Below are 72,089 nucleotides of genomic sequence, written 5' to 3'. Positions count from 1 at the left end.
AAGTAAGCATCAACTTGGGGCACCTAGGGGGCTCGACAGTTGAGCATCTGGTCATGATCTTGCAGTTCCTGGGATCAAGCCCCACACCCAGTTCTGCACTGACAGCACAGAGCCCGCTTGGGATTTGCTCTCTCCCTCTCTTTGAGCTCTTCCCCACCCCTCCCCACTCTGTCTTTCAAAATAAATAAATAAACATTAAAAAAATCACCTTTATCAAAATGTATTATGCCTTTAATAAGAAGTTAAACCTTCCAACACATTTTTTTCAAATTTCTATAAATATATACATGTCAAATTGATTGTGGTATTTTTCCATGAGAATGTTTCTGTGTGCTTGCACATGCCTGTGCACATATTTTTATTATGCTCTGCTGTTAAAATTGTGCTAACTTTGTACAGTGAACTGGGATGGTTTGCATGTTTTTTCATTATCTTGACTGTTTGGAATCAGATATAAAATTGTGGTTTCTTATCCAAAGGATAGACTGACTCAGCTGTAAAACCACCTAGACTTGTAACCTTGTTAAATAATAGATCTTTAACAACTATGCTTAGTTATTTTATGATCATTGGTCTGTTTCTTCTGGATATTTAGACCAGAGATTTAAAGACTGCAATTTAATCCTGGCATGTTGCTAAAATTGAAGATTATGTAAAATAAAAACTCTGGAACTAAAAGGCAGCCACCTTTGCAATGGAGATAGAAAAAAGAAGGAACAGTGATTTAGTCCTTCAATGGGCTAGATACTATTCTAAATTATTTCTGCATATTTTCCATTTCATCCCTACAGTGGTCAGAATCTGTGAGACAAGTATTATTGGCCCAATTTTATAGTTTAAGAACCTGAGACACAGAAAGGATAAGTAACTTGTCCCAAGACGCATTGAGTGTGGATTAAGAATTCAAATCCAGCTAACTAGAGGCCAGAAACTACATAGAGTGTTAAAATACTTCTTTGTGCAACTGTATAGAAAAAAGCTGACCTAAGAAACTACATACTTAGCCTGAGAGACCTGAGAGAGGGCCTACTTGGTTTTGTTTTCTACTTTGTGTTTTGGCATTTCTGATGAAGAAATCAGTTTCTGCCGCAGCCTTGTTTGTTTTTTTGTTTGTTTGTTTGTTTTTGCCCAGGTGTTCCCACCTCAATATAACTTCTTTAATATACCTAAGCTTTATGGAGTTCTTTTACTCAGATCACTAGCCTAGACTGAAGAAGAGTGTTATTTTCAATCCAGCTGGATATAGACTATTATAAATGAAAGACTTGGTATGCTCACTAAACATCAGTAAATACTCCATAAATTTGAACTGTAGTTTTTGAGGTTGGGTACTGTGTGTTATTCATCCTTGTATTAGTCTCTAAAGGTCTGTGCTTTAACCACAGTAGGTGCTCACTAAATCTATTGAATGGTGGAATCTCTTAGGCTGAACTACATAAAACTGTCTTGGCATTTAATCACTATGCATTACCGTCTTTTTTTTTTTTTTTTCATTTTCCTATTGATTCTATTTATACCAACCACATTTATCATTTTTACCAAGCTGTTTCCAAAATCTAGCTCCAGTGTACATACAGATATGTATTCTTTATAAATATTATCTATACATTATAAATTCTGTTTTCTCCAAGTGTGCCACCTTCCAGAGGCATTCTCCTGGTGTCGGCCGCGTTGGCACTGGTGTAATTACAGTCTTCCATGATTAATGCCTTAGCTCTTTTACAGGTTCTCTTATCTGCATACATGTTTCTAAATCTGCTTTTTCATCCTGCCGGAGACATAGTAGCTTCTTATCATTTCTTTCCTCCCCATTTCTATTTTTTGCTCTAATCCAAATGATCTCTTTGGTCTTTGAAGCAACATTATATCTCTCTTTAGATGATGCTGTACATGTCTCCTCCTGTCTGGCAAAGTCTAACCTTCCTGTTAAAACATCCTCCTGATTTTTAACAGGGCTCTTACTAGCTCATTCTCCCAATGCTACTGCGTTATATTAATCTCTACTTATTGGCCTTGAAAACATCCTTTTCTTTCTTTCTCTCTTTCTTTCTCTCTTTCTTCTCTCTCTCCCTCTCTTCACTCTCCCTCTTTATTTCTTTAATTCTCCAGGAAAAAAAATAAATGATAGACTTTCCCCAATTGCTTAGGTTTGTTTTGTTGTTGCTGTTATTACTTTTGTTGTTTAAGAAATATTAGTTCTCAGTTCTCTCTTGTTAACTTTCTCCTCTTTATTTATTTGAATTGTTGAAATAACAGTATTCAAGTTTTTGATTCACCCTTTGTATATATCCATGGCACGTTAATCACCAAGTTAGGAAAGCACAGAATATGTGTGAATATGTATTATTTACCATATTTATTTTGTTATTCTGTTTCCACAAGGTGGTCACCTATCAAGTTTACCAGGAAGCAGAATAGAATTGATTTTTAACACAAATGGTCTATAACTGACTGTATATACTTAGACATATACAACAGGCACCACTATAGGGTCTCAGAAAACCTGCTAAAGACAAAAAGTTCTTTGGTTCTTCTAATTTTATTACTCTTTTATTTTTTTCTTATTATCCATTAATGCCCTTCCAAACATATAGAGAAAAACAAACTGAAGTGCCAGGGTAATGAGTTAATAGTTTGAGATTAAAAATTCACAAGATAGATTGTGATTCTGTTTCCAGCCAACTCAAAAATATACCATTTCAAGTTGAAAGAAGGGAAGGAAGAGAAAGTGCTATGGGGTTTATTGCTGATTATTGATGTTAAAAAATTCCAAAGAGAGGATATCTAAAATAGTCCCCCAGTTACTAGTGCGCATATAAAATTCAAGTGAATAAAAGAATTTCTTCTTAGCATTATGTTAGTTATTTCTATTTCCATCAGGCTTTATTTTGGTTGTCTGATCCCCTGCCTATAATTTCTAAGAGAAGCTCAGTGTGTAAAATTGACTGTGAGTTTACGATTCCAGTTTTCCTTATCACAGTCTATTTTCAGTATTATCTCCATCTACCTTTCGTTTCACTTTCCTTACTTTCATTTTAAAAACACAGCTTATTTCTTGCTCTTGACTGCCCTCTCCTTGATCATTTTTCTTTCTAACTTTCTATCTTACTCCTATCTACCATACAAATTCAATGATAGTCATTTTTCCTCTATACATTCCCACCTAGCAAAATGTATATATATTTTTTCATAAACTGCAATCATGCAAAAAGTTTACATGGATACATGATTCTACAATTTCAGAAATAGCCTTTGTTATTATTTTTCCTTACACATCACCAGAGTCCACTAAAATCTACCCATATATAGACTGTTACTCTTGTGAATATTGTGTGGAAAGGAAATTACATACTGTTTTATGTATAGGCAATGTGGTTCAAAAGACAACTAAGGAATCAGCTTAAGATTCCTGATTTCTCTGTTATTGTTTCTGACATTTTTTGTTTATTTGTTGAATCATATTCATTCACACAGTCTGATTGCTGTCTAGATACTTACTTTAAATATGCATGATAATAAGAGATTTAGTGCATGTTGTTATTCATTTTCAATATAGAAAATGTTTCAGAGCAGGGGTTATATAGTGTAAATGAAATAAAATATAGATATTCTGAGTACACACTTGTGAATTCATTTGGCAGCCTTAAAAGAGAAGGGTATTTTTAATGTAGAAATCAGCAGGATTTGCATATCACTTTTAAGCTATAAAGACATAAAGAAGATTTTTGCATACGTTTATCAATACATTAACCATGCTGCAAAACCATGTGATTGCTTATTTATCTCCAGAGAGTAGAAAAATATAATGAGCAATTTTTTTAAAGAAGTTACACCCTAAAGCATAGCTATCAGCCCCAAATACCCTCAAATTTATGCCCAGGAGCTTGACTGTAATATAATGTGACATTTTATAAAATTGAACAAATTTGATTATTCAAACCTAGGTTCTCAATACATAAATGAGAAACAAATGAAGATATGGAAAATTCCATTTGGAAACATGAGTTTTCATGCCATGTTTCCACCAGGAAATATCTTTTGAAGCATCGCAAACGACGTCAAAGTATATTCTATGTCTTTACCTCAGCTGTGTTAGTTGCTAAAGTATCACGTCATTATCTCTGCCTATAAAAAAGCCAAACCAAACCAAAACAAACAAACAAACAAAAAAAACAGATCGTCTAATATGCCTCCCGTCCCTAGCTACCTCACTCCATGTACATGGTGTACATTGAAATATTGAAATTTCCCTCAAAAAATGGTTATCTCCTTAGTGATCAGGTTCTCAGTTGGGAAGATAGCGTATCGCCATGAAAGGTGACAATGTATCATGTGATAGCACAGATCAGAGTTTACGCTGATAGAAGAAGTGGCTGGAAAGAAGGGAGTGATGTTGACATGAACTTGAGAAGCACTAACTGCTCATATACTCAATCCTGCTACCAATTTGTTCTTTAGAATTTCTCAGAGATTGATCTCCCTAAATATCAAGGCATACAATTTAAGAAAGGATATTTTTTTTAATTTTTTTTAACGTTTATTTATTTTTGGGACAGAGAGAGACAGAGCATGAACGGGGGAAGGGCAGAGAGAGAGGGAGACACAGAATCAGAAGCAGGCTCCAGGCTCTGAGCCATCAGCCCAAAGCCTGACGCCGGGCTCGAACTCACAGACCGTGAGATCGTGACCTGAGCCGAAGTCTGATGCCCAACCGACTGAGCCACCCAGGCGCCCCAAGAAAGGATATTTTTAATCAAGTGACATGGTCAACATAATCAAATTACCTTAATTGTTATGGTTGCTCCTCTTGGTACATCAGTTAAATGGGTCCAAAACATCCATGTACAAAGATAAAACGAAAGTTGACGGTTTGATCTATACCAAAAGAAGAGGATGCAGGGTATTGTGATGTAAATATTATTATTTTTGGATCTCCAATACTGTAAAAATTTTGCATGCAAAATATATTCATTCATAGTCAAGTATCCCAGTTTGGTGAGAAATATTTAATAGTCTATAAGATTTGAGAAAGCCAAATATCTCCAAGAAAACATTTTTATGTTTTATCTTTAAGCATGAATTAATCGGAATCATATACAAATAATATTTCTTAGATAATTCATAAATTAAAACATACACATGAGAAATTAACAAATGAAGACATGGTTTAGAATGACATTAAATGTTAAAATAAAGATATGAATGTTTTCCAAACTCAAGACATTGTTTTTCCTGTAAAAGATTTAGAATATTAAAACAGAAAAATATAAACATGCTTTAAAATCGCAGATATCATATTAACTGGGTTCCTTTTAAAAACAAAGTATAATTCAGATTGCATACTTCAACTGTGCATGGTATCACTTAGCTTTAAATCATAAATGGACTAAATGCTTATCACAAGCATATTGCACATAAATCTAGTTTTTATTTTATTTGCAATCATACTTTCCTAGATCACATTACTATATGATAATATGCTTTTTCCTGGATAAAAGTATATAATCATTAACATTTATAGTTCTCCCTGGTAAAAGGCAGATGACATTCACATCATTTTGTGATGTGTAATTTGATTGCTGGCACATTAGGATTTTTTACGTAAGGCTCATAATGTAAATTTCAATTCTATACTCTGTCAGTAACTAACAAATGCTGAATTATTTCCTTCCTTAGACATACACCATTGGAATCCATTTAAAGTGCTTAATGATGTATTAATAAACCATGATTTTCCAGCAGAGTTTCTGAACTCCCCTTACTGGCGCCAGCTCTGGTGCTGCCAGTCAAATTAGAATGCCATGGTTTCTCAGTAAATAAAGGTTAATTGGACATATAAAGGGAAATTGAACATCAGAAATGTCTAAACTCACATTATTCTTGTGTAACACTTAGTTATTAAATTTCTATTTATCATATGTGCAGTTAAAATATCCATAATGACATATATTAGATCTTCATTCTTCCATTTGAACACAAAGGGCTATCCACTTGCAATTTCAGAAAAATCTGACCTACCAGGCTTACTGTTTTCATCTTTGCTGACTTAAATTTTTCTAACTGATTATTTCTTAGGGAAAAAAAAATGTAGGATAATTTGTACTTGCTAAGCTTCACTGTAAAGGCTTTTCTTTCAACCATTCTTTCCTATCCCAAAAATCTTGTTCTCTATAAAAATAAATATGTGGAAAATTATTTATACACATGTACTATCATTTCCTCTAAATGGCTTCTATTTTCTCTCTTACTTCCTGATCTGTTACATAGAATGAAATATAGCCTGCTTTTGATGGGTTCTATTGTCTTGTATTCAATTCAGATGTAAATCATGTACTTGAACTGCTCTCCTAGAACTGCATAGAAAAACTTACTAAGCAGGTATTGATACTCACCAGCTACCTAATTTTAGAAATTTAAATTTACCTATTGAGCAAAAAGACCATATGCTTGTACAGAGGATTAAGTGTTCATAGAAAGCACTCCAGATACAGTACACTTATTAATACTGGAAAAATATAAAGATATATATTTGACGCATGGCTAACATAGCTGGAAATTTAGAAAATTTCTTTGCAGTCAGAAATAACAAGAAACTAAAATCCATAATAATACGAAAGTAAGAAACTGAAGCCAATAATTGCTAGTCTAGAAGTTGGCCAGAGGACCGAACACGTGAGAGGTTACCAATCCTCCCCTACTTCATCCTCACATCTGATATCCCCAAAGAAGAAACCTCAGTGAAGGGTATGAAAAAAATAAGAAAACTCCTAGCAGTATAAGAATTTGGAAATTCATGTCAGTGTCACCATTGTCTCTAAACTCTATACATAGATCTACTGTTACCCTACTTTTGTACATCCCCTCCTCAAAATCCTCAACCCTCAGACTTTAAAATGTAGACCCGAGTTATTATGATCCTTGGGAATAATTAAGCACTCGGGAGAAGCCCAGGCAAATCATCTCCGGAGGAAATAATTTCAAACCTAGGCCTCAAAGATTTGCCATAAAGTTCCAAGGAAAGTGGGCTCACAGAGAAAATCAGCAAAGGAGTATGAGTAAACCTAACCACTATGGGAAAAGGTCAGATAAAACACTCCAAAATATATAATTATGCCCCAAACAAATTAAATAACAAATTTAAGAAATGCGAAGTAAAATTTAAAAGATGCACGTTTTAAAATTATATTTTTTAAAAGAAATGCAAAGGAGTATTGAAACAATGAGAAATGAGAGAATATCAAACTTGACCAGCCATATTTGGAAAGTAGCAAATTAGCAATTCTAGAAATTAAAAATAATAATAATGGAAAAATTGTATGCTCCAAATAACATTTGAAGTTATTTCCAAAGTTATAACTTTGAAGTATATTAACAAGAAAAATTGAATTATATGAAGAAATAATACCAGTTAACACATGGAGTACAACTATGTACAAATATTTTCTAAGTGAATGGTAACCCTCACAACATTCTGCTAAGTTACGTATTATTTTTTTTTAATTTTTTTTTAACATTTTTTATTTATTTTTGAGACAGAGACAGAGCATGAATGGGGGAGAGGCAGAGAGAGAAGGAGACACAGAATCGGAAGCAGGCTCCAGGCTCTGAGCCATCAGCCCAGAGCCCGACGCGGGGCTCGAACTCACGGACCGTGAGATCGTGACCTGAGCCGAAGTCAGATGCTTAACCGACTGAGCCACCCTGGCGCCCCCTAAGTTACGTATTATTGTTATCCTTGCTTAAGAAGTGAAATGTCCTTCAATCAAATAGATAGTAAGTGCCAAAGAAAGAATTTGAATGCAGAGGTTTAGTTCCAGAATCTGAAGTTTACAACTACATCATTTCTCTAGAAAACTTGACAACATACATATCAAGTATTTCACAAAAAATAAAATATTAATATCCCATAAATAAAGAAAATGTTCCTTAATCTCAATAGTAACAAAGAAATGCAAGTATAAGAGTGAGATACTAGATCATAACTCCCATGCAGGCAAAACATAAAAAGTCTGACAATATTAAATGTATGCAAAGGTGTAAAGCAGTGAGGAATCTCATATACTACCTAGAGGTATCTATTATAAAAAAAGTTTGACATTATTTATTAAGTTAAACATACATACACTCGATAACCTAACAATTCTATTTCTAACAACATATCTTGAGAAATACTTGTACTATATGCCCAAAAATCTGTACTTGAATGTTTGTAGCATTATTGCTTATAAGAAAGTTAAAAACTGAAAACAACCAAAATATCTATCAATGAGATGGATCAATAAAATGGGAGGTATTAAAATGATGGAATAGTAGAGAGCAATAAAAATGAATGAACTCTAATCCATATGTCAATATGAATATATCTCAAAATTTTAATATTAAATATTATAGCATTTGCATACATTTCAAAATCAGGATAAATTTAAAAGTATTATTTAGAAATATGCATACTTTATGAAACTGTGGGAAGAAAAAACAAGAAAATATGAACACAAACTCAGGAGAGCATCTACTTTTGGGGGGAAGAAGGAGAATACAGTCAGGAAGGAGAATTCAAAGGGAATTAAATATTTATTTTTGTATTTTATAAACTTGGAGATTTTATAAGTTTAGAAATTTTTAATTTGTGAAATATTATATATGTTCATTGATATTTCTGTTACATCACGCATTTTTAAAGTAAATTTTTAAAACAGAAAATGTATTTTAAAGAATCTGGCTTTCATTATGAATCTTTTATAATGAAATAGCTACAACTTTGGGAAAATTATTTAAATACCTTGGATTTATTTCTCGTATTTACAAAACAAATGGAGTGCAGCTGGCTTATTCAGTCATTCATTTTAATTCACTAATTGTTGTTATAAGTATTAAGCATTTTTTGTTCCAAGCAGTAGGCTATCTCACAGTCACATAAAGATATGTTATGGCCTTTGCCTTTGAGCAGCTGACATTCTAACACAGGAGTTGATGATGTTTCCCAGCTGTAATTTTATTTTCAGATAGCAGTCCATTCAATTGATTTCCCTAGTCAAGACAAAGGGAAAAATTTGGCAGGCACTGCAAACTTGGCCCTTAGCCCTGAAGACATCCATAGAAAATTAAGGTGGATAAATAGAAGGAGATGGCATATAGGCAGAGGGAGTAAGAAGAAGAAAAATTCCTGGTTTGACACTATTGACATAAAATAAAACAATAATCATCCATATAGAATCTAATATCATTGTATTCTTACCTTGGGTAACAATAACATAAAGATGCTCTGGGCTCATGATCATCATATTCAATTTCAATATTTATACAAATTTCCAAAGCTGTAATAGGAAAAACAAGCATACCAAGACTATATAAAACATTAATGCCAAGGTTGAGTTGGTAGTTTATGATGATGTAGGGCAACAAAATCCATGCCCAATATTCATAATGCATCTGGACTTTGCAAGCTCTATTATTATTTCTATTAGGAAGGTAAACTGCTTTGAATGTTTTTAGAACTTTAGAATTCATTCTCAAGTGATATATCTTGTTTTCCTATTATAAATATTGAAAACAATGCCAGGTTTTTAAAGCTGACCTCCCATGTTTTACCCAAGTCTATAGCATATGTAGAAGAAATATCCCTACAGAATATAGAAATCAACCTTAATAAAAAATAAATAGGTGCAGGTGTTGCTAAATATTTATTTGGAAATTTACATACCAAGTTTTGGAAAACTGATTTTTGAGATTCATTTCCAAAGTTTGAAAAGGGCTTTCATTCAAATTTAAATTTATAAAACCCCAAAATTTTCTCAGACAATATTTAGAAATATGAATAAATAATCAAAATTATTTGTGCTTCCTAGTAGGCTTAGTTTAGGTTTGAAAGGAAGAAACCATACCTATTATCTATCTATCTATCTATCAATCATCTTTATATCCATCCATCTATAGATGCAAAGTTATTTATATTTATACATATATACACATATGCGTACACATACTTGTATAATATTATTAGTATTCTCAAATATTTAAGACACCCAAAATATTAAGCTTGTGTTTGACCTTTTTACCTTTTGCTTTCTATGCAATACTGTATGTGTGTCTCTGTTACAGAAGCTAAAATAAACTGACATATTTCCTTTTAGGTTGGCCTCATACGTGTCTACTCTATTCCTTATGTTCGCACTAATTGACAAGAGTAGCAATGTAAATGCTATGCAAATGAACCCCCTCCGGGGATTCCTCTTTCAAAGTTCAGTTGATGCCTATGCTAACATAGCACTTTATAATGTTATTCCAAGGTATTTAATTCTGTGGTTTGTGTAGACATTCAGCATTATTGACAGTGATACATTGGCCTCCTATACTATCTGTCTCTGACAAACATTCTCTGCTTTAAACACGGCACTATGGATAATAAATGTAATGCACATGAAATGACAGTTGATAATGTTATATTACATATGATATATATATCATATGAACTATATATATGATAAAATATATATGATATATATATCATATATGTGATAAAAATATATATGATATATATTACATATATATATATATCATATGAACTATATATATATGATAAAATTAAATCATGGAAAATGTAAAGCTATGCCAACATGACTGCCCCCTCCCACAAACACATAAAGATATTCAATTTTTTTTCACTGAAAATATAATGTAATTAGCAATAGAGAACCCAGTGTTCATGACAATTCAGTTTCAAACATTAGTTTTTTAAAATGGACTATATTTGGGGCGCCTGGGTGGCGCAGTCGGTTAAGCGTCCGACTTCAGCCAGGTCACGATCTCGCGGTCCGTGAGTTCGAGCCCCGCGTCGGGCTCTGGGCTGATGGCTCAGAGCCTGGAGCCTGTTTCCGATTCTGTGTCTCCCTCTCTCTCTGCCCCTCCCCCGTTCATGCTCTGTCTCTCTCTGTCCCAAAAATAAAATAAAAACGAAAAAAAAATTATAAAAAATGGACTATATTTAAGGTGGTTTGTTGAGTTACTCTCTATAATATTTCCCTATGATTTATTCTTTGCTGTGGGAGTATCTGTGTTTTGTAGGCTATTCAGCAGCCTCTCTGTCCTCTACCCACTAGATGCCAGTAGCACCCCCTCCTCTATATTGTGACAATCAAAATTATCTCTAGCAGAGGGCCAAATGCCCCCAGTTGAAAAGCTCTGTACTCTCAGATCCCTACCAAATACACCTCACAGGTGTAATAACAACTCTGCTCTGACTGGTCAGAACTTAAATGTGTGAAACCTCATATGCATTTTTCACCACTCTGCTCCCTGGTAATTTTTCTTTCACCTGTGGTTGTTCCTTGACAAGCCTTGTGGTGTACTTCATTACAAATGAGCAGTTCTAGCAATAGTCCAAACTCTTAAGCACACCCATATGCCAATTTATGGAGCTCTTTTTCTATACAACTATTTCAGCTCTCACACCATGCTCCAAAAATCCCAGTCACATTGGCCTCCTCTAACTCTAATCTCTGTCTCCTCAGCTCAGTGGGATGGATGTGCCCTTCCTGTGATCCCCTCCTGACTGCAGACAGAAAGCCAGAAATATCATATGGATTTCCTCTCTTGTTTTCTTTCTCTGGGGATCAGAGTCCTGTACTGCCTGTTGTCCAATGTCTAAAACAGTTGTTTTACATACTTTGCCCAGCTTTCTACTTGTTAGAGCAGGAAGACAAGTCCAATAACAGATATCCATCCCCTCATGACAAGAAGTAGAAACAACACAGGAACTCAATACCACTTCTACCCCCCCCCCCAAGTTGAGTTGTTGCTTTAATAGTGAATGTGTCTGTTCCCAAACATGTTTACACTGGCCATATTTGTTATTGCAATCTCAGCTTCTAATTATGTAATGAAGGATTAAAAGCAAAAAAATGCTTTTTATGAAAAACTAAGTTAAATGTTTTAGAAGTTATATAAAGACATATGACTAGAAAATATTTTTGTCTCATTACAAACAAGATAATTGTCAAAGAAGGGGAAAATGTAAAGAATCTCCATGGTTTTTACTCCTGTGTCCTCACAAATATCTTTGTTTTTACCTAATTAAAAATATCCCAGGGGCACCTGGGTGGTTCAGTCAAGTGTCTGACTCTTGATTTCGGCTCAGGTCATGATCTCACAGTTCATGAGTTTGACTCCCTCATCGGGCTCTGTGCTGACAGCGCGGAGCCTGCTTGGGATCTCTCTCCCTCTCTCTCTGCCCGTCCTCCATTCTCTCTGTCTCTCTCATTCTCTCTTTCTCAAAATAAATAAATAAAAATCTTAAAAAATATATATCCCAAACTTAAAATCACAGTTAAGGTGTTTTTAGTGTTCTTTGTTGTATAAACACAATGCAGAACTACTCTTAGAGCTCTCAGAGAAATCTTATTTTCATGTTCGATTCTGACAAATAAATATATATTTAAATTTTGACAAAAATAATTTTTTATTTTTAATATCCAATTTTGATGAACCCCTACTTTATTTTTTTTATTTTTTTTAACATTTATTTATTTTTGAGAGAGAGAGAGACAGAGCATGAACGGGGAGGGTCAGAGAGAGAGGGAGACACAGAATCTGAAACAGGCTCCAGGCTCTGAGTGGTCAGCACAGAACCCGACGCGGGGCTGGAACTCACGGACTGCAAGATCATGACCTGAGCCGAAGTTGGACGCTTAACTGACTGAGCCACCCAGGCGCCCAGATGAACCCCTACTTTAATTGCCTCTTTTCATTATATAAGTAACTACTTGCCTTATGTTGTTAAGAGATGAGTTGTTTTTTCTTTTTTTTTTTTCACAGTCATAGAATTAACTCATTAGTTAACCTAACAAATATTTATTAAGCACCTACTATGCACTGGGCAAAATATTCAAACCCAAAGATTGCGTTAAGAACAATATAAACAAAAACCCCACCTTTGATAGACAATAAAGATAAATAAATTAAATATATATGTGTGTTTATTAAATGAATAAGCCAAAGAGCCTCAGTGTATTGGCCTCTAGTTGTTAATTTCTTCACTGCAGGCTGAGATTCATTTGCTCAAAAGCCTGCCAGCACCAAATTCAAATTTTTACACATCTTTTATTTAAAAAACTCAAACATGCAAATTTTAGTCAATTAGGGACCACCTCCTTTGCTCCAGCAAAACTTCATCCAGTAAATATTACCTATGATAACATAGGGCTTTACAGTTATAAGGCTCAAGCTACTACAGCCCTTGGGAACTCTCTGACCCAGAGACTTCCCTCCCATGGGGCAGAGAAATATCACATAGACACATAAGCCCCTACTTCAGTCTTCCTCTCTCTCAGGAGATCCCTTGCCTTCTTCCAATTTTGAGTAATGACCCCAGCTCTATAGCCTCTGGACAGATACCTGTTGTGTGGAACTTCCTCTCTCATGCAATATATCCAAAAGCTGCACAAATAAACTTGTATGTTAATGGATTCTGTGATCATATTGTTTTCCTTGATTAGCCCCAAATCCCTCAAGCTCCCAGCAATATTAAATAGTAACAATTTCTGATAAGAAAAAAATGCAAAGTGGGGAGCCCGGGTGGCTCATTTGGTTAAGCATCCGACTTTGGCTAAGGTCATGATCTCGCAGTCTGTGGGTTCGAGCTGCGCGTCAGGCTGGCTCTGTGCTGACAGATCAGAGCCTGGAAACTGCTTCAGATTCTGTGTCTCCCTCTCCTGCTTGCACTCTGTCTCTCTTTCTCAAAAATAAATAAACATTAAAAAATTCTTTTAAAAAATGCAAGGAGGTGGAATATAAAATCGGGGCAGTGGTAGACATTTTAGATAGAGTGGCCAAGAACATCCTTACTAAGGAATTGAATGTCAAATAAGGTTCTGAAAATATGTGGGAATTGGCCACACATATTATTTAAATACTGATTGTCTATCTCCTTCACTAAAATTAATGTTCCATTTTAAAAAAGCATGCTACATATTTTGGTCACTGTTAATATTTTCATTGTTTAAAAAGTATCTAGAACATGATAATTAATAAGTATACATATGGCCAACCAATAAATAAGACTTCCATTGTATCTACAATGTATCCTTAGTCTCTCAAAGTATTGCTGAAACAAAAGTATTGTAAGGAAATAGTTATACAAAGGGAAAAGCAAGGTTTCTCCCAATATCCTGCCAAAGAGATAGTGAAAAATCCACACCAACTCCCAAACTGCCTTCCAAACCTCAACCATGGGTTTTGATTTGTGAATAAGTTCACATGTATGGTATAGTATTATAGAGGGTAGTGTGTGTGTGTGTGTGTGTGTGTGTGTGTGTATACATACATATATATGTTTTACCCTTCTACTTATTAGCTATGTAACTTTGAGGATGATTTAAATACTTACAGTGTTTACACTCATTATCATTAAAACAGATTGATGATATAATATATCCCAAATGATTTTGTTGAGAAAAAATAATAATGCATATCAAGCATTTAATATAGGCCCAGAAACACCGTAAATGATCAATTAACAGTAACTTAAATTAATCAAACAATAATTGAACCAGTATTTTTCAAGTGCCTTTCATGAAACAAACAATATGCTCAGTGTGAGTAACATATGGCTGATAATATTTGAGCCCTCATATGAAAGAATACATAAACTACAATAGATGACAGACATACAAAAATACAAATTCAATCAAGATGTGGTGAATGCTACAGTGTTGATATTGACTGCTACAGGAGTACAGAAATCAGAAAAATACGATATGCACACAACTTCATGTCTTTGCTGAGATATCTTTTCCCCAAAATGATTTACTCTTGGGCTAAATTATTAAACATGATTAATTTGTATATTTATAATTATTTATATGTTGTCAATGTTTTTAACTTTTGATCATGTCAAAAATTTAATATTTGGATGTCAATTATATCAAACGGTTGCTGAGGCTAAAATTCTTTGGAGTTATTTTAATGTTCCTCTTTCTTTACAAAACTTAGATATCTAACACATAGGATGTTTTTTGACCTACCTTCAGTTCCTGATCCCCAGAAGTTGAACACCATCTCCACTACTGTCACACCTTTCAAGAGTCAACATCATCTCCCATATGGATTATTGCAATGGCTTTTGAACTAGATTCTCTAATTCCTACATTATACTCTTACCATGGCCATTATTTCTGCCTGTAATGCTCTTTCCCCAGATACCTTGCATGGCTCGTCACTCTTTGTCACCATCTGTGCAGGGCAAACCTGATTATCCACTTTAAAATAGCAATCTGCATTTTCCCCATGTCTAGCATCCAATATTCCAATATCTCCTTATCCTGCCTCCTTTTCCACTGCACTTACCATAGGCTGACATGCCATATAATTTATCAATACATTATGTTTATTGTTTTTTTTCAGCCTCTTTCTCCTATAATAAAATATCCATAATGGCAGAATTTTTTTCTTTTGTTTCCTGACCATTCCCAAACAGCAAGCATGATGTAAACTCAAATGATCACATTTGTCAAATGAACAAATGGAACAAATGACTGAAACAAAGAACTAGTCCAGATCATGGCCAAAATGAAAAAAAAAAAAAAAATACTTGCTAATATTACGTGAAAATTCTTTCAACAATGGTGCCCTTTTAAGATATAATCTCTGTGGAAGTTGTCCTTTGCAGCATTACTATGTGAGCAAATATTTTAGTAAGAATTAAATATCCAACCATATGAAATTAGTTCAATGAATCATTCTATGTCATACAAAGGAATTCAGTCTCTAATGTACTATAGTCATGGTTGTTTAATAACAATGAAAATGTTCATTAATAAATGGTAAGTGCAAATACATACATACATACATACATACATAAATGTAATCCCTGTGGGAACAAAGAACATTGTGAAGTTAGATGCTGTATATTATTAAAATAGAACTTTGTAAGCAATTTCTTCATAACACTAGCATAGCAAAACTGTACCAGGAATTACAGATAAATGAAGTTTCTAATATTAAATTTATATATATAATATAAATATATATAAATATAAATATATATAATATATATAAAATATATATAATATAATAATATATATTATATATAATATATATATAAAATATATATAATATAATAATATAATATATATAATATATATAATATATATATTTATATTTTATATAATATAAATAATATATAATATAAATAATATATATTTATATTTTATATAATATATATAATATATAATATAATTATATTACTTATAATAAATATTTATTATATTATATTTATTTATTATATTATATATTTTATATAATATATAATTTATATAATATAATTATATTATTTATAATAAATATATATTTATTATTTTATATATATTATATATTTATTATAAAAATATATAATAAATATAAATATGTATAAACATAAATATATATAATATAAATATATTTATATATATATATATATATAAACTGGTATGACCAAAACAAACAAAACACTGTCAAACTGCAAATTGTGTTAATCAGATGTGTTAACATTTAAGTGAGATCACCCTCCCTTACTCAAAATCTAGACAGGGGTTAGCAAAATACAACTGAGCATTGAGATTACTGTCTGCTTTTCTAAAGTTTTATGGGAACCCAGACACATTTATTTGTTTATCATCTATGGCAGCTTTTGTGCCATAAGAGTAGAACTAAGTAGTTGCTATAAGGATTGTATGAAACATGAGCCTAAAATATTTACTTACTTACAACTGGCCATTTATGAAAAAGTTTGTGGATCTTTGGTAGGATGTGTAAGTATTGACAAAACAAATCTTGAACATCTTGGGTAGAATAATGAATAACATTGCAAGAAATTTCCCAATAAATTCATTTATTAGCAGTTTTCTTATTGGACTGCCATATCTACAACCAATGAGATTCTTATTCAAAATCAAATTTTTGTCAGCTTTGGTGAAGTATAGATTATATACAATGAAATTAATTAATTTAAAATGTATAAACTGATGAGTTTTGACAAATACATACAGTTGTATAATCAGTGCCACAATCATGATAAGCAATTATGGTTTTTTGTTGTTGTTGTTTGTTTTTGTAGTCAGTTCCCCAGATCCACTCTCTGATCCTTGGCAACTACTAATGTACTTACTATAACAATAGGTTTATATTTTTCTTAATGCTCTACAAATGAAATCAATTATGACCGAAGTATTTCACTTAGCATAACTTTTGAGATTGATCCATTGTGATAGCATGTATCAGTGATTCACTCCTTCACATTGTTTACAGTATCCCATTATATGTTTACATCACAATTTGCTTACGCATTCACTATTTGATGGACATATGGGTTATTTGTAGTTTCAGCTATCATGAACAAATCTTCTAAGAATATTTACCTGAATTATTTATGGCAACATATATTTTTATTTATCTTGGGTCTGGAAGTGGAATTGCAGGGGGAAATGATATATTTAATTTTAAAAGAATCTCCTAAGCCATCTTCAGCCAAAGTGGCTGTATCATTTTGCATTACTACAAGCAATGTATGAAAATGCCAGTGCCACTGTATCTTCTAAACCCTAGAAAGTGTCAGTATTTTCAATTTTAGGTTATGTAAAGGTGTCTTATTATGGTAACAATTTACATTATCCTAAGGGTTAATGACTTTATTAATTTATAACATATTTTAATAAATAATGTATTACATCCTTTGTCATATTATGTATATAATTTGTCACCCACTTATCTTTTTTGGTAAAATATTTGTTCAGATCATTTGACTGTATCTTAAATCATATTGACCTTCTTCACATTATTGAATACTAACAATGCTTTATATATGCTAGGTGCTAATTCTCTAGTGGTTATATGTTTGGCAAACAAATGTCTCTCAATTTTTAAGCTATATTTTCATTTTCTTAATATTATTTTAAGAAAAAATGTTTTTAATTTGGAGAAGTCAATTTATAAAATTTTCTTTTATAACTAATGTGATTTGTGTCCTATTAAATAATTTATTAACTAGAATAAGATCATTAAGATTTTCTTATATTTTTTCTTCTAGAGGCTTTATATTCCTATATCTTATATTTAAGTCTAGTGTGCATGTCAAGTTGTTGTGTATGAGATTAAGTATTGATGTTCAGTCTATTGCATATGAATGTCCATTTTTATTAGCATTATTAGTTGAAAGATTACCATTTCCCTACTGAATTACCTTAATAACTATCTTAGGTCAAATCAATTAGTTGTATATGTGTTGGTCTGTGTTTAGACAGTTAATATTTTTACTTTTTATATGTCTATCTTAACACCAATGCCTTACTCTCTTCATTAGTTTAGTTTCACAGTAATTCTTGAAATCAAGTCGACTAAATCCCCCAATGTTATTTTTCAAAACTTTTGGCTCTGGGGTGCTTGGGTGGCTCAGCCAGTTGGGCGTCTGACTTCAGCTTAGGTCGTGATCTCACAGTCAGTGAGTATGAGCCCAGGTGGGGCTCTGTGCTGACACCTGGAAGCCTGGAGCCTGTTTCAGATTCTGTGTCTCCCTCTCTCTCTGCCCCTCCCCCACTCACGTTCTGTCTCTGTCTCTCTCAAAAATAAATAAACATTAATTTTTTTTAATTTTGGCTCTTCATCCATGTAAATTTTAGAATTAGCCTAACGATTTCTGCAAAAACATAAATAAATAAAAAGCCAGGAATTTAATTGGAATTGTGTTGAAATGAAAACACTTGGAATAAATTGATAATAGTATTGAGCTTTTGATGCTTAAACATGGTTTACCTTCCCACTTATTTATATATTCTTTACTTTTTCTTAAGAATTTCTTGTTTCTTTTTGATAGTATTGCAGTGATAACTTTTTAGTGTCAATTTTATATTTCTATACAAATAAAATGGATTTTTAAAATGTTGACCTCATATCCTAAAATGTTGCTAAAGTCACCTTTTACTTCTGGTAATGTGTGTGTGTGTGTGTGTGTGTGTCTGTGTAAATTTCTTAGTATTTAAAATTGTCTGTGAATAAGTATGGTTTGAGTGATTTACTTTCAATATATATGTGCTTTATTTCTTGTTCTTGCCTTATTATACTGGGCAGAAGTTGAAAATAAATATTGAGATTTGACATCTTTGATTTATGCCCATCCTAGGAGGAAAGCATTGAATCTTCTAAGTTTGATGCCACTTGTAAGTTTTCTGTAGATGCTTTTTCATGTCGAGGATGTTCCCTTTTTCTACTTGAGCAATGTTCTACTTTGCTGAAAATTATCACGATAAATGTGTGTTGAATTTGGTCATACATTTTTTCTGCATCTGTTAAGGAGACCATATATTTTTCTTTAAAAAATTTTAATACAAGTGAATTACATTGAAGTAGTTTTAAAAATGAAACCAGTCTGGGGCTCTGATGATAAAACTCTCCTGTCATGTTATATTATCAATTTTAGATATTGCTGGATTTGCTTTACTAAAATTTTATTAAATTTTTACATCTATGTTCTTGTGGGATATTGATTTTTTTTATCTTTGTCTGATTTAGGAATCAGAGTAAGACCCATTAGATTAATTTAGATTCATTGTCTTTCATCCTCTTCCAGTATAGAATTGTTGCTATTTCCTTACATATTTATTATAATTATTATAGTTTACTAGAAAAGCCATCTGATCTTGGGTTCCATTGGCTTTTAAATATGACTTTGATTTCTTTAACAGATATAAAATTACTCAGGGTATCTTCTTTTCTATAACATAGTTTTGTTTGTATTGATAGAATTTTTCTATTCCATCTAAATTGTTAAATTTATTGGAAGAAATATGTTTATTATAATTCCTTTATTATTCTTTATTATCCATAATAGATTTGTAGTGATGTCATCTGTTTTAATGCAGATGTGGGTAAATTATGCTTATTTCTATTTTTCCTGGCAATTACAGCATGAAAATGATAAATTTATTTCTTTTGACATTAATTTTGGTTCTCATTGATTCATCACTGTTGGTTTCCATGTTTCCTTCAGTCTGGTTAACTTATGTTTAAGAAATTTTGCTCTTCTTTTTCTAGTAATCTAAGGTGGAAGATTATTGATATGAAGTTTTCTATTTTTCTAATAACTCCCTGATGCTATAGATTTCTTTAAAAGCATCATTTTATCTCTAATAAAGAAATTGCGATATTTTGCTTTTTAAATTTTCATTAAGCAAAAAATAGATTTTTGCCTCATTTTATGATTTATTTTTTAATGATTTTATGAGTTATTTAAAAGTTTTTTTTTTCAAATATTTGGGGGACATTCCAGATATATATTATGTATTTATTTATAATTTACTTTTGGTGGGAATCAAAACCATATCTTATACAATTTCAGATAATCTAAAAAATTGTGATTTGTTTTATGGTCCAGAAAATGGTTCATCCTATCCATATGCAGGAGATGCTTTACCCATGTGCAAGAGAAAAAAAATAAGTATCTTTTCCTGTCATTATGCTAACTATTCTATATGTCAGTTATATCATGTTGGATAATGGTGCTGTACACGTCTTTCCTATCCACACCAAATTTTTGGTCCACTTGTTTTACCAACTCTAGTGATGGAGGTTTTGAAATAAACAGATGCAATTGTGGGTTTTCTATTCCTCTTCTCAGTTCTGTCAGTTTTGTTTCTATACACAAATGTTCTGTTATCACATGCATATGCGTTTAGGAGTACAATGTCCTCTTGATAAGTAGACCTCTTTATCAGTAACCTCTTTTTCTTTAGTCACTTTTTCCTTCCTTAAAATCTACTTCTTATGTTATTGATGTAGTCACTCCAGCTGACTTATGAACAGTGTCTTTATAGTATACCTTTTTGCTATAAATCTATAAGTGCTATAAATTTTAAATGATGTGTGTGTGTGTGTGTGTGTGTGTGTGTGTGTGTGTGTTTTCATATTTAGGTATGTTTCCTGTAGTATATTGTTGGGTCTTACTTTTTCAATCAATCTGGAAATCTCTGAATCTCTGTCTTTTTCCTAAGTACTTAGAATATCTGCATCTAATGCTATTATCTATATGATTGGGCTTAAAGGTACTACTTTTCTGTTTCTTCTTTTTCTGCTTTCTTTTCGGTTAATGAGAAATTTTTAGAACTCTTTTATTTCCACTATAGGCTTATAAGCTATACCTCATTATTTTTACAATGGTTGTTGCTTTATAACCTAAAATACTCATTTGATTTACTATAATCCACCAATATTATAACATTTCATGCATAATATGAAACCCTTATGACACGTGCTTACATTTCCCCCAGAACATTTATGTTATTGCTGTCATGCATTTTAATTCCACATATTTTTTCAATGTAAAATATATTTGTTATGATTTTTCCTTTAAAGAATCAATTATCCTTTGAATAGGTTTATTAAAAAGATAAAAATATCTTTTGATTGACCCATATATCTACTTCCTCTTATTCTCTTCACTTGTTTGTGTAAATTAAAATTGTCATCTGTTAAATTTTTTCTTCCAGTCTAAAGAACCCCATTAATGTTTGTTGTAATGCTCCTATGCTTTTCACTAATTATCTAAGCTTTGTTTATCTGGGAAAAATTCACTTCTACTTCCATTTTGAAAAATATATTTGCTATTAAACATTTGTTTTATTTCAGTATTTTTTATTTTTTTAAAGTTTACTTATTTTGACAGAGAGAGAGTGCTTGTGAGAGTAGGGGAGGAGCAGAGAGAGCGGGAGAGAGAATCCCTAGCAGGGTCCACACTGTCAGTGCAAAGCTCAATGCGGGGCTGGAACTCGCATGATTCTAACAAGAAGTATGTTACCATTTTTTTTTCTTCATATAAAACCTGTCTTTTTTTCTCATTTCTTTTAAGATGACTTGTTACCATGAATTTACACATAAATGAGTATGATCTACATTGATATGATTTTCTTCTTATTTCTTTGGCTTGAAATTCTTTGTCTTGAATATGTAGGCTTTTGGTTTTTAACGTATTTTAAATATTTCTGTCACTTACATTTTGCTTCGTTTCTGCATCTTGCCTGTTTTCTTTCCTATGGAATGCCGATCATCCATATATGAGGATGACTGATAATGTCCTATAGCTCACTAAAGCTCTGCTCATTTTTTCTAGTATTTTTCTCCTTTTGTTCTTTTAAAGTTTGGATATTTCTATTGCAAGACTTTCAAATTCTCCAATATTTTCACGTATGGTTTCTAATCTGCTGTTAATTTTTTTTCTATTTCAAATATTGTATTTCTTACCTTTAAAAGTTTGGCATAAGTTTTTGTTTTAATCTTCTATAGCTCTTACCACATTCATGCATTTTTTCCTTCTTGAACATGTGAAAAATATTTATAATAGTTTTAATGATTTCGATTTGTTAATTTCATTATATCTGTTATTTCTGGGTCTCTTTATATTTAAAGCTTTTTCTCCTGGTTATACATGGTCTTGTTTGTGCATCCCTGAATCATTTTTAATCTGATGCCAAATGTGTTTTCTTGTTGGATTCCAGATATTTTATTCTTTTCACCAGTGTAATAATTTTTCTGTCATGTAGTTAAATTTCTTGTAATTAGTTTGAGCCCCCTAAGATTTCCTTTCAAGTTCTCTTAGCAGGGATTTTGAGCATCCTTTACTTTAGGGCTAATGTTTCCTCACCTCTGTAGCAAAATCTTTTTATGTTAGTACCTTTATGAGAACTCTATCTTATGCCCCATGTAGCAGAATTTCCTTGTCATCAGGGAATACAAAGTGTTCTAGGCTCTGTGTGAAATCTGTCTGATATTTTTTTTTCCTCTATTACTTTCTGATGGTACTTCCCTGATCTTACTATCTTCCATATATATATATATATATATATATATATATATATATATATGCACTCAGCCAAGAACTCAAGGAGCCACTCCAGAATACCAACACTCTCTCTCTGCAGCTACCTCTCTCCAATACGCCACTCTGAAGATTTTAGCTACATTAGTCACAAACTCTGAATCTATCTGAACAACAATAATAACAAAAAGCTATGGAATTTGGCTGTCTGCAAACCACTGTTTTATACCATTTTTGTTTCTCTGTTATTTCATCATGGCTGAAAGTGAGAGCTTTTCAATAGATCATTACATGAGATCATAACATCATGAGTATTACATGAGATGATATATTTAAAGTCCTGATTACTTGGCCTAGTATATAAAAGGGGCTCAGCAACCACTAATCACCTCTTATTTCTATATGCTCACTTTATTCCATGTTATACATTCTAAAAATCAGGTCATATGTGATATAACCTCATGTCTTAATAGATAAATGCACCTTAGTGGACATTAGAGGGAGATTAAGCTAAGTAATGACACTTCTTCCCCTTAAATTTTCTGTAATCTCTGGCCTATGAGGCCCCTGAACATCATTCATATAGGATAAATGTTCTCAGATATTTTAACCTTCTCATATATTTCTTGCTTTGAAATAAGAACATGATATTATTATTGTGCTTATGAGAGTCAATCACTTTTATTTTTTGATCAAAGCATTTTAATATGGACTGCACGTTTGTGTCGCCCCTCCACTCAGATTCATATGTGGAAACCTTAACCCCAGTAGGTAAGATGGGCATTAGGAGGTGGGGCCTTTGGGAGGTAATTAGTTCATGAGGGTGGAGCCCCCATGATGGTATTAGAATTCTTACAAGAAGAGATATCATAGAGTTTGTAACATGTGCTTGCTCTCTCTCTTTTTTTTCTCTCAATCTAAATCCTGTGAGGATACAGTAAGAAGATAGATGGCAGTAAACGAGAAAGAGGGCCTTCGTCATAATCTGACCATGCTGGCACCCTGATCTTGGATTTCCAGCCTCCAGGACTCTGGAAAATAAATATTTGTTGTGTAAGCTACCCAGTCTATGGTGTTCTGTTACAGCAGAAGGCACATTTTGATCCATGCTTCCATAAATAGAAACAATCTAAGTCATGAGTCCTGAATATGCCTCCACAGACATTAATGCTCTCTTTGGAGCAATAAAAGGAATGCTAGCAAGGTGATGCTCCCTCATAATACCACTCATATTTCACAAATTGACAAATTCAAGCCCGGAACTTAATTGTTATGCCTATAGTAACCACTTACTTTGGGAACATCTGGTGATCTCACATTTGACAGCTGGCGTCCACAATTCTAAGTATGTATTTGAGCAACTGAAACATAAAGGACAAAGTGAGGGCTTCTCCAACTTTTTTAGAATATCTGGATGGTATCCATCATAACTACTTAACCCACAGGAAATGGGCAGGGACAAGCTCTACATAGCAGCATTCTGCCTCCTCTTTCGAGGGTAATATCACTTTTTATACAGCCCTCCGAGCTGGACTTAGAACTATGATTTAGTTAGCTGAAGCTGGACCAAAAACAAAGCAGATTGAAAAAAGGAGTCCAGAAATGTAGAGAGGAGATGAAGTTTGAGGTTGCAAAACTTATCATCTGGATGACCTGAGGTGAGTGTCTACAACTTTCAGAGATTCCTTACCTCACACATCAAAGGATACATAGTGTGCATAATGATTACTAGGAAATGAAAAAAATACAACATATAGACTTGTGAATGTTGTTGCTTCTATAGACTGCAGCTTTTAAGTTAACAGTGTCAGCTTTTATAAAATTCTTTAACCATTGACTTTGTAGATCTAAATTTAGAAAAAAAAAAATCTGAAACAATAGAAATATTTTCCTTTCAGAGAGATAAATATAAATTCAAAGAAGATAAGATGACAGATGGATATATTGGAGATTTGTAACTCTGAATTCAGCTTTTATTTTATGAAGTTTCTTCTGTATGTATTTATTTGATAGAGATTTTATTTCTATCATGTGTTATAGAGCACTACTGAGCACTTTCATAGAATTTTTTAACCTATCTTCTACCACTTGCCTCTATTTGTGTCTTTCAGTAACAGCATTGTCACCTTCATCTGGATGAGACAGTTTCACAAGGTCATCAACAAGGTCAGTAGCAATAGCCATCTCTAAAAGATCCAATCAGGCTTGCAATAGGATCAGGGTGATTGTTTGTTTATCCAGTTAATCTTTAATTTATTTTTCAAACCTGTTATTTTGAGTTTATCACCTATTTCATAGTTGTATAATAAGGTGCAAAAGATCTGATTTTTTCATCCTGAATTTTTGAAACATAACAGTATTGTGATACCTGTGCAATCTATCACTGCTCTGAAATAGGGGGAAAGACTGTTTCTCCAACGTTAACATGAACATATCCATTTGGATTGTTTTCTACTGCACTGATTTTTATATTATGCAGCTATAATGTGGAGTTCACACATGGAACAACTTATATACTAATGGTAACAGTTTTTGACACGTATCTTAAACTTGTGTTGAATGGTTAAATATCTTGAAAGCAATTAGTCAAAGATTTAGGGAATGGGTACTTTCTGCTGCATCATGCAAATTGTTTCTAAGCAAATTCCTTGGATTACCTATCTATTTATCAATCCACCTATAAATCTATCAAACATATGTTTATCAATCCTGAGAGTGAGAGGGGATGAACTTTATATAGTTATATTGTGTTTTACATATACATATACATATATGTATATATAGTATCTTTTCTATAGTTACACATATGATATCTATCTTTCTATCTATATATCATCTATCTATCATGTATCTATGTATTATAGACAGTGACGGGTGAAAAAAGTGAAATAAAAGACCAATAAGCTTATATTCTATTTTCTATCTACCTAGAGAGAGAAAGAGAGAGGAAGATCTATATCTCTATGTTGATCTTCAGCTATAGATCAAGTTCTAACTACATCTACATCTACATCTATCTAGTTATGTTACATCTATGTCTATATTAATCTGTCTGTCGAGAGTGAGAATAAAGTATGTTTTGCTTTTTTTTTTTTAATGTTTGTTTTTCACGCATGCTAAAAAAAACAAGAAAACTGGTTTGGTTTTTCCCAGTAAGGTAACAAGATAAAAAAGATAACAATTGTATTATAATTTCTTTTTCTCTATGGAAATCTTAGATGTTTGGATAGATGTACATCAACTGCATATATTGAGAGAAATGTAATACATGACAATAAGAGCCCCAGTTAGATATTTCCAGGTTTTTCAATATTTACAGTTTGATCTGCCACCAATGTTAGATGTGTGTGGTCATGCCATAGCTTTTTGAAAGAGTTATTTGTCTCAAACTTAAATTTTCAATTAGGATTATATCCTACAATCTTCCATAAATTTAGCATAAGTTATCTATGATTTGTTTATTATACTAGGGTGGCTAGAGGTGTCCTATATCTATGAACATTATATGACAAGGTGTTATTATTTACTTCATAGATTTCCTATCAACTTAAATATGTCTTTGGAAGATAAAAATTACTTATATAAAAGATGTAAACATCAAAGAAGATCGCTTTAAGTAATTGTCTTCAGATCATCAACTCACAGAAGCTCAAAACTAGAAAGAAATATTACCAAATATCTGACCAAACTTGTTACTTTTAAACATGACTAGCTATACACAGAGGAGCCATGACTTGGTACCAAATCTCACAAGCTAGTCTTGTTCATACAACAGAAAAAATTGCTATAACACCCCTATTATCATGAAAGCAATCTCTTTCTTGCAATTATTAACTGAAATGAAAAATGCATACAGAATACAAAATTGCTCTTCATAAACATACTATTTTTTTTTTTTAATTTTTTTTTTTTCAACGTTTATTTATTTTTGGGACAGAGAGAGACAGAGCATGAACGGGGGAGGGGCAGAGAGAGAGGGAGACACAGAATCGGAAACAGGCTCCAGGCTCTGAGCCATCAGCCCAGAACCCGACGCGGGGCTCGAACTCACGAACCGCGAGATCGTGACCTGGCTGAAGTCGGACGCTTAACCGACTGCGCCACCCAGGCGCCCCAATAAACATACTATTTTTGATGCTGCTGTTGGTGTTGGTGTTACTGTTTTATTATGATTGTCATTTTATTTATTTATTTATTGTTTGTTTGTTTGTTTGTTTGTTTGTTTTTACTAGCATCCAGACATCTACACCTAGTTAACACTAGACATCTGGGGAGCATTCAGGTTAAAATATCAAGATTGCTACTAACAAACTACGTGACCAAGACAAATACTTGAACATTCAAAAACTCCCTTTCATCAGATATCTGATACTCCATCATTACAGCTATTTATAACGTAATACGATATCAACTCTTCTAAACCCTTGGTAATTTAGCAATATACTCATGCAGGAAAAAAAGAAAAAAATATCTGTAATTCACCAGCCTAGTAAGGAATAGTAAAATCCTGCTTATTGACAAGTAATCTCTTTTTTAAGCTTATTTATTTATTTTGAGAGAGAGCAGGCATGTGCATGGGGGAGGGGCAGAGAGAGAGAGAGGGAGAGAGAGAATCCTGTCCTAACAGCGGGGGGGCCCGATGCAAGTCTTGATCTTAGTAAGATCATGACCTGAGCTGAAATCAAGAGTTGCTGCTCAACTGACTGAGCCATCCAGGTGCCCCCCTGAACAAATAATCTTCATCAGAATGTGCAACATAAACCAAGATCCCAGAAACTTTGGCACTATGAAGCATAACAATCATGGGTTCATTTATTTCACCTGTGATAAAAAAGGCCTGCCCATGGGAAAAGCGTGTTTTATGTTTGGGAAAATCAAGTGGTTTTAGCTGCTTCAGGTGTACCAAGTGGCACTTGGTCAAGAATAGGTTGTGGATTCAGAGACATCACTCAGTCTTCAGATTTCCTAACTCTCCAAAAAGGCGTATAAGAGGCTGTCAGGATGGTTTCCTCTATTTCCTGATGATCATAGTTTCTCAAAAGCAAATAAAACAGACCTTGACCTATAATGTATTTCATTTGTCTGGACAGCATTTGTTTCTCAAAGGGCACAGTAGGATTCATAGGACAAGCCAATAAAATTAACCACAGAGAAAGAATGAAGATTATGGTAGATAACCAACAAAAGACAAGAATAAAGATTTAGAAAAAGCCTAGTGGAGGGAAGTAACCTTTTAATCAGGGTCTGATGGGGTCCCAGATTGCTTCTTTTTGTCTGTTTCTGACTGATAAAAAGAAAAACGTACATTCAGGTAAAGCTTATAGGCTGCTTATTGTTTGAGTTTCAGAAAACAGAATACAGAGTCTGATAAGCTTTTCTACCTTCTGTGAGCTGTTCTGAGAGGGAAGGAAAGCCAAGTATCTACTAGTATAAATATTGCCACAGCGACTCTGTCCTAATTGGAAAACAAGATAGTGCCAGTGTGCATAGAATTCAGGAAATTAAGCATTCCATTTACCCATCACTGATTTCAGCATCTGATTTTCAAAAATTAATGAATTCGCTTCTCTAAGAATTTCAAAAAATTATCATCTCTAGGATGAGACCTTCCAAGGGGAAATTTATAAGCCACTGAAAATAGATTTTCAGAAAGAATAGGCCAGCTCAACCATAAGAATGAAAATAAAAATGTCTAATAAATGAAAGCAACCTTCTGAGAATAAATAAAATGTGAAAACCTTCATGAGCCAAGAGTGTAGTTAGAGATTAGCATCATGATGAACCATCATATAAAAAATGATTGTATTTGTAAATAATTAGTTCTATCAAGTAACTGGAAAAAGACCAGAGACCAAAGACAGCTAAAAAATTACAGATTTTATTGATGCAGAACTTGTATTTGAGATCTAAATATCTATTAATCACATAATAGGCCCTTCCTTTTATCACAGCAAGTGGCTGAACCAATACTCTGGGGACATATCCAAATTCTATTGGAGAAAGAAGTAGATAAAGGACAACGTATTCAGCCTCTCTGCTCTTTTTAAATCAGTAAGTAGCCAGCTGTTCCGTTGCAACTGATTCTGTACTTTGAGTAGGCTCATGACATCTATCAAAATAGTGTTTACATTTTCTTAATAATGTTAACTTAAGCATTTTATTGCCACACTCTGCAAACTGTCTGAGTGCACTAAAGAAGTCTGCTCATGGGAAAGGTGGTTAAGCAATAGGCAGACTACATAAAAAGCCCAGCATCTCTAGGGGCTAGCTGCATGACACCTGGAATGACACAAAGCCTCTGTTGCCTTTGTCCAGAGCCAACTGGGAATCCCCTGTGGTCAGGAAAATGTTGGTGAAAGCAAATGCCCTTCCGTGCAAACATCTGGAGGCCTGCAGTCTGTGCAGCTTTAAACAGAAGAGGACTGCAGAATTGCTTAGCATCCCAATAAAGTGATGAGATGCAGATTGCCGTTGTTTCCACATTGTTTTTTTAAATGCACGCTGTGAAACAAGGCATCCTTCTTTGCTTTCGGGACTTTGAACAACAAATGCCAAAAATCAGAAGTTTTGTAACTAATCCACTCTTGAGTTATCCAACCACAAAATTATGTTTGAGCAATTGCCCTGACAGCCAAAACATATTGTTTGTTTTTCCTCCCTGTTCAAATAATTCAGAGACAGAAAATCAGATTTAAAAAAATCAACAATTCCTTCTTTCTCATCCTAATAATAATAGTAATAATAATTTAAGCTCAGGCTAAGGCCTATTAATATTATCCACATTTTAAAATCTCTTATAAGGTGTAGAAGATAAAGAGATAGACTATTAACTTCTGTCATGTATACAAAATTTGTAATTCTGGCTGTTTGGGATTGAAATTTCTTGGTTTGATCCTAAAATCACCTCCCTTCCTTAAACTAATTGAATTCCAAACTGAAGTCTCATTTTAGTGGTATATAATATTATTATATGTCCTTAACAAAAATTAGATACTTTCGAAAAAAAAAAAAAAAACAAGGTAAGATCTATCTGGGCAAAAATATAACACTGTATTATTTCAAGTTACCATAAAACAAAATCCATTGGCAGGTCAAATAAAATGTGAAAAAAATAGCAAAGAGAATGAAGGAAAAGATATGATGTATCATATCACAGTGCATGTCAAAATAAATTGGAAATTTGAATTCACTTATAATGTTTATATGGAGTTATTTTATTTAATGGCCTTATCAAAATAATACATAGCTTTCTGAATGATAAACCAGTCAGAGAATTTCAATAAATTATAGTTGAGTCTTAAACAATTTGGGGATTAGAGGTACACATTGAAAATCTGCATATAACTTTGGACTCCCCCAAAACTTAACTAACCTAGTCCTTTGTTGACTAGAAGCCTTGCAGACAACATAAACAGTTGTTTAACACACATTTTATGCCTTATATGTAAGTATTCTGTATTCTTACAAAAGTAAGCTAAAGAAAAAATGTTAAAAATACATTTATAGTACTGTACTGTAAATAATCCACATACAAGTGGACCCATGCATTTCAAACCTGTGTTGTTCAAGGGTCAACTATAGTTGCAAACCAGTCTTTAATTACTGAAACACTTCTTTAAGAGATACAATCACATAGAGTCAAATCCTAATATAGTTAAAGTAACAAAGAAATGTAGAAAGTTCTGAATACTGGCCAAATGAGAAATTTAGATGCCATTAAATTAAAATCAGAATTAATCAGGACTGCACTAGTCTCCTGCTTCTCTTTTGTCATATTTATCTGAAGACAAAATAATGGAAATGTTATACTAAGTGTTAATATGTAATAAAAGAGCATTTCACTTGCAAATCAAAGAATTTTATTTCCATTTCAATACCAATGAACAGGGTAAATCAGAACTAGTCATACAGCCCTATTTCGTCTTCTTTTTATTTTGCACACGACAAATTCTGATGTTATTGGGTACTATTCTGTGAGTGTGTGTGTGTGTGTGTGTGTGTGTACATGTACAGCAATATGGCAGACAACATGGTGTTAAAGCCAGCATGTCTGATTCTGTAATTTTAGTGATCATTCAGATATAGTTGGGAACCATTTACAAAGATCATATTAATTAAAATCCTCAAGATATTTCCATGTAATATAAATAAAATACATCAAGTGCCAATTAAACTCCCATTTTTTGGTCACTAGTAATTGTGCTCTCTTTTATAATGGAAACAATTACTTGGATATGAAATATGTTTTTGGAGTGTCCATTTCTACCCCCAGACTCTACATCTCTTCTAAATACCACATTGTCACGAATATTACCACCACTACCATCACCTCCATTTACCACTACAACAAATGCAACTTTGCAATGATTATTGAGCCTGTGTTCCACTCAGTTATTCTGTCGAGTCCAGTACTAAGAAATCTACGTGCCACTGCCATGTAACAGAGATTTACCACACTCTCCATTATCCCTTTAGGAGATTGGTGTTCTGAAAAGAAAAGAAAAGAAAAGAAAAGAAAAGAAAAGAAAAGAAAAGAAAGGAAAAGAAAAAAAAGAAAGGAAAAGGAAAAAAAGAAAAGAAAAGAAAAGAAAAGAAAAGAAAAGAAAAGAAAAGAAAAGAAAAGAAAATCTGGCTGGGATCTGCCTGGACCCCTATCTTAATGAAAACACCTAGTCTGTTATCTAAATGAAAGTTCCTGAAGTCCTCTACCAAATGTATTATGAAATTTCTTGAACTTTTCACAAAATATATGCCGACTTCTCTAAAGTTATCCTGAAAACGGAGCTGTCTTAGTCAGAGTTTTCCAGAGAAATAGAAATGAATATATAGAAAAGAAATAGAAAAGAAATATATATATATGCATATATAATAATATGTATATGTAATACATATTATTATATATACACATATATGTAATATGTGTATATACATACAATATGTATATATATGTGTGTATATATATTATTACATATACACATATATGTAATATGTGTATATACATACAATATGTATATATGTGTGTGTATATATTATTACATATACACATATATGTAATATGTGTATATACATATAATATGTATATATATGTGTGTATATATTATTACATATACACATATATGTAATATGTGTATATACATATAATATGTATATATGTGTGTGTATATATATATTATTACATATACACATATATGTAATATGTGTATATACATATAATATGTATATGTTTCTGTGTGTGTGTGTGTATACACACACACAAACACACACACACACACACACACACATATATTATGGTGGATTTTAGAAACTGGCTTTTTGATTCATGTGTTTGTGGGAGCAGGCAAGTGAAAATTCTGCAGAGCAGTTAAAAGGCTGGAGGCTGAGGCACAAACTGATGTAACAGTCTAAAGGCAGTCTGGAGGTAGAATTCCTTCTTCTTAGAGGACCTGAATCCTTTTTTTTAAGGCCTTAAAGTGACTGGATGAGACACACCTAGTTTATGGAGGATAATGTGTTTTATTCAAAGCCTACTTACTTAAATGTTAATCACATTTTGAAAACACCTTTCCAGGGCACCTGGGAGGCGCAGTCGGTTAAGCGTCCGACTTCAGCCAGGTCACGATCTCGCGGTCCGTGAGCTCGAGCCCCGCGTCAGGCTCTGGGCTGATGGCTCAAAGCCTGGAGCCTGTTTCAGATTCTGTGTCTCCCTCTCTCTCTGCCCCTCCCCCGTTCATACTCTGTCTCTCTCTGTCCCAAAAATAAATAAACGTTGAAAACACCTTTACAACAATATCTAGACTAGTGTTTGACCAAACACTGGTTGCCATGGGTACTATGGCCTAACCAGGTTGACTCATAAAATTAATAATCACAGATTAGAGGTGCTGTCTCCTTTTCAATTTTTTTTTGCAAATGTTTCAGAAGGACTGAAATTGATTGTTCTTTAAATATTTGGTAGAGGTCGGAGGGAAGATGGCGACGTAGGAGGACGCTGGGCTCACCGCACTTCCTGCTGATCACTTAGATTCCACCTACACCTGCCTAAATAACCCAGAAAACCACCAGAGGATTAGCAGAATGGAGTCTCCGGAGCCAAGCGCAGATGAGAGGCCCACGGAAGAGGGTAGGAAGGGCGGCGAGGCAGTGCGCGCTCCACGGACTGGCGGGAGGGAGCCGGGGCGGAGGGGCGGCTCGCAGGCCAAGCAGAGCCCCCGAGTCTGGCTGGCAAAAGCGGAGGGGCCTGACGGACTGTGTTCCGACAGCAAGCTCTACTTAGCGTCTGGGAGGTCATAAGTTAACAGCTCTGCTCGGAAAGCAGGAAGGCTGGAGGACAAAGGGAGGGAGAGCTGCTGAGCCCCCGGACGACAGAGCTCAGTTTGGTGGGGAACAAAGGTGCTCGCCAGCGCCATCTCCCCCGCCCAACCCCCAGCAAAAATCCCAAAGGGAACCAGTTCCTGCCAGGAAACTTGCTCACTCCACGCAAACACCCAACTCTGTGCTTTTGCGGAGCCAAACCTCCGACAGCAGATCTGACTCCCTCCCACTGCCACAGGGCCCCTCCTGAAGTGGATCACCTAAGAGGAAGCGACCTAAGCCTGCCCCTCCTGCCCCCGTGCACCTTGCCTACCCACCCCAGCTAATACGCCAGATCCCCAGCACCACAAGCCTGGCAGTGTGCAAGTAGCCCAGAGGGGCCACGCCACCCCACAGCGAATCCCGCCCCTAGGAGAGGGGAAGAGAAGGCACACACCAGTCTGACTGTGGCCCCATCAGTGGGCTGGGGGCAGACATCAGGACTGACTGTGGCCCCGCCCACCAACTCCAGTTATACACCACAGCACAGCGGAAGTGCCCTGTAGGTCCTCACCACTCCAGGGACTATTCAAAATGACCAAATGGAAGAATTCCCCTCAGAAGAATCTCCAGGAAATAACAACAGCTAATGAGCTGATCAAAAAGGATTTAAATAATATAACAGAAAGTGAATTTAGAATAATACTCATAAAATTAATCGCTGGGCTTGAAAACAGTATAGAGGACAGCAGAGAATCTCTTGCTACAGAGATCAAGGGACTAAGGAACAGTCACGAGGAGCTGAAAAGCGCGTTAAACGAAACGCAAAACAAAATGGAAACTACGACAGCTCGGATTGAAGAGGCAGAGGAGAGAATAGGTGAACTAGAAGATAAAGTTATGGAAAAAGAGGAAGCTGAGAGAAAGAGAGATAAAAAAAATCCAAGAGTATGAGGGGAAAATTAGAGAACTAAGTGATACACTAAAAAGAAATAATATACGCATAATTGGTATCCCAGAGGAGGAAGAGAGAGGGAAAGGTGCTGAAGGGGTACTTGAAGAAATAATACCTGAGAACTTCCCTGAACTGGGGAAGAAAAAAGGCATTGAAATCCAAGAGGCACAGAGAACTCCCTTCAGATGTAACTTGAATCGATCTTCTGCACAACATATAATGAAACTGGCAAAATACTAGGATAAAGAGAAAATTCTGAAAGCAGCAAGGGGTAAACGTGCCCTCACATATAAAGGGAGACCTATAAGACTTGTGACTGATCTCTCTTTTGAAACTTGGCAGGCCAGAAAGAATTGGCACGAGATCTTCAGTGCGCTAGACAGAAAAAATATGCAGCCGAGAATCCTTTATCCAACAAGTCTGTCATTTAGAATAGAAGGAGAGATAAAGGTCTTCCCAAACAAACAAAAACTGAAGGAATTTGTCACCACTAAACCAGCCCTACAAGAGATCCTAAGGGGGATCCTGTGAGACAAAGTACCAGAGACATCGCTACAAGCATAAAACATACAGACATCACAATGACTCTAAACCCGTATCTTTCTATAATAACAATGAATGTAAATGGATTAAATGCGCCAACCAAAAGACATAGGGTATCAGAATGGATAAAAAAACAAGACCCATCTATTTGCTGTCTACAAGAGACTCATTTTAGACCTGAGGACACCTTTAGATTGAGAGTGAGGGGATGGAGAACTATTTATCATGCTACTGGAAGCCAAAAGAAAGCTGGAGTAGCCATACTTATATCAGACAAACTAGACTTTAAATTAAAGGCTGTAACAAGAGATGAAGAAGGACATTATATAATAGTTACAGGGTCTATCCATCAGGAAGAGCTAACAATTATAAATGTCTATGCACCGAATACCGGAGCCCCCAAATATATAAAACAACTACTCATAAACATAAGCAACCTTATTGATAAGAATGTGGTAATTGCAGGGGACTTTAACACCCCACTTACAGAAATGGATAGATCATCTAGACACACGATCAATAAAGAAACAAGGGCCCTGAATGATACATTGGATCAGATGGACTTGACAGATATATTTAGAACTCTGCATCCCAAAGCAACAGAATATACTTTCTTCTCGAGTGCACATGGAACATTCTCCAAGATAGATCATGTACTGGGTTACAAAACAGCCCTTCATAATTATACAAGAAGTGAAATCATATCATGCATACTTTCAGACCACAATGCTATGAAGCTTGAAATCAACCACAGGAAAAAGTCTGGAAAACCTCCAAAAGCATGGAGGTTAAAGAACACCTTACTAACGAAAGAGTGGGTCAACCAGGCAATTAGAGAAGAAATTAAAAAATATATGGAAACAAACGAAAATGAAAATACAACAATCCAAACGCTTTGGGACGCAGCGAAGGCAGTCCTGAGAGGAAAATACGTTGCAATCCAGGCCTATCTCAAGAAACAAGAAAAATCCCAAATACAAAATCTAACAGCACACCTAAAGGAAATAGAAGCAGAACAGCAAAGACACCCCAAACCCAGCAGAAGAAGAGAAATAATAAAGATCAGAGCAGAAATAAACAATATAGAATCTAAAAAAACTGTAGAGCAGATGAACGAAACCAAGAGTTGGTTTTTTGAAAAAATAAACAAAATTGACAAACCTCTAGCCAGGCTTCTCAAAAAGAAAAGGGAGATGACCCAAATAGATAAAATCATGAATGAAAATGGAATGATTACAACCAATCCCTCAGAGATACAAACAATTATCAGGGAATACTATGAAAAATTATATGCCAACAAATTGGACAACCTGGAAGAAATGGACAAATTCCTAAACACCCACACTCTTCCAAAACTCAACCAGGAGGAAATAGAAAGCTTGAACAGACCCATAACCAGCGAAGAAATTGAATCGGTTATCAAAAATCTCCCAACAAAAAATAATCCAGGACCAGATGGCTTCCCAGGGGAGTTCTACCAGACGTTTAAAGCAGAGATAATACCTATCCTTCTCAAGCTATTCCAAGAAATAGAAAGGGAAGGAAAACTTCCAGACTCTTTCTATGAAGCCAGTATTACTTTGATTCCTAAACCAGAGACCCAGTAAAAAAAGAGAACTACCGGCCAATATCCCTGATGAATATGGATGCAAAAATTCTCAATAAGATACTAGCAAATCAAATTCAACGGCATATAAAAAGAAGTATTCACCATGATCAAGTGGGATTCATTCCTGGGATGCAGGGCTGGTTCAACATTCGCAAATCAATCAACGTGATACATCACATTAACAAAAAAAAAAAAAGAGAAGAACCATATGATCCTGTCAATCGATGCAGAAAACGCCTTTGACAAAATCCAGCACCCTTTCTTAGTAAAAACCCTTGAGAAAGTCGGGATAGAAGGAACATACTTAAAGATCATAAAAGCCATTTATGAAAAGCCCACAGCTAACATTATCCTCAACGGGGAAAAACTGAGAGCTTTTTCCCTGAGATCAGGAACCCGACAGGGATGCCCACTCTCACCGCTGTTGTTTAACCTAGTGCTGGAAGTTCTAGCATCAGCAATCAGACAACAAAAGGAAATCAAAGGCATCAAAATTGGCAAAGATGAAATCAAGCTTTCGCTTTTTGCAGATGACATGATATTATACATGGAAAATCCGATAGACTCCACCAAAAGTCTGCTAGAACTGATACATGAATTCAGCAAAGTTGCAGGATACAAAATCAATGTACAGAAATCAGTTGCATTCTTATACACTAACAATGAAGCAACAGAAAGACAAATAAACTGATCCCATTCACAATTGCACCAAGAAGCATAAAATACCTAGGAATAAATCTAACCAAAGATGTAAGAGATCTGTATGCTGAAAACTATAGAAAGCTTATGAAGGAAATTGAAGAAGATTTAAAGAAATGGAAAGACATTCCCTGCTCATGGATTGGAAGAATAAATATTGTCAAAATGTCAATACTACTCAAAGCTATCTACACATTCAATGCAATCCCAATCAAAATTGCACAAGCATTCTTCTCGAAACTAGAACAAGCAATCCTAAAATTCATATGGAACCACAAAAGGCCCCGTATAGCCAAAGTAATTTTGAAGAAGAAGAGCAAAGCACGAGCATCACAATCCCAGACTTTAGCCTCTACTACAAAGCTGTCATCATCAAGACAGCATGGTATTGGCACAAAAACAGACACATAGACCAATGGAATAGAATAGAAACCCCAGACTAGACCCACAAACGTATGGCCAACTCATCTTTGACAAAGCAGGAAAGAACATCCAATGGAAAAAAGACAGCCTCTTTAACAAATGGTGCTGGGAGAACTGGACAGCAACATGCAGAAGGTTGAAACTAGACCACTTTCTCACACCATTCACAGAAATAAACTCAAAATGGATAAAGGACCTGAATGTGAGACAGGAAACCATCAAAACCTTAGAGGAGAAAGCAGGAAAAGACCTCTCTGACCTCAGCCGTAGCAATCTCTTACTCAACACATCCCCAAAGGCAAGGGAATTAAAAGCAAAAGTGAATTACTGGGACCTTATGAAGATAAAAAGCTTCTGCACAGCAAAGGAAACAACCAACAAAACTAAAAGGCAACCAACGGAATGGGAAAAGACATTTGCAAATGACATATCGGACAAAGGGCTAGTATCCAAAATCTATAAAGAGCTCACCAAACTCCACACCCGAAAAACAAATAACCAGTGAAGAAATGGGCAGAAAACATGAATAGACACTTCTCTAAAGAAGACATCTGGATGGCCAACAGGCACATGAAAAGATGTTCAGCGTCACTCCTTATCAGGGAAATACAAATCAAAACCACACTCAGGTATCACCTCACGCCAGTCAGAGTGGCCAAAATGAACAAATCAGGAGACTATAGATGCTGGCGAGGATGTGGAGAAACGGGAACCCTCTTGCACTGTTGGTGGGAATGCAAATTGGTGCAGCCGCTCTGGAAAGCAGTGTGGAGGTTCCTCAAAAAATTAAAAATAGACCTACCCTATGACCCAGCATAGCACTGCTAGGAATTTATCCAAGGGATACAGGAGTACTGATGCATAGGGGCACTTGTACCCCAATGTTCATAGCAGCACTCTCAACAATAGCCAAATTATGGAAAGAGCCTAAATGTCCATCAACTGATGAATGGATAAAGAAATTGTGGTTTATATACACAATGGAATACTACATGGCAATGAGAAAAAATGAAATATGGCCTTTTGTAGCAACATGGATGGAACTGGAGAGTGTGATGCTAAGTGAAATAAGCCATACAGAGAAAGAGAGATACCATATGGTTTCACTCTTATGTAGATCCTGAGAAACTTAACAGGAACCCATGGGGGAGGGGGAGGAAAAAAGAAAAAAAAAAAAAAAAGAGGTTAGAGTGGGAGAGAGCCAAAGCATAAGAGACTGTTAAAAACTGAGAACAAACTGAGGGTTGATGGGGGGTGGGAGGGAGGAGAGGGTGGGTGATGGGTATTGAGGAGGGCACCTTTTGGGATGAGCACTGGGTGTTGTATGGAAACCAATTTGACAATAAATTTCATATAATAAAAAAAATAAAATAAAAAAATAAACAATTAGTAAAATAAAAAAAAAAAAGAAAAAAAAAGAAATTGTGGTTTATATACACAATGGAATACTACGTGGCAATGAGAAAAAATGAAATATGGCCTTTTGTAGCAACGTGGATGGAACTGGAGAGTGTGATGCTAAGTGAAACAAGTCATACAGAGAAAGACAGATACCATATGTTTTCACTCTTATGCGGATCCTGAGAAACTTAACAGAAACCCATGGGGGAGGGGAAGGAAAAAAAAAAAAAGAGGTTATAGTGGGAGAGAGCCAAAGCATAAGAGACTCTTAAAAACTGAGAACAAACTGAGGGTTGATGGGGGATGGGAGGGAGGGGAGGGTGGGTGATGGGTATTGAGGAGGGCACCTTTTGGGTTGAGCACTGGGTGTTGTATGGAAACCAATTTGACAATAAATTTCATATATTAAAAAAAAATGAAATATTTGGTACAATTCACTAGTGAGTCCATCTTGTCCTGTGTTTTTCTTTGTTGGGAGGTTTTAACTGTTGATTAAGTCACCTTATTCATTATTGGTCTATTCAGACTTTCTCTTTCTTGATTCACATTTGGTAGTTTGTATGTTTCTAGGAATGCATCCATTTTTTCTACATTATCCAATTTTTGGCATATAATTGCTCAAAATAGTCTCTTACGTTACTTTTTATTTCTGTGGCATCAGTTGTAATGTGTCTTCTTTAATTTCTGATTTTAATAATTTTACCCTTCTTTTTCTTAGTCTAGCTAAACATGTGTTGGTTATGTTTATCTTTCAAAAAGGCAACTTTCGTTTCATTGGCTTTTTCTATTGTTTTCCTAGTCTCTCATTATTTCTACTTTCATCTTTATTACTTCCTTCAGCTTGGGATTCCTTTTTTCTTTTTTCTTTTTTTTTAGTTCCTTGAGGTGTAAAGTTAGATTGTTTAATAGCAATCGGTTTTCTTTTTTAAATGCAGATGTATCATAAAATATAATGCAGCCTTAAACAAGAAGAAAATCCTATCATTTGTGATAGCATGGATAAAAGTAGAAGACATTTTGCAAAGAGAAATGCTCCAGTCACAGAAGCACAAATACTTATGATTCTATGTATATATCTAAAATAGTCCAACTAAAGATACAGAGAATCCAATAGTGGTTGCCATAGGCTAAGGAGTGAAGGAAATGAATTGTTGCTAGATGGGTATAAAGTTTGAATTATGTATGAAGAATTCAAATTCTAAAGATGTTCTGTACAACATAGTGTAGATAGTTAAAAATATGGTATTGTGCACTTCAAAATTTGTTAAGAGGGCAGATTTCATGTTACTTGTTCTTACCAACACACACACACACACACACACACACACGCACGCATGCACACACAAAGAAACTAGGAGGTGTTGGAAATATCTACTACCTTGATTGTAGAGATGGCATCATGGATGTTTGCACATGTCCAAACTCAGCAAAGTACACACATTAAATATGTCCACTTTTTACATATCAATTATATCACAATAGAGCTGTAAAAAAATTAACCATTACAGAAAGTATAGTAGATAAAGTCCCCTAGAGGTTATCTGACATGAAACTTTTGTGATCTTCTGGCCCAGCCTACCATGTGATAGCAGCAGATAACTGCACAGCAGTATCAATGAGCTCTTCAGAGCACAAGAAGACATTCTGAAAGACAGTCTTCTCATGGTGATGACAGGTGTATTTATGAATAGTGATTTACTCAAGAACTTTGAGTATGCCATATTGCTAGCCTGGCCTATTCAAAATATTGAATTTAGCCATCAAGAACTTTTAGAGTTCCAGCTTCAAAGAAAATTCCTATGATACCTGTGTCAAAATCAATAATAAGCTGCCCAAGGGAAACCACACCTTTTTTTTTTTTTTTACTCTGAACACAATCAGAACTGCATCAATCTTTATTTTGTCTCTAAAAATATTTGTAAGTGGAGGCAAATATGCTAGTAATAAAAAAAAATCCTGGTAATGATTATACCATTACAAAGATCATTCACTTTCTATATTTAGATTTCTGTAAAACAGAGTAGGTACTGCCATCTGCAATGTCAATATGGACTGTTGCCTCCAAGTTACCTGACTTTCAATCATAGTCCTTAATTTGTCTTCACATTTTAAAGAGTGTTGCTGTAGACATACTCGTTATACATCTATACACTCTTCTTTAATGGTGGGCAAATGACAGGTATCAAATGAACAATTAATGAAAACTTCTATTATTATACATAATAATGACAATATTACTGGCCCAACGAATTTACTGAATCAGAGTTTACTTATCATTTATAATGAATATTGTGTTCCCACGATTGCTTCACTTCACCATGTTCCTGCTCCTCATGCCATCAAACATGGAAATTTAACAGTAAATGGTAGAGTTGCGGACTCCCTGGCAGAAATCACAGTTTGTATGTTCTGAAGAGCCAAGGACCAATACAAGAAATATGCCAGCTGGGAAAATAAGAGAGGGGAATTACATTTTCCTGTGTATTTCAAAAGTTAAAGGGTCACCAATAGTCAGGGTCCTTCATCTCTGAGTTATTCAACCACAATTTCAATTTTCTATACACACTGGTGTGTGATGCATCACACACAGAGATGTGTTTCTGAAGCTAATTATGTGGCAAAAAGAAAGCTAGACTAGTCTACTTTAGGAGGTATATCACACCCTGGATGCATTTTCTACAGATAAATTGGTCCAAAATGGCTTAGAGTCTTCTTCCAACTTTGAGATAAATAGCACTAGAGAATTACATGAAGGATATGATAACTTTGTTATATATTACTTTTGAAAGCAGGAACTTTAGTATATATTAGAAAGATTTCGCGGCGCCTGGGTGGCGCAGTCGGTTAAGCGTCCGACTTCAGCCAGGTCACGATCTCGCGGTCCATGAGTTCGAGCCCCGCGTCGGGCTCTGGGCTGATGGCTCAGAGCCTGGAGCCTGTTTCTGATTCTGTGTCTCCCTCTCTCTCTGCCCCTCCCCCGTTCATGCTCTGTCTCTCTCTGTCTCAAAAATAAATAAACGTTAAAAAAAAAAAAAAGAAAGATTTCCACAAAAACTGGGGTGCTTGGGTGGCTCAATTGGTTAAGTATATCTGACTCTTAATATTGGCTCAGATGTGGGATGGAGTCCTGCTTCAGTCTGCACTGAGTGGAGCCTGCTTGGGATTCTCTCTCTCCCTCGTTCTCTGACCCTTCCTTGCTTCTTCTCTCTCTCTCTCTCAAAATAAATAAATAAAATTAAAAAAAAATACATATAGTGTACCTACTGAATCAGGGCAGTGAAGCTAGGTGATATTAACTCAAGACAATTCATTAAGACAAAATATGAATAAACATATAAAATCCACTATATATGGTCACACATAAAAGGTAACAGGCCAATGAAATGGTTTGCATCAGAAACACCAAGCAGTAAGCTACAGTAACAGTACATAAAGGATGGAAATGAGAAATTGCCACTCTCCCATGAGTTATCATATAGTAGGCATTGTAGTAAGCACAGTAGGAATATAATATGCAAAAAATTGTGAGGTAAAAACTACTTACTCTTATTTTACCAATAAGAAAACTGTTGTGAAAAGTGCTTAAATGTTTAATATCAAATCTACTACATTGGGATTCCAAATTCCATGCTTCATACTGTTATGCTGTGGGCATCAAGATTGGGCTACAGGCAGCAAATCCTTCAGGAAAGGCTAGCTTTTAGTCTCTTGAGAATTAAGGCAAGAAAAAGGCAATACCATAACGTTAGGAACATTTCCACATTGAGTTTTTAGGCACAAAAGAAGCCAGGACACTGAACTGGAACTTGATGTCCCATGACAGAGTTGGAGCAGGAGTAGCTGCAGTAGCTGCAGGGTTGACTTGAGACTGTGCAGCATTGTTTGTGAACTAGAGTTCCTTAAACCCCAACTGCTAAAGACAGAATTATTTCCAGTGTAGATAATGAGTAATGTAGATTCCTGTGTGGGAAAAGGGAGTCTTATGGTAAGGAACTTATTTTACCCATGAAATATCGTTATTGTGATGATAAATATTAGAATAGTGAGTAATCAAAAGGTGTTTCATTATTGTTATTGAAACTATTGCCATTGTAATTATCAATAGTCTCTAGCTTGCCTTTCTCAATTTGTGTGTAATAATCCTTTACATGGTGGTTCTGGAATAATGCTGTGCTTTACAGTCTTATTTCTTAATGACTGGCAAATGCTGACCTATTGTTTTCTAAATCATCAGACACAGCCAGTACATGATGTTTTAATTCACAAACTCTGCAGGTAGCCGAGGTTGCTGTTCTGTTCCACTTTCAGTTTCTATAGACTAGCCATAACATAATCAACAGTTTCCTCAGTACTATTTACTTGAAGAAGACACAGGATGTGTGAGTGCTGCCTAGGAATAATAGCTAGATACCTTAAATACAAATAATTTAAAATCATTTCATTGATAGAAAGACCAGTATCTTATGCAGTAAAGAGAATTAATAAGCCATGGAGATTTTTCTGGTATTTTTAATGTACAAATGGAGATTTTTCTGGTATTTTTAATGCACAAATAGATACAAGCAGAGCCCATGTTCTTAATACCACCAATAGTGCAGGAATTCAATGACAATATCTTACTAATTAATGTAGATGTGGGGCAGGCACTATGACAAAGTGTTTAAGATTTTATCCTATAATACTAAATATTAACCCAGGTTCTGGCAGATAGCTCTACCATGATTTTATTAAGGCAGAGATAGCTAGATAACAAGTTAGTGCTATATCTAAGGCTCTTTGATAACAAGTGGCAGAAACCCAATTCTAACAAGTGTTTGCAAAAAAGGGGGTCTGCTTAATAAAATACTTGTCAGAATGGACTATTTATGCTACAGTCATAAACACCTTCCATATTTCACGGCTTAAGTTATATATGGATCTATTGCTTAAATAATATTGTCAGGAATCTCCCACTTTATGTATCACTAGACCTGCTGGACTGACTTCATCCTGAGGAGGTAGAAAAAGATGGATCCCAGATTTTACAAGTTTTCACAGCTTATAAACTTAAAATGAGAAGTACTGAATATTCCGGTATCATATAGCTCCTAAGAAAGAACTCTTCTCGACACTACTCAAGTCACATGTATTCCTGGTCCAATTACCACATGATAAAGTAGGTATAAATTGTGAGCCAAAGGGGCGCCTGGGTGGTGCAGTCGGTTAAGCGTCCGACTTCAGCCAGGTCACGATCTCGCGGTCCGTGAGTTCGAGCCCCGCGTCAGGCTCTGAGCTGATGGCTCAGAGCCTGGAGCCTGTTTCCAATTCTGTGTCTCCCTCTCTCTCTGCCCCTCCCCCGTTCATGCTCTGTCTCTCTCTGTCCCAAAAATAAATAAACGTTAAAAAAAAAAAAATTAAAATTGTGAGCCAAAGATAATACCTGTGATGGCAAATTTTATGTATCAACTTGACTGGGCCAAGATGCCCAGATATTTGGTCAAACTAACTGTGAGGGTGTTTTTTATGAGATTAACACTTAAATTGCTGAACTTTGAATAAAGCAGAACAAAGACCTCCTGTGAACAAGAACAAATTCTGACAGTGGACAGCCTTCATGGTAGTCAGGTGCAACATTGGCTCTTCCTTAGGTCTCCAGACTTGGCTAGGATGTAAGTCAATTCCTTAAATTAATTTCTCTCTCTCTTCCCCTCTCTCTCTCCACATCTCCTAATGGTTCTGTTCCTCTTGAGATTCTCACCAAACTACCTATGATGGTGGTGTAGCAGGATTCTCACACAGAGAGTTGTGACACCAAGGCTTTTCTTTCCAGGCAGCAACTTTATTCCTGCTGGCACCACTCAGTTGGGTTCCTACCTGAAGAACTGAGCCCTGAACGCCATGTGGGTAGTTTTTTTTTTAATGTATTTTCTACTTCTTTATCACCCATATATGGTAACATATACAAACATGCAGTCTGATTAAGTGGTCTCATGTTATAAGGTCATGAGGAATGTTGTCACAAATGTGCATAGCCGGGTTACCATGAGGGTTTTTTTTTTTGAGGTTGTTTTTTGTTTTTCTTTCCATAGGGAGGGGACCCTACCTCAGCAGAGGAGACCAAAGGTCCCACACACAGTTTAAAGTGGAAAAGGGACGTATTCTAAAAGAATATGGAAAAGAGCACACAATATATAATAGATGTCCACTACATAGCTCTTATTTAATTTGTCAAACTGCCACAGCTGCAAGCACACCAAGAGAACATATGTTTAAAATAAACAATATTTTCTAATAAAAATGATGCTATAACCATTAAATATAATTTGGGAGATTAAGAACAGCAAAAACAGAAAAAAACCTATAATTTTACAACCCAACAAATACTAATGATATCAGTTGGTAAACTTTCTTCTAACATCTTTTACATTTAGTTTTATTTACACTTATTGTATACACCTGGACAAGATATTTGCCTCAGAGAGACTAGGTGCTGTGCTATAATTTGATTTTATTTTAGGACTCAGATGACTGAAGTTGCCACTGTTGGAAATATTGCCACTCAAAGTGACAAAGGAAAACAGATCTCTGGAAGGCCTCATACCAATATTCAAATGCTCTGGTCAAATACGATGCAAGCTATTTGCATTCACAACTCATTGGCCAAAACTGGTCATACAGCTCCATCCAAATAGAAAGATGCAGGATGTACATTTAGATAATAGGAAATGAAAAATATTTGTTAAATGACACTAGTGTCTACCACAGTTCCTAACTGCTTGGGATTTATGAGTATTTACCCCAGGTCTGATTGAAATAATCAAGGAGCAGGAAATTAAGAGGACTGTTTCCAGATACTTTCCACCTTTTAGTAATTCAGAACTTGTGACTCATTCATGATTTTGCATCTACCTTAGCCTCCTTGGAAGGGTTGAGGACACCTAACCAGATATTGGCCTGTATTAGTCCAAAAACAATGTTCTTTTGTAAATTTATATCACATGTGTTAAAAGTTGCATGTAATTTATACGGTTTGTAGCAGTATCTGAAAGGAGACCAATCTGATAAGCTACAACTATATGTTTTTCACAGTTACAACTGAATAAATGAAAAAAAAAAGAGGAGCAAGGGGTTGATTAACAAAAATGAGCACGTGACAAACTGGGAGGGATGGAAACAATAACACAGATATTTTGCCTTAAATAATGTGTATATATATATATATACATATATATATATATGTATGTATAAAGCTGATTGTAATACAATTGGAGAGATAAAAGAAAACTTTAACATGTTCAAATAAAGCTTTTTTTTCCCTCACTCTGAAGTACTAATCAAGCTTACATGTTGTAAGTTGTTTCCTGGGTCTTGAATTAGAAATCTCCTTCCAGGGACACCTGGGTGGCTTAGTCGGTTGGGCATCTAACTTGGACTCATGATCTCACAGCTTCTGAGTTTGAGCCCCATGTCAGGCCCTGTGCTGACACTCAGAGCCTGGAGCCTCCTTCAGATTCTGTGTCTCCCTCTCTCTCTCTCTGCCCCTCCCCACTGGCACTCTGTCTCTCTCAAAAATAAATAAACAATTTTTTTTTATCAAAAAAATTCTTCCTCTTACCTGGGTCAAAAAACCGTAAAGCTATCAGCTGCCAGTATTCATTGAATTCTCACTGTTCCAGAACAATAGCCTTTTAGAAATGTTCATTTCTTAATTTCATTTCTGCCCATTGTATGTGGGTTGAATTTTTCACAGGACTATGAATATTGTTTGAAGAGTTTCTGAAGGTTTGTGCGCTTGTTCCAGCACTGAGCAGGGTATTTTGGTTACTTTTGATAAGGAAGAGTTTTAGTTATTACTGCTTAAAAAGTCACCCTAAATCGAGTGACTTAAAATAATTCCTCATGAGTCTATCTACTGACTAGCTATTAACTTATCGGATCTAGTTCAGCTCAACTGTTCTGAGAAACTCAGTTTGACTCATTGTGTGTCCTGGGTCAACTGGGGATGCTTCCATGTATCCCTCAGCCTGTTCTTGGGACAAGTGGGCTAACCAGATATATATATATATTTTTTATGACCATGGTAGAGACTTAAGAGCAAATGAAGTGAATTGTGCAAATGATTTTAAGATACACCTTGAATCATACCTTTAACATTCCATTGTTAAAACAAGCCATGTTGCCACATATTTTATTATTCCCTCTGTGGGAAGTCACTAAAAAGTTACATGCCAAAAGACACATAGGGATTGGGAGAATTAAAAATGGAAGTCATCACCCAATCTATTGCACTAATTTATTTATATTTTAAAACATAATCAGATAAAAATATCTGTAAGAATCAAAGAAGTTTGGTCATGGTGGAACTTAGCAGGACATTCTCATCTTGTTTATAGTTTATAATTCCCAACACCATCATCAGAGTGTCTACCTTTTATGAGAGATATCTACATTTTTGGCCCTGTATTAAACCCTTTATGCACAGCAACTTACATGAACTTTCTAAGTTCTGCCATTGAGTAAACAGAATTAAATATATTTTCAAAGCCCGAACATTTTGAATTCAGTTAATTCATATGTACCAATTTATTCATTTATTTAATAAGTATTTATTGAATGCTATATTTTACATGAGATTATTATTTCTCATTTTCTAAATCATCATTTTCATCGCATTACCGAGAAACTGGAGTACCTAGGAACCACTGAATAAAATATTTTTGATATACAAAGAACTTCCTTTACATCATTTCTTTTACTGCAATAGAGTTGGACACCTCTGAAATATAAGTCAAGTTTATGTTCTTAACATTTTCTAGGCATATTGGTTTGAGAGTCAGACTGCATACATTATGGATGTTATAGGTTTAACCAAATTAGATAATTATGCTTATTACTTGGAATCATAAATCATTAAGAATGGAGGCAGTTCAGTCTCCTAGTATTTAGTAAGAGAGAGTAAAGATGGAAAACAGAATAATTTAATTGTTAGGACTCCACTATTCATAATCCACCACAGCAATACATTGTGACTACTATGGTTGGTCTCTATCACCAGTATAATCCCACTTCATATCCTCTTCTCTAATATCCATAATGCAGATGTATATGCATGGTACTTGACTACTTAAAGATTTTCAGTCACTTCCTGTTACTTCAAGGATAAGTTCAGGAGAAGTGCCATTCCCAAATTGTGATTATTTGACCTTAATTTCCATTATTTCACTTAGCAAGCTCCCAAACAAATATAATGATACACATCAAAATGGCCCAGAATACTTCTCCTTGATGTAGTTGGCAATTCTGAGAATATCCTAGCTACATTCTCTAGTAACCCCAATGTCTGGCTCAAGTACCACCTCCTTTTGGAAGAATTCATTAAGTGTTCATCATAACCCTCGTAGGAGGTAGTTATTCCCTTCTCTATGCTCAGTAACATTTGATATGCTATCCTCCCTCTCTCATTTAATGTTGTATTAAAGCCATACATCTACATCTAATGTTTCTCTCCTGATATCAAATGCCTTGCTTGCTCTGCTTGCCATCCATAATTTCATAGTCTTGTTGATAAGACGTATACATAACCTTATTACAATAATATTTGGATACCTGACATGATTGGGGTAGAGAGAAAGCCTTCCTGAATAAGTGGTACCAAGGAACTCAAGTCAGAGTGAAGTGACTGATCATTATTTTTTAAAGTGACTCATTTGTAATCATACAGGATGTTAAAATCAAAGACAGTGTTTGAACTCAGGTTTCTGGCTCTTTTTTTTTTTTTTAATATATTGTATGAACCTTGTCTTTCTTTGATAAATACTAATAGATATAATGCTAACATACTGTCATGCTGTTTAAATATTTGACTGAATGTGACATCATAAAATATTAACCTGTTCATTCTATGAGGGCATTAACTTTGTCCTAGAAAATATGTCTTCTGCATTGTTCTTGTGTTAATATAAACCTCTAAGTTACTGGAATTTCTCTTTTTTTAATGTAAGTAATATTTTACAAATTTTATAGTCCTCCCCTAATAATCTAATCCAAAGACCTCTTTCAAAGATCTTCATTCATCTTTATCTCTCTGCCTTTTGTGATTTTTCAAGTTTTCCTCGGAATTATTCTGATGTTTTTCAGATCTCTTTCCTAGCTGAATTTGTATAGTTCAACTGAATTTTCTAAAAATACAGAAGGCCAAACACCATTCCAGATATACTAAATTATAATAATCAAGTGGAGTTTTTAATGTGTATTTGTTAGAAGTTCCACAGGAGATTTAAAAATATTGCTGGGCTGAAAAAATGTCTCTTTCTCTTCAAATGGGTATTCTATAAGGAGCTGTTGAAATCCCTTTTTCACTATATATTTCTCTTTCTCTCTCTCTCTCTCTCTCTCTCTCTCTCTCTCTCTCTCTCTGTCTCTTCTCTCTCTCCTTACTCTAAAGTAGGCAGAATGATACCATTCAGTGACCCCCTGAAAGAGTACTGAGATCCCATGTGAATATCTACTCTCTATGCCTGTCTCATTGAAGAACAACTATGTCTCAGCTTTAAAAGCCTGATAATGACCTGGAGAGCCTCCAACTTTGCCTCCATACACCCTCTACAATGCCGAATCTGACAAAATAAGATAGTGAACAAGAAGAGAGCAAGAGTGAGAGAGTGAGAACACAGTGAACAATGGGGAAACTGAAAGGACAGGCCATATGAATAAATTCTTGCTATGCTGGATCATATCTAAAGTCAATACCACAGTACATTGTTATGCTTCTGAACAAAGCAGTGGTGGAAAAGTGGTCATAAGCAAGAGTGTTTCTTTAGATACTGTCTCAATCTAACATAAGGGAAGACATCTTATATATCAAAATTATTCAGTTAAGGTACATCTTTAACTTTATTATCCTTAACTTATTTCCTTATTATTATCTTAACTTACTATCCTTAACATCTTTGCTTATTATCCTTAACCTTATTATTCTTAATTTATTTCAACATTTGTTGATACAGTAACATATTTAGGGTATCACATCATTGGGTAACTAATTTTAGAACTTATTAACCCAATATATTAATGATATATATTTTATTTATCCTAAATTATCTATTTTGAATTTCAAAAAAGATAGCTTTTAGTTTTGCTATATTAGAATTTGGAAAAATTACTTTCTTGGTTGCTTAGACAACATTACTCACTGCCTCTTCAATATTACTTCTGTACCTGGTCAATTTTTAATGACCTTCTCAAATCTTCCTTAAAAAGTCAATGTCCATTTATACCACTAAACTGAGAGCAGGGACCATCCTTGCTTTTCTTTATCTTCCCAAGATCTATGTGGTATAGATGAATTAAGTAATTTAATTATCATAGCAATCTCCAGAGGCAATTGATAATATTTCCATTTTACTAATGGGGAAACTGATCCCATAGAAGTTAATTATCCCAAGATCAGGGTTAGAAAATGGTAGATCCAGATGTAAACCCAGGGCATCTGGCTACAGAACCCATATACTTTACTAGAGGATTTGCTCTCTCTGATACATAAACAACATCAATAAATTAGATTAGTTCATAACCTTCCCACTATATGGTATTTGCTGATCTTTTCATTTGTCAAATGAATAAATTGTTACAAAGATGAGTAAAGTAATAAAACTGAATCTTTGGTCCTTGTCTCAAATTGGTAATAATTGAAAGAAAGGAGGATGGTGATTAGTACCTATGAAAATTAATAAAAGGAAATCTCATTTAAGATGGAATCAGGAAGCCCTGAAGGTGGAGTGCATGTGCCACTTTATTTTATTTGTAGCTTATTTTACATAAGCTTACTTTACTACCCCAGCAGGAGGAAGATTTTTTCCTCATCCAGCAGCAGCTCAGGCAATGAGAAGCCACAACTTAACCAGCCAATGGGAGCATCTAAAATTCAAACTCCCAGTTTCCTGTGGTGGACTGAACTTTTAGCCAAAATGACTCCTCTCAACTCCCTTCTTTTTTAAATAAAAGAATTTGGGCACCTGGGTGGCTCAGTCCATGAAGCATCAGACTCTTGGTTTCAGCTTAGGGCATGATCTCACAGTTCATGGTTTGGAGCCCCACACTGAGCTCTGTGCTAACAGTGTGGAGCCTGCTTGGGATTCTGTCTCCCTCTCTCTCTGCCCCTCCCCTGCTCATTCTCTGTCTCTCTGTCTCTGTCTCTCTCTCAATAAATAAATAAACTAAAAAAAATTTTGAAAAAGGATGTTTCTCTTCTTTTCTCTCTGAATTTGCCATATAGTTTGCCATAATTCGCATTTCCTGAATTACAAATCTTTCATTATTCCTGTATAAACCCTTTTTTTGCTGGCAAAATATCTAGATATCTTTACTGTTAAGGTTGACTCATCTTGCAAACTCAGTGGACACTACAAACAAAGGTCACTTTTATTCTTGCACTAAAATGTTCAAGATCTTCAAAGTTATTCTTTAAAAAAATTAATAGTTATGGAAATATTTGTCATATTTCTTTAAAAACACAATGAAAAAATACTTAAAATATTTTAATCTCAAAAGTCTAACAAATTTGGGAATATTATTATAAAATATTTATTCTATATCTCATGACATTAGTACCACATGCCATATAAAAAATTAAAGATCTAAAAAATTACTCTCTTGTGATTTCTGAGTTATGCTTGGTGTTTTGAGTTTACAATATAATAATAATTAAATAAAATATTTTATAGATATGCACAGAGTCTCCAAATTTTTAAGGAATATGGTTCATATTATGAAATAATAACAATGGTCTTGAAATGTCCAACATTAGAGGATAATGATGATTATAGGAGAGGACAGGAATTAGGGTTGGGCATACATTATTAATCCTAAGAGAAGTAAGCAATAAAAGCAAAGCATAATAGTATCCAAATAGATCCTACCCACTCATTCATTCACCCATTCATTCAATCCATAACTATCAAATATCTACTAGGTGCTAGGCATTCTTCTAGACATGAGGATTTAGTAATAAGAAAAAAAAAACCCTTGCTCTTATGAAAATTGTATTTTAGTAGGAGGATGCATACAATAAGAAAATAAAAACAGTGGCATGTACTATAAAATTATTAAAGCTGGGTGATGTGACAATACATAACTAAGTGGATATTTCACATGTGGTGGTGTGTGAAAGTTTCACAGGAGGTAATATTTGAGAAGAGAGAGGATTGAATAACACAAGGTTGTAAACAATATTAACATAATGAAAAACATCCCAGGGTAATAATTCAATATCTAGATGAATCTGAAATAATGAAGGATCCAAAAGCTGAGCAATAGGTATGAAGTGTAATAGTCTGGGCAATGGTACAAGATAAAGACCATGATATAAGAAGCAGGGGGAATATCTTATAAGTGAGGATATTTTCATTAAAATAAGTCTGGCTGGTGATGGAGAATGGATTTGGGGTTGGCAAAACCAGACACAGCATGATTAGGTAAGTGAGTACAGTAGAGGTCTATGGAAGAGAGGATAAGCACTTGGACTTATGTAATAGACCTGGAAGTGGAAAGAAGTGAATCAATTAAGATAGGTTTTGGAGTTAGATATGCTGAATTTGACAGGGTACTAAATATGATGGCTGAATTAAAGAGAAATCAATGATTACTTAGAGTTTTTTTTTTTTTTTTTTTTTTTTTTGCTTTTGCTTAAATAAGTGGGTAATTTATTGAGAAATGAAAGCTTGTGGGAAAGAACAACTCTGGGTAGAGTGAGGAAATTGAGAACTCTGCGTTAATTTAAAAATATTAGATAGATGATGTAGATTGACTGATGACAGATACATAGGTAGATACATAGATACATAGATTATACATATATACATACATAGTTGGTAGTAGATAGATTACATAGATGGATAGATAGATACATACATACATACATAAGGATAAAATCAAGAAGGCAGTTAAATATACCTGCCTAGAGGGGCGCCTGGGTGGCTCAGAAGGTTAAGCGTCCAACTTCAACTCAGGTCACGATCTTGCAGTCTGTGAGTTCAAGCCCCACGTCGGGCTCTGGGCTGATGGCTCAGAGCCTGGAGCCTGCTTCGGATTCTGTGTCTCCCTCTCTCTCTGACCCTCCCCCATTCATGCTCTGTCTCTCTGTCTCAAAAATAAATAAACGTTAAAAAAATAAAAAAATATATATATACCTGCCTAGAATTTAAAGAATAGGTTAAGGCTGGAAGAATATTTGGGGATTAATGAGGTGTGGAAGGCAATTAAAGATATAAAACTGGATTTATTCACTCAAATACATTATATATACAGAAAAGAAAACAAGGCTAGGCTAGGTACTACCATATTTAGTAGATTAATATAGGCAAAGAATCTAGGAAACATGATTGAGGGCAATGGATTAAGGATGATAATTTGGATTGGATTAGTAGATGAACAAAATAGTTCAGAAACAACCACATGGATTTTTGAAGTACCTCTAATTTTGATTGATTGAGTGATAATCGATAAAAATTGACTTCACTTTTTGTTTTATTTTATTTATCTACACCACATATGCCTAACCAAACATTAAATGTAAATATTGTACCTAGAGCCCTGGCAATTTAAACTATGTTTCTTATTGTAGATTATCTCTCTCAGAACCCAGAACTGTTGTTTGTTATTTCTTAACCCATTAGTGAATTAATCCACCGCTGTGTCTTTGAATGTCTGGAAAATTTTGTATAAACAATGCAAAAACCCACTTGTTTTTTGTGGATATTTTCAGGTGGAAATTTATTTGTTTGAAAAATTCATGTGATTATTTCACCATGGCAAATGCAGGGTCAAATTATCCAAACCTAAGGGAAATTGAGTCATGGAATGTGGTTGAATACCCACTGCTTCAATGGGATATGTGGTAGTAACAAAAGGTGGGCATCCTGAGATTAGGCCACCATGAGCATTTAAGAGTAAAAACATATCTGGGGTGCTTGGGTGGCTCAGCCGGTTAAACGTCTGACTTAGGGTCAGGTCATGATCTCCCAGTTTATGAGTTCAAGCCCCTCATTGGTCTCTGTGCTGACAGCTCAGAGCCTGAAGCCTGCTTCAGACTCTGTCTCCCTCTGTCTCCCTCTGTCTCTCTCTGTCTCTCTCTCTCTCTCAAAAGTAAATAAATGTAAAAAAAAAAAATTTTAAGTACAAACATACTTGATACTATTGGAGACCTGGAAATCTTTCTTGAAACATTCATTAAAAGTAGAAATGTTGGAAATAAAGAAAAAAGGTCACATAAAGTCAGAAAAACGTGATTTAATGATTCCCACAGTTATAATAATGATTACATATATTTAAAAAAAAACTATTGCTTTTATACAACACTTGTAAGTTTATTATTCAGCTATTTTAGAGCTTTGAAATTTTAGGAAGAGGTTATTTATTAAAAATAGATTCTTTCCCTTAAAAATCATTTACTTAACTTCCTTTTCAATAATATCTCTTTCAATTGATGACAAATATGGCTTATTTCATAAGGAGATATTACTGAGACTCAGTATACAGCTCCTCCAAATTGGTAGTTATACTTGCAGTGTTTAAAAAAACATCAACCAACACATGATGCAGATGTCAGTACGAAACAGAAAGCATTGTGAAGTAACTAAATAATGTATGCATAATAACTTCAATAGAGAAATTACGACTTACTGTAGCTTAATATTAAAACGCCTTAAACCAATTAATAACATACTATTGTTTGTTTTACACACACACACACACACACACACACACACACATTCTGCCTATTTCTATGAAATTAAGGTGGTTTTTATATTTAAAGCTAAAATATAAACAAGGGCACCAGGCTTTCTCAATTGGGTAAGTGTCCAACCTCTCCCTCTCTCTCTCTTTTTAGGGTTGTTTTTTTTTTATTTTTTTATTTTTTGTTTGTTTTTTAAGATAAATATACAACCTACTCATGCATCACTGAAGTGAGATAAAGAACTGCAGAAGGGTATGGTAATGAAATATAAGTAAATTTCAAAGATTCAGTGAAAATGTTTGTATTGCAATTGATTACACACTAATGTAATTTTTGTTAAAAATGCAGTAGTTTTTACAAAGTGACAGTGTGTGATAAAAGATAGCATTTAATATGTCAGTTTGATTACTCTAAGCTTGAAACAAATATCAATATTCAAATTCAGGGACACCTGGATGACTCAGTGGGTTAAGCGTCCAACTTCCACTCAGGTTATGATCTCATGGTTCATGAGTTTAAGCTGCATTTCAGGCTTCTCACTGACAGTGCAGGGCATGAAACTATTGACAAGGACAGAACCTGAAGCAACAAGCAGCCAAAGGCTATTTCCAAAGTTTGCTTAATACAGATCTCTACCAGCACGATTCGACTGCTAGGCCTGATAGCCAAGCACATTTAGCTCTATAAATAGTTGAAAACTGAAAGGAGGGGTGCCTGGGTTGCTCAATCAGCTAAGCAGCCAACTCTTCATTTTGGCCCAGGCCATGCTGTCACGAGTTTGTGAGTTTGAGCCCTGTGTCAGGCTCTGTGCTAACAGTGGAGAGCCTGCTTGGAATTCTCTCTCTCCCTCCCTTAAAATAAATAAATAAATTTTAAAAAATATTCAATTCATGCAGTGTATATCACTAACACTATAATTTTCATTCCTACAAAATGAAAAGAGGAGCAATATGATTGAGCATAATATGGACATAATACTCATCCATTTCAACACATCAAATTTTGCTATGAATACTAATGAAAGCACATTTCTGTTTATTTAGTCTTCAAGGCCCTACTCAAATTTCACTTTTTTGGGGACTTTACATATTTATTAAATAAGAATTATCTTTACTCTCCCAAACACTTTTATTTAAACAGGAAAGTTTTATATTTTTTATAAATATATATACATTTATATATATTTATATGTATGTATATAAATATATATATTTGTGTATATATATATATATATATATATATATATATATATATATATATACTTTTTAAAAAATACAAATGCAGGATTTTACCCAAATTCTATTTTGTTATCTATATAGATAGGCAGTTTATACAAATACTGGATTTTACTCCAATTCTGTTGTACCCTGATTTTTTTTGTCTTTTATTTTATTTATGTTTTTATTTTATTATTTTTTAAAATTTATTGTCAAGTTAGCTAGCTTACAGTGTAATCTTGGCTTCAGGAGTAGATCCTGTGATTCATTGCTTACATACAACACCCAGTTCTCATCCCAAGAAGTGCCCTCCTCAATGCCCTTCACCTACCTCTCCCACACCCCCATCAACCCTCACTTTGTGCTTTGTATTTAAGAGTCTCTTATTGATTGCCTCCCTCCCTGTTTGCAACTTAATTTTCCTTCCCTTCCCCTATGGTCTTCCGTTTAGTTTCTCAAATTACATATATGAGTGAAATTAGATGATATCTGCCTTTCTCTGACTTATTTCACTAAGCATAATGCCCTCCAGTTCTATCCATGTTTTTGCAAATGGCAAGATTTCGCTCTTTTTCATCACTGAGTAGTATTCCATTGTGTGTATATGTGTGTGTGTGTGTGTGTGTGTGTGTGTATTGTGTGTGTGTGTATATATATCTATATATCTATATATCTATATCTATCTATCTATATATATGTCTATTGTTGAAAGTGCTGCTATAAACATTGGGGTGCGTGTGCCCCTATGAATCAGCACTCCTGTATCCTTTGGATAAATTCCCAATAGTATTACTGGGTCATAGGGTAATTCTATTTTTAATTTCTTGAGGAAACTCCTCACTGTTTTCCAGAGTGACTGCACCAGTTTGAATTCCCACTAGTAGTGCAAGAGGTGAATTCCCACACGTAGTGAAAGAATGCATCTTTCTCCACATCTTCACCAACATCTGTTGTTGACTAAGTTGTTAATTTTAGCCCTTCTGACCAGTATAAGGTGGTATATCAGTGTGGTTTTGATTTGTATTTCCCTGATGATGAGTGATGTTGAGCATTTTTTCATGTGTCTATTTAACATCTGGATGTCTTCTTTGGAAAAGTGTCTATTCATGTCTTCTGCCCATCTCTTTGCTGTTTTTTTGTTTCTTTGTTTGTTTTTTGGGTGTTGAGTTTGGTAAGTCTTTACAGATTTTTGACTAATCCTTTATCCAATATGTCATTTGCAAATATCTCCTCCCATTCTGTTGGTTGTCTTTCAGTTCTGTTGATTGTTTCCTTCACTGTACAGAAGTTCTTTATCTTGATGAGGTCCCAGTAGTTCATTTTCGCTCGTATTTCCTTTGCCTTCAGAGAATGTCAAGTAAGAAGTTGCTGCAGCTGAGGTCCAAGTGGTTGCTGCCTATTTTCTCCTCTAGGATATTGATGGTTTCCTGTCTTTCATCCATTTTGAGTTTATTTTCATGTATGGTGTATGAAAGTGATCTGAGTTTATTCTTCTGCATGTTGCTGTCCAGTTGTCCCAGCACCATTTGCTGAAGAGGCTGTCTTTTTTCCATTGGTTATTCTTTCCTGCATGGTCGAAGACTAGTTGGCCATATATTTGTGGGTACATTTCTGGGTTCTCTATTCTATCCCATTGGTCTGTGTGTCTGTTTTATGCCAAACCATACTTTCTTGATGATTACAGCTTTGTAATAGAGGCTAATACAGCTTTGCAATAGAGGCTCAACGATTGTGATGCCTTCAGTTTCAGTTTTCTTTTTCAACATTACTTTGGCTATTCAGGGTCTTTTGTGGTTCCATACAAATTTTAGGATTGTTTGTTATAGCTCTGTGAAGAATGCTGGTGCTATTTTGATTGGGATTGCATTGCATGTATAGATAGCTTTGGTTAGTATCGACATTTTAACAATATTTGTTCTTCCAATCCATGAGCATGGAATATTTTTCTATTTCTTTATGTCTTCTTCAATTTCCTTCATTAGCTTTCTAAAGTTTTCAGCATACAGATGTTTTACATCTTTGGTTAGGTTTATTCCTAGGTATGTTATGGTTCTTGGTGGAATTGTAAATGAGATCCATTCCTTGATATCTTGTTCCAATATTGGTGTGTAGAAATGCAAGTGATTTCTGTGCATTGATTTTATATCTTATGACATTGCTGAATTCATGTATCAGTTCTAGCAGTTTTTGGGGGGAGCCTCTCAGGTTTTCCATGTAGAGTATCATGTCATCTGTGAAAACTGAAAGTTTGACTCCTTCTTTGCCAATTTGGATGCCTTTTATTTCATTTTGTTGTCTGATTGCTGAAGCTAGGACTTCCAACACTATGTTAACAGTGGACATCCCTGTCATGTTCCTGATCTCAGAGGGAAGATCTCAGTTTTTCCCCATTGAGGATGATATTAGCTGTGGGCCTTTCATATATGTTTTTATGATGTTAAGGGATGTTCCTTCTATCCTGACTTTTTGAGGGTTTTTACTGAGAAAGAATGCTATATTTTGTCAAATGCTTTTTCTACATCTATTGACAGGATCACATGGTTCTTATCCTTGCTTCTATTAATGTGATGTATCACATTGATTTATTTGTGAACATTGAACCAGCCCTGCAACTCAGGAATGAATCCCACTTGATCATGATGAATAATTCTTTTAATATACTGTTGAATTTGATTTGCTAGTATCTTGTTGAGAGTTTTTGCATCTATGTTCATCAGGGATATTGGCCTGTGATTCTTTCTGGTGGGTCTTTGTCTAGTTTTAGAATCAAGGTAATGCTGGCTTCATAGAATGAGTCTGGAAGCTTTCCTTCCATTTATATTTTTTGGAGTAGATTGAGACGAATAGGTATTAACTCTATTTAAATGTCTGGTAGAATTCCCCTGGGAAGCCATCTGGCCGGGGACTTTTATTCGTTGACAAATTTTTAATGACTGATTTAATTTATTCTCTTGTTATGGGTCTGTTCAAATTTTCTATTTCTTCCTCTTTGATTTTTGGTAGTGTGTGGGTGTCTAGGAATTTGTCCATTTCTTCCAGACTGTCCAATTTGTTGGCATATAATTTTTCATAATATTCTTTAATTTCTGTAGTGTTGGTTGTGATCTTTCCCATTTCACTCATGAATTTATCTATTTGTGTCCTCTCTCTATTCTTTTTGAGAAGTCTGGTTAGGGGTTTATCAATTTTGTTTATTCTTTCAAAAAACAGCTCTTAGATCATTGATCTGTTGTACTGTTTTTTTTTTATTCTATATTGTTTATTTCTGGTCTAATCTTTATTATTTCTCTTCTTCTGCAGGCTTTGGGCTTACTTTGCTGCTTTCTTCCTAGTTCCTTTGGGTGTGAGGTTAGGTTCTGTATTTGGGGCCTTTCTTACTTCTTGATATAGGCTGGATTACAATGTATTTTCCTCTTAGGACTTCCTTTGCTGTATCTCAAAGGGTTTGGACTATATTGTTTTCATTTTCATTTGCTTCCATATATTTTTCAATTTCTTCTTTGATTTCCTAGTTGATCTATTCATTCTTTAGTAGGGTGTTCTTTAACCTCCATGTGTTTTGGGGCTTTCAAATTTTTTTCTTGTGATTGATTTAAAGTTTCATAGCATTGTCATCTGAAAATATGCACGATATGATTTCAATTATTTTATATTTGTTGGGGGCTGTTTTGTGACCTAATATGTGATCTATTTTAGGGAATGTTCCATGTCTGCTCAAAAAGAATGTGTATTTTGCTGCCTTTGGATGAAAAGTTGAATATTTCTTTTAAGTCCATCTGGTCCAATGTGTTATTCAGAGCTGTTGTTCCTTTATTGATTTTCTGCCTAGATGATCTTTCCATTGTTGTAAGTGGAGTATTAAATCCCTTACAATCATGGTATTTTTATCTACACATTTATTTATGCTTGTGATTAATTGATTTGTATATTTGGGTGCCTTCATTTTGGGGGCTTAATTGTTAGCTCTTCTTGATGGATAGACCCCTTAATTTTGATATAATGTCCTTCTTCATCTCTTGTTATCATCTTTGTTTTAAAATCTAGTTTGTCTGATATAAGTATGGCTGCTCCAGCTTTCCTTTGACATCCCATAGCATGATGGATAGTTTTCCATCCCCTCACTTTCAATCTGCAGGTGTCCTCAGGTCTAAAATGAGTCTCTTGTAGGCAGCATACAGATGGAGCTTTTTTTTTTTTTTTTTAAATCCATTGTGGTACCCTATGTCTTTTGACTGGGGCTTTTAGTTCATTTAAATTCAGTGATTATTGAAAGATATGGATTTAGTCTTATTGTGTCATATGTAGGTTTCATGTTTGTGGTGATAGCCCTGGTCCTTGGTAGTGTTTTCTGCTTTCCACTCACAGATTCTCCCTTAGGATCTCCTGCAAGGCTGGTTTAGTGGTCATGAACTCCTTTAGTTTTTGTTTTTCTGGGAAAGGCTTTATCTCTCCTTCTATTCTGAATGACAGCCTTGCTGAATAAAGGATTCTTGGCTGATATTTTTCCTATTCATCACATTGAATATTTCCTGTCACTTTCTTCTAGCCTGCCAAGTTTCAGTGGACAGGTGTGCTACTACCCTTATGTGTCTACTTTTGTAGGTTAAGGCCCTTTTTCCCCAGAAGCTTTCAGAATTCTCTCTTTTTCTTTGTATCTTGCCAGTTTTACTATGATATGTTGTGATGTTGACCAGTTGTTGATTTTGAAGGGAATTCTCAGTGCCTCCTGGACTTGGATGTCTGTTTCCTTCCCCAGATTAGGGAAGTCCTCAGCTATAATTTATTCAAATAAACCTTCTGCCCCATTTTCTCTCTATGATATGGATATTATTTTGTTTCATTGAATCACTAGGTCTCTAATTCTCCCCTCTTGGTCTAGTAACTTCTTTTCCCTCTTTCTTTTTCAGCTTCATCACTTTCCATAATTTTACCTTCTATTTCACCTTTTCTCTCCTCTGCTTCTTCCATCCTCACTGTCACTGCATCTACTTTATTGTGTGTCTCATTTATAGCATTTCTTAATTCATCATGACTATTTCTTAGGTCCCTAATCTCTGCAGCAATAGCCTCTCTGCTGTCTTCTATGCGTTTTTCAAGCCCAGCTATTAGTCTTATGACCATAATTCTAAATTCTTGTTCAGATATATTGTTTAAATCTGTTTTGAGCAATTCTCTGGCTGTCATTTCTTACTGGTATTTCTTTTGAGGAGAATTCTTCCATTTCATTATTTTGGCTAGGTTTCTGTCTTTTATGTGTATTAATAGCTCGTTATGTGTCCTACACCTGTGAGTACTACTGTACTAAAAAGAGGTCACACACTGCCCAGGGCCTAGCACTTCAGGAAGTATTTTTGGAGTGTGTTGCATGCACTTTGTTGTTGTGCCTTTGGCTGTTCTATCTCATTGCTCAGAATGGTGGACTGTTTGGAACTTCCACCAGGTATGTTTTGATTCGTTCATTGATGCAAGCCTGGGAAAAAAGATAAAAAGGGGTGGGGAGGGAAACCTTATCCCATACAAAGAGAGAAATGAAAGGGGAAAAAAAGACCAGAGAATCAGAAAGTACAGAAATTACAGAAATTATACGGAAATTTACAGAAATTATAAGGCTTAATCCAGAGAGACAGGGAGAGAAGAAAATAAAGAAGAAAGAGATACAGAAAAGGTGTAATAAAAAATAAAGTAAAAATGCCTGATTAAACAAGCACACAACTAGAACAGATAAAGAAAGGAAAAAAGAATATATATATATATATATATATATATATATATATATACACACACACACAGATTAAGGATTGGCCAAAAATCAAATCACAAACTATGAGCCTGATTCCAAAGGTAAGAAAAAGGAAAAAAAAAGAGGAGGGTAGAAAGAAAAAGAAGGGAAAAGAGAAGAAGGAAGAAAAGAGAAATAATAATATTAATAACAACAGCAACAATAATAATAATAATAGACTAACATATAACACCCAGGAAAGTTGTGTGTTAGTTTCTGGGATCTGTGGCTGTGCTGGTCTGGAAGAGAAACTGTCTGATTCAGTCAGTGCCAGTCTGGCTCCAGTAGATAAGCAGTTGCCGGTCATGGAGAGATAGGGTTTGGTGTAAGCGGGTCCAGCCTCCACTGGGGGTGGCTATGCCCTTCTCTGAAGCCCCACCATGCTGGTGATGGGAGAAAAATGGTAACAACCCAGTCTCTCCTCCCCCACCTGGTATCTCAAACCCTACTGTTCAGGCAGGCCTTACAGAGTATCTTGGGCAGCCAGCTTGTCCTGTTCCACAGTCTCCAGTGCCTTGTAGGCACTTGGCTGGGATTCAAAACCCAATGTCTTAAAGGATCCTGTATCGCACAGACCTGTTTCTGGGGTAGCACCACTCCACCCTGCCAATATGGCTGGCACCTGCAGGGTCTTTTGTCCTTGGGAGGGAAATAAACCCTCTTTCCACAGGACTAGAGGGAGGGGACTATTTTCTCCCAGTGCACCCGACATTACTACTGCACCTGTGGCTGGCTCCCCTCTCCTCCAAGATACACACAGCAGTGGCTCTGGTCTGGACAAAGCTGTACACCCCTGAAATTTCAATCTTTAGCTCCAAAAGCTATTTGTAAAGTAGAAAATGGCTCTCTTTGTATTTTTTGTTCCCCTGTCTGTAGTCTGGAGAGGTTTTACTCTTGTCCAAATACAATCCCACACTTCAACAGCCTCTCTTCTCTTCCTTGTGTCTCTACAGAAGGGGTCCCCTCCCTTCCATGCTTACTCCACCCACTGTTTTATCTCTCCCAATTCTCAAACACACACCTCTGTCCTTCCAAGCTGTAGATGTGCACCTGTGGAGATATTTCTGTCACTCCACAGACTGTATTCCAGGGTGTTCTGCCCTCAAAACAGCTGTTTGAGGGAGGAAGAAAATCTTGGTCCCCTTACTTCTCCTCCATCTTAACTCCTCCCCCTGTCAAGTGTCCAACTTTTGACTTTGGTTCAGGTCGTGATCTCATGATTTGGTTCATGAGTTCGAACCCTGTATTGGGCTCTACACTAACAGTGCAGAGCCTGCTTGGGGTATTCTCTCTCTCTCTCTCTCTCTCTCTCTCTCTCTCTGCCCCTCTTGTGGACTATCTCTCAAAATAAATAAATAGACTAAAAAAAATAAAAATAAAAAATATAAACAAATAACAAAACAACAAATATTAGGAAATAAATAATTGTCCTAGAGAACCTAGGCTGAAGGAAGATCTTCTATTTGGGAGAAAAACTTGGTTCAATATTTCCTAGAAGCCAAGAGCTAAAAGAGAAAATGAACTACAGACACTAAATTATAAATCAAACATAGTAGTTTAATTTACAAAGGGAGACATAATTTTTTCTTATCTCTGAACTCTAGAAAGAATATATTGAAAAAGGCTTTGTAAGTAATATACAGAACTTTTATTTTTTTATTAAAAAAAAATTTAATGTTTATTTATTTTTGAGAGAGACAGAGATAGAATGTGAGTGGGTTAGGGATAGAGAGAGAGGAAGACACAGAATCTGAAGCAGGTTCCAGGTTCCAAGCTGTCAGCACAGAGCCTGACATGGGGTTCGAACTCACAAGCTGTGAGATCATGACCTGAGCTGAAGTCAGACGCTCAAACGACTGAGCCACCCAGGCGCCCCCAGAACTTTTAAATAGGTGGTAAATGCAACAGCTTTTTCTTCAAAACTGCAAAGAGGCTATTCATATTCAATGCCTTTGTCCACCTGAGGTAAAGTCAATGCCATGGTATTAAATGATTCAGTTACACTCTTTCTGAGGGAATTTATTTTTTTTACAATATTTCTTTATCAATGCAATAGTTAGTCATTTATTTACCAAAAATTAGACCCATTGGCATATTAGAAGGGATACAATCAACACTCATTCTCAGATAACAGAATTAAACCTGGACCACCACTCAAGTCAGGTCCTAATATCATCTCAATTATCAAAGGACTGGTGTGATTAAAATAGTATTATTAGCAGCAGTCCTAATTTGAATGTTCCTGACTTAAACACAAAGTCAGAGATTTTTAGAGATAGCAAACTCTCACAGTTTAACTAATCCCACCATTCATTCATGAGCAACTTCATCTGTAGAGAAGGTAAAGGAATAATTACATACAGCTAGTTAATTTTTCAAGTGAGGGCTAGAATCTTTACCTATTGATAGTGAACCAAATAATTGTTACTGTATATCACCATTATTCTCATCTTTGCCAGATGTATATTTTTGTAGGTTGGTGAAATACAAGCTTTTGAAATTGTATCTGTATAAGTTTGAAATAAGAAGCTGTGATCATGCCTTACTAACACCTTCTTTGTTCATCAGTCCACCTTCCACCTCCAAAATAAAAATTTTCTTCTCTTTAGAATAAAGTTTAGAATTTTTTCTAATTTTAAAATATAAATTCAATTCTAGTAACACCATAATCCACAAGTCAGTGAAGTCTCTATAGTCTTTTTAAAAATAAAGTTTAATTTTTAAAAACATTTAGATTTACAGAAAAATTATAAAGATAGTACAGATTTTTCCATACCTGGTTTCCTTTACTATTAATGTTATTTTAATATGGTAGATTTGTTACAATTAGTGAACCCATATTGATACATTATTAACTAAGATCAATACAGCTGTCCCCCTTATATGTGGGTTTGTTTTGCATGCTTTCAGTTACCTGCGGTCAACAGCAGTCTAGAAGTAGATGATCCTCTTTCTGGCTTATCATCAGAAGGTCACAATGTTTTTGTCATTCACCTCACTTCATATCATCACATAGGCATTTCATCATCTCACATCACAAGAAGGGTGAGTACACACCATAAGATATTTAGAGAGAGAGAGACACCATATTCACCTAACTTTTATTACAGATATTGTTACAATTGTTCTATTTTATTATTCATTGTGGTTAACCTCTTACTATGCCTAATTTAAAAATTCAAATTTATCATAGGCCTGTATATAATATTCATATTACTATATTTTGTTATTTTTAGATCCAGATAGCTATTACTTTTCCTTATACAATTTTCTTTTGTTTTTATTTTTTTTTTTTAATGTTCATTTACTTTTGAGACAGAGCAAGAGAGACAGAGTGCGAATGGGGAGGGGCAGAGAGGAGATGCAAAATCTGCAGCAGGCTCCAGGCCCTGACCTGTCAGCACAGAGCCCAACACAGGGCTCAAACTCACCAACTGCGAGATCATGACCTGAGCAGAAGTCAGATGCTTAACTGACTGAGCCACTCAGTTACCCCTATATAACTTCTAAAAGAGTTATTTCTGGCATATTTAGAAAACTCTTGTATTTGAGATACACCAGCAGAAAAATATAGATAGTACACTTTCTGAGATTTGAAAATATGGCATTGTTATTTTACTGTCTTTAGATTAGTAAAATGAATTGTCTATATTTAGAAATTTGAGTTTATAACATTTTCCTTCGAATATCTATAGAAGATGCTTCATTGGCTCAGTGATGTTCAACAGAAGTCTGATGCCACACAGAGAAATGTTTAAAGAAACCTCTTTTTTTTTTTCCTGGGCATTTGAAAAATGTTTTCTTGAAATTAAAAAGCTTTATATATTCTATATATAATATGTAAATATTGTAAATAAATGTATAATAATTTATGCATATATACCTTTCAACAATTTGATATTACCTGTGCTCTTTCAATGTGCAAACTCATTTTTTTCTATACATAAAGTTTTCTTCTCTATTTATGATTAGTTATGTTGTATTTTCTTCTCTTACTTGTGATATTGGTAAACTGAATATTAAGTTTGCATTATCTATTTTCCATATTTAATCATCTTCTGCTGCATTAATTTCATCATTTACATTTTTCTATATTTAAGGTTGATTCCTCAAGATTGCTCTCTGTATTGTGTGTGAATTTAATACTACATATTGCCAATTATGCTCATCAATTCTTCTAATCCAGATTAAATGTTTGATATTGAATATATATCTCTTCAAGTTATAATTTACCTCTGCTTACTTCATAATATTATCTCTATTAATTTCAATATGTTGTCTCTTTATCTCACCAATTAATCCAATCTTAAACAGGCTCTAATATTATCAAAACACAAAGGAGGTATTTCTACCAAGTTAATTTTTTCCAAATTATGTTTTCCTTAGCATATTTAGCATAACCCCCACTTTATCATATAAGAAACGACATAAAGTTTGTCATTACTCGCATGGCTTGATGATTCTCAGGTTAAATATATATTGATATAATATGAGAAGGAGACCGTTAAAATGTAATCATTAACCCCACTTACACTACTGCAAAATATGTTTTCTGAGGTTATGATAGACGGCGGTATTTTTTACAACTGTTTTTTTCCCCCTCCTTGAAAAGAAATATACATATACTACATGGTGTGTAGGATATTCCTACTGGTATTTTGCTTTGAACAATAGAATGTAAGTCTGTATGACACATGCAACATCCAAAGATTCATTTCAAATAAAATTATGTGGTTCCAATCCATCTCTTGATGCTGACCTCTGTTGGGAGAACAACATATGCCAGGGAGTGATGTAGAGCAAAGCTCTAGTACTTCTGAGCACTAAACAGATGTTTGCTGTTGTTAGTCACCCAAGTTGTGGGGGTGCTATCACAACAAAGCTGAGAAGTCGGGGGGGGGGCAAAAAAAGGAGACTGGGGAATTTATACATGTAACAAGCTTCCAAAGTGAGGCAAGTGCAGGTGGTACATGGAGCACATGCTGAGAAGCATCAGCCTAGTGGCTGTTAAAAGTATTGCTTATATCACTAGTATTTTGTTTGCTTGCTTGTTGCCACAGACCAAAGTCACATTTGCAGTGTGTATCCGTCATTCCCGTAGCCTGGCTCTGCTGGATTGGAGAGAGACCGCCTACTCACCATTCCTGAACTTCAGTTTGCGAGGAGGGCATTTTTTTCCAGATAATTTGAAGCAGTCTGTAATTCTCTTCCTGCCTGAAAACAATCCAATAAAACTGCACCCCCAGAGGGATCTGTTCCACCCATTCTGTCACTGATCCCACATCCCAGGATGTAGCGCTCTACTGCTTTCCCACTCTTTCCAGTTAACACTGCTGAGAAATTTATGTGATAAGTGATGCAGACAAAAAGAAATACCAGTGGGAGGATAGGAAAGTGAAGTTCTCGTTGACTGTTGCCTGCCTGCCTCATAAAGCAGATCCAATATGGTATGAGCTATGGATACCTCCCTTCAGGTCAGCAACTAATCTATACCTCTGATGCAGAGAAACACATTGGGTCTAAGTTCTGATTTACCGCTTTTCTGAATGGTCCTGATATTCCCTAGCAGAACCTTTTTGGCTATTAGAAAACTTAATTTCTGATATATTTTTAATCAGTTTTCTGACTTGCCATTGCTGCTGATAACCTTCCTTCTCCATCTGTGTTTTTGTTTGTTGGTTTTGTTTTGCTTTCTTTTGTTTGTTTTCAGTGGAAGTCTGGGAAAATCACTGGCTGGCTACTATCTTGGCCAGAGAATCTAAAATGACCTTGTTTAGAAGATTTTAAAAAGTCACAGGAGCTAAATGACAACTAACATCTGGGGGGAAAGAGATGAATAATCTTGAGTTGAGCATATGAAGTAAACAAGCAGTGGGTTGCAAGCAGTACTGTTATAATGTTGGTCATGTGAAGCTCGGCAGGATATCCTAGACCCTGCAGGAAGCTGCAGTCAAGATTACTATATGCACTGCAAGTAGAAACAAGTCTATTGTGACTAAGAAACTTGTAGTAAAAGATTCAAAGTCAGTTTTAAAAAGAAAGCACAAGTAATTCATTGTATTTATGATGCTTATCAAAGGCAACTGGAACAAAGTTTTGACATAAATAATCATTGTGAAACTCAAGGAGCACAGATTTCCAAAATGCAGCCTGTCTGAAATATAAAGACTGTCTTATAACATAATTTTTATTGATATAGTCCTAGCAACTTTCATCTAAAGAAGGAAAAATAATTGTAAAATTAATTCTTCACAATGCCCCTGGCCTAGAGATAAGATAAATTTGCCCACTCATTTCTTGCATATAGGAAAATTGAGGCATTTAAATTATGTGGAATAGACACATTATTAGCATTTTTATTATCATAATTTTAGGGGCGAACGCATATGGCATTTTATAGTTTTTTTTGGCACATACATTTTGAGCTTTCTAAATTGACGACAGTAATATTCTCTTGAAGCAAATACATTCCCTCTTCTTCTAGAGAACAACAAACATGTATCTCTTTGTTGGAAATACCTCCAGGCTCAAATTGAGAAAATGATTGTCCCTGACTGATCTCAGCCAAGAAAACAAAGATTTCACGTACAATCTGATGTTGTATTTCTAGGGGAATGCATTAACTCAGGCCACAGTGATGTATCTGAGATTTTTTTTTAAAGAAAAACCATAAGAATTTTATTCACACCTAAAAAATTATTATTATCTGACCCAAGTAAAAGAAATTTAGGGAAAATAACTGAGTAGGAAAGCATTCTCTACCATTTTTCATAGCTAGTGGATTCAACTTTATTCTATACTATAAAAGATGAGTACAGAAATTTTTCCACTTAAGGACCTTTCAAGGAAAACTTGTTGCAACCTTTAGAGCTCAGTGGGAAAAAGAAGACAAGTCTTGATTTTCCCAGTGAGTAAAGCATGCAGTTGAGTAGCAGCTCATGACACATTTTATGCCTTATGAACTGTGTTGAACCATCTTCAGATGGTATACTTCACACTTATGTTTTTTGGAGCATTTAAATGATTCTAATGAACGCTTGAATATATTTAGTGGCTCATTAAGTGATATTAAAAGAGATAGTTTTTTAAAGGATAAGAGTTGTTAACCATAACATAATAATGATTTCTTTACTCAATTTGCTACACTCATAAAAGTACATAGATATAATTTTATTATTTCCAAACTTAAAAACCAATAATGAAATTGCCTATACCAATGTCATGTGCACAGTCTCCATAAGTGGTGCACTGCCATAAGCACTGATATATAAATATGGATGAAAACTAACTAGGCTATAATTATAGATAAAAAATCATAATAAGCCAATACAGCATCATAGTCAGATTTAAAAATCATAGGTTGTGGTTAATGCAACTCTGTTTGAAGGTGGGGGAAGGCATAAAATTTTAGTTGATTTTTCATAAATCCTGGATACCTTTAGTTAACAAAAGCAAATTCATGCAATTAGCAAATCAACCGTTCTTGGTGAGACCTAATTTTCACCAACCCAGGAACACTAGTAGGCCAAGACAAAGTAACATGTGTTTTGTTTGCATCAAACATTCTTACCTCATGAGAGAAGTGGTAGAAAGTGTATAAAACTGACTGTGGGAATTTCATCTCATTGGAATGATGAGTCTCTTTACAAAATAAGCTTTATCATGCATGAGTTAAATTATGGAAAAAAAAAGTTGAAAGACATGTGGGTAGGTACCTCATCTCAGGACAAGGATAGAAGGTCAATTAGAAGTGCCAGTGTTATTTTATTGTTAGATAATTATAGTCAAGTCCATTTTTGAAAACAGGTAACCAAATGGAATTGCACAGTGTAAAATTATGGCCATCAAAAAGGTGAGAGGGTTTGGGGAGCAATAATCTCTCTCTTTATTATATAAATTTCCAAAAATTTTTATCAGAAATGAATTCAGAAGAGCTAGAAAAATTATCTACCTAATACCAAAATTGGGTTTTGGAATTCAAACTAAAAAGTAGTATACCTGTAACACAAACCATATCATTATAGTTTATATGGCATGTGAACCAATCATTGTTACAGTGGCTGAGAATCAGACTTTAAAAAGATAATAGAAATAAGACAAGAAAGAAAGGAAGAAAGAAAGAAAAGAAAAAAGGGGGGGGGCGCCTGGGTGGCGCAGTCGGTTCAGCGTCCGACTTCAGCCAGGTCACGATCTCGCGGTCTGTGAGTTCGAGCCCCGCGTCGGGCTCTGGGCTGATGGCTCGGAGCCTGGAGCCTGTTTCCGATTCTGTGTCTCCCTCTCTCTCTGCCCCTCCCCCGTTCATGCTCTGTCTCTCTCTGTCCCAAAAATAAATAAACGTTGAAAAAAAAAATTTAAAAAAAAAAAAAAAAAAGAAAAAAATTTTGAAAAAAGGGGGGAAAAAAGAAAAGGTATATAGATTAAAAAGGAAGTGATAAGACTGTCTTTGTTTACAGATGACATGATCACCTATGTAAAAAATCCAAAAGAAAAATAATAATTGTAAAAACTGATGAATAAACAATAATAGTAAGGATACAGGGTATAGGTTCATATATAAAAGTTAATTGATTTTCAATATATCAATAATTAACAAGTGGATTGTGAAACTAAAGACACGATATCATTTACATTGGTATCCCCTACGAAAAAATAAATAATTCTGTACAAATATAAATATTGGGAAGATCCATATAAGAAAAACTACAGAACTCTGATGAAAGATACCAAAAAAGAACTAAATAAGTGGAGAGATATTTCATGTTATTAAATAGAAAGACTCATTGTAAAATGTCAATTCTTCCCAACTTGAATTTACAAATTCAAAGAGATCCCAATCAAAATTCCAGCAAGCTAATTTGTGGATATTGAAAAACTGCTTCTAAAGTTTGTATGGACAGGCAAAACAACTATATTAGCCAACTCAATACTGAAGGAGAACAAAGTTAAAGAACTACTATTACTCCATTTCATGAATGGAAATACATGAAACCGAGACCAGAAAAATAATATAAAAGATTAACAAAAGTAAGAGCAGTTTTTGGAAATAATAACCAAATCTGACAAAAATTTATCTAGACAAGCCAATAAAAAAGGAGAAAAGAGACCTTAGAAATGAAAGAAGAGACCTTACAAATGATGTCATAGATATACAAAGGATTATAAAAGACTATATCAAAAATTACATGGCCACATATTGGATAAGCTAGGAGAAATGGATAGAGTCCTATATAGTCCTAGAAACATATAACCTACTAAGACTGAATCATGAATAAATAGAATATTTAAAAAGACCTATAAAAAGTAAAAGATTAAATCAGTAATCCAAAACTTTCCAGAAGTCCAACACCTGATTCTTTCACTGGTAAATACTACCAAACATTTAAATGAGGATTAACATCAATTTTTCTCAAACTCTTTCAAAAAATTGAAAGAAAAGAAACTTATTTGAGAGGGCAACACTATACCAAGCCAGATAAGGACTCTAAAAAAAAAAGGCAGGACAATATCCTTTATAAATATAGTGGTATACACTTTCAACAAAATACTAACTAAATTCAACAGCATATTGAAAGGATCATATATCATGATCAACTGGGATTTATCTCTGGCATGCAAGGATGGTTCAATATACCACAATCAATAAATGTGATACAACACACAATAAGATGGAAAATACAAATCATACAATCCTTTTCAATCTCTTTCATAAGCTTTCTATAGTTTTCAACTTACAAAACTTTTACCTTTTTGGTTAGGTATATTCCCAGGTATTTTAAGGTTTTTGGTGCAATTGTAAACGGGATCAATTCCTTGATTTCTCTTTCTGCTGCTTCATTATTGGTATATAGAAATGCAACCAATTTCTGTACATTGATTTTATATCCTGCAACTTTCCTGAGTTCATGTATCAGTTCTAGCAGTATTTTGGTGGAGTCTTTCAGATTTTCCACAAAGAGTATTAAGTCACCTGCAAAGAGAAGTTTGACTTCTTCCTTTTATTTGGATGCCTTTTATTCTTTTTTTGTCTGACTGCTGAGACTAGGAATTCCAACACTATGTTGAACAACAGTGGTAAGAGTAGATATCCGTATTTTGTTCCTGACTTTAGGGGGGAAGAATCTCAGTTTTTCCCCATTGAGGAGGATATGAGTTAGCTGCGGGTCTTTCTTATATGGCCTTTACAATCTTGAGGTATGTTCCTTCTATCCCTACTTTCTTGAAGGCTTTTATCAAAAACCGATGCTGTATCTTGTCAAATGCTTTTTAGCATCTACTGAGAGGAACACGTGGTTCTTATCCTTTCTTTTAGTAATGTGTGGTATCACATTGATTGATTTGCTGATATCAAACCACCCCTGCAGCCCAGGAATAAATACCACTTGATCATGGTGAATAATTCTTTATATGTATGTTGGAATTGGTTTGCTAGTATCTTGTTGAGAATTTTTACATCATGGTCATCAGGGAAATTGGTCTGTAGATCTCCTTTTTAGTAGGGACTTTCTCTGGTTTGGAATCAAGGTATTGCTGGCCTTATAAAATGAGTTTGAAAGTTTTCCTTCCATTTCTATTTTTTTTTTTGGAACAGCTTCAAAATAATAGATATTAACTCTTCTTTAAATGTTTAGTA

This window comes from Leopardus geoffroyi, chromosome C1, assembly GCF_018350155.1.
Source record: "Leopardus geoffroyi isolate Oge1 chromosome C1, O.geoffroyi_Oge1_pat1.0, whole genome shotgun sequence".
NCBI lineage: Eukaryota > Metazoa > Chordata > Mammalia > Carnivora > Felidae > Leopardus > Leopardus geoffroyi.
Note: the sequence above shows the minus strand (reverse complement) of the source record.